Source organism: Lepeophtheirus salmonis, chromosome 4 (assembly GCF_016086655.4).
Source record: "Lepeophtheirus salmonis chromosome 4, UVic_Lsal_1.4, whole genome shotgun sequence".
NCBI lineage: Eukaryota > Metazoa > Arthropoda > Copepoda > Siphonostomatoida > Caligidae > Lepeophtheirus > Lepeophtheirus salmonis.
Genome location: NC_052134.2, coordinates 37238384 through 37299331, shown reverse-complemented (window position 1 = coordinate 37299331; position 60948 = coordinate 37238384). Strand labels below are relative to the sequence as shown.

Genomic DNA, 60948 nt, shown 5'->3' with positions numbered 1-60948 from the left:
TTGCCATTTATTCCTCCCATTGTACTAAGCTTAAAGTTTTGGCCCCATACATAGGTGACCATTTTGTTGTAATTCCCTCTGTTAAAATTAATTTCTTCATACAAGAGTCAGATCCCGTACACAAATGCGGATTTGGCTTTGTTATTGAATCCGATGAGTTGCAAATCCTCTTCATTTCTAGAAACTAATTTTGAAGTCCCTTGTAGATTTGTTTCGGAAAACAGTCTGATGTCCTGGGCTCCAAGGGAAATTCCAACCAGAATAGTTAAGGATAAAAGAACTTTCATGTTGTCAATTGATGGGATCGCTGTGTAACTTATTCTTCTTCATGTTTGAACTTATATACTTACTATTAGATAATAAATAAATAATTTATCCTCGTTTATCAACTTAATATTGATTGAAACTGATTAAAAGAGTTGATAAGCAAACTTTCTATGAAGTAACTAGAAGAACGGTAAAGTTCAAAATAATAAAATAGCTAGAGATGGGATTTCTGTAAGAGTACAAGGAGAAGGCGAAAACGAGACATGTGATCAGGGACGTCGGCTCCTCCCCCCAAATTAAGATATTTTAAAAAAATTACCAGAGAAAGAAAAGCATTTCGTGAAAAAAATGGCATTAATTTTTCCAGAATTTCTTTTCTAAAGAAAAGGTCATTCTATAAAAATATACTTCTTTAAAAAAATTATATTATATATATATATAATATTGATATAATCCTGCAAACGCCCATGATGGTACACTTTAATTAAGTAATTAAGACCATTGTTAATATCAGTTACAGCTGTCTCTTATATGAATTGGGGGGGAAGGAATTTAGTTAAAATAGCATTTGTGCAGGAAAAATATTATAACTATATTTAACTTTATATATCTCTATTTCATTATGCATTTTTAAATCAATTTACAGCAAAGGGTGGCGGAATTTTTCTTTTAGAGAGAGATGTTAACACACCACTACTTATTAAATATTGAACAAGATAAGAAGAAAGAGCACACATTTCAACCGTTTTTCCTTTTCTAATTGATATACTTAGTTTTTACTTTACAAACATTTCCTTTTTAAATATGACATAATCTTCGCAATAAGGTATTTCCTTATAAAAAGCACCTCGAAAATTTGCTAGCTGAAAAAATCACTCCCTAAAAGAAAACATGTTTTAAAAAACCTCATTGAAATGTATGGCAGCCACTGATACATATTATATTTCCTAAAAAACAGGAGCGGCTTTTTGTAATTGGCAATCCATATAATACTAGAAACCAGTCATATAAGCTGTCATCATTATTTTTCATTCTTGAATAAAAACATATTCATAAATGTTTAATTATGATTATATTATTCATATAACACTAATTTATAATCAATTTACTTTATAGTGGGCCCTTCTTTATTAGAAAAACGACATTTAAATTAGCTTTTTGAGCTCTACTTATTCTATAATAGGTTTTAAGTTTTGTAACTAGGTGTACAAGGTTATAATGGGTTTATTGGAGCTATAAGTTGTATTAATTGTATTTTGAGTTTATAATATTATACTCTGGGAATAAAATAACCATTGTTTCATTCAATGTCTATAAGTAAAAACAGTGGCACAAAACTATTGTTGGTTGTAGGGCCAATATGGGAAATAAGACACAGAATCACATTTAAAAAATGGGTGTTATAGACCCAGTGGTATTTAAAATGTTTAAACGGAAACAAAAAATTATATGCAAAAGTATTCTCAAAATATTAACAATTCTATCATTTTTTCTGTATGTTGTCGATTTCTACTTATATTCACGTTGAGCAACCTCGATTGTCTAAAGAGAAAATAAAAATGTGAGAATACATATGGCAGCTAGCCTTTTGTATTTTTCTTATTGCCAACTATTATACAGATATTAGTTATTAATTAGTATATTCATTGAATTGATTAGTTATAATTATACCAATATAAGAATTAATGAATGATTATGAAATGAGACAAATTCTGAAAGAAGGTCCTCGATTTATATAAAGGAATATACAAATCTTATGTAATATCGTTTTAAAGTTCATAATACTTAGAGTCAGCTGTTTTAAATCACACAAGAGTGAACTTATCAAAACAGCAGAAAGAAAAGTACATAGTATATTTGTCTATTTCCAAATTGTATTTGTGAATAAAATATGGTGTTGTCTTGGTTTTTTTTTAAATTACCTATTATGTCTATTTTTTTTTTTTTTTTTTTTTTTTTTGACAAATAATAAATTCAATCATCTACAGGCAAAAATAATAAATGTTTTTTCGTAGCATTGACAGTCTCAAATAGTCTGATATATCTGTAGAACCAACTATTCCAACTTTTTCTTATTATTATTGTAGACACAAATTGCGTTATATCTTCTCATCGCAGTTGACTACATGAAATGATAATTTAAGTGAGCAGTGGGATAAATGGGACCCACAACCCTCAATTTGGAAATCTTTAGTTTAGTTTATTTGGCAGAGGTCACCGTTGTCCTTGGTCAAAATAAACCAATGCAATTCATTCTATGTGTTTGAGGGAAAATGAGTTAATAGACATGATGTATAATTTCAAAGAATATCAATTACATTATGATGCTTCTTAAGATATATTTATAATTTATATAATATTAAAAAAAATTCCTTCCAAAATTGGAAGATCTTATAAGTAATATATAAATATAGAGGAAATGTTTCATGAATGTATCTTTAGGACTCATTTTTGGCATTGCATAATCCACCCTTTGAGTGCTCTTGAATCCAATTCAAATATCCACTAATACGGGTATAAACACCAGCTTGCTCTCGTACCCCACATTTCAATCCATAGCTCACAATCCCAATAATACTGTACCTCATGCCAACTGAAGTTTATTATTTCAAGTTGCAAAAAAGATTATTTCATTTTATTATTTTTATAACTTTACTAAGATGACGTCTTTATTAAATTTTTTTGATTCAATTACGCAAAATAAAGAAGAAACCAGAGGCAGTTGCAGCAAAAAAATTAAGAGAACTAAGCTTAATTATATTTTCTTATAAATATACCTTTTAAGGAGTTTATGTATTTACTTTCAGTTTAATATTGAAGATTAAGATGTAATATTACTTAGAATTTTTATGTTTTTTGGTGTTTTAGATAAAGGGTATGTTACAACTGCTCCCGGTTTTCTCTACATTGTGCATAAGTACATATTTACTAGCAATTCCAGGCCCATTTGAATTCAATTTTTAACGGTTCAAAAATATTTCTCGAGAATTATGTTATGTACTATTTTTTAAATACACATGTGTTAATCAAGTAACATAATGGCATTCACACCCTCATCAAACAAGGTAACAACCAAGGTTAATAGAAATACAAGGTTATTCCATAACACCTTTCCGACTTATGTTTGACTTCCACAACGCTTATTAATAGTGACGTCAAAGAGTATACCCCTTTACTATTAATCATATAACTTGCAGTATTATATCCTGTTAATATTCCATCGGTATACTCTATGACGTCAGCCCCTGTCTGTCTTACCCAGCAGTCGTTACGGTACATCAAATTGAAAATTCTAGCAAGTCTGATTACATGGTGGTCTAACCTTGTATTTCTATTAACTTTGGTAACAACAATCATTTTTAAAGATGAGCGTGTGAGGCTATAGTCTTCTTGATGGGGAAAAATACCGTTGAAGCTAAACAATGGCTTAAAAAGTGTTATGGGGACTCCGCTTCATAATTGAATAAAAAAATAATGATTTAAATAGCAATAATTAATTACTAATTGTTCATTTTTATCGCATTCTGAATCATCATCAGAGGTGCCAGAATAAATTTCAAAGTGTGGGGAAGGGAGGCATTTTCATAAAAATGACATCATATATTGATGAAAAACTGATCACACAACTTTTCCTTGTTATTTCCTTTCAAGAGTGGAGGAGAACAATGACAGTTCTACATAAGCTGTAAGTTAAATTGCTCGTGTCTAGTCAGTTCGACAAAAAAAAATAGGGAACAATTTTCTAACATTGACGAATCATATCTTTTAAATCAAAAATATAAATGTGAACGATGTCAGTTATTTGATACTGATTGTTTTACCTTTTACAAATGAATGTATGTATTTTATATGTATATTGGTTATTTAATAAAAGTTTTACCATGAGGAAAACGAGTTTTCAACATAAGTGGTCCACCACTGAAATTAGAGGACAGTGTTTCGATTATTATTAATTGAGGAAGAATAAAAGTATGTAAGCCTACCTATCTCCTTCACAAGCATCATAATTTTCTCTATAAGCACACAAAATTTTGGACGGATCTGTAATATAGGTACATAAGTAGACAGGCAAGCAAAATTAGTTTATGAGGCTTATATAAATATTTAATGTTTCAATATCTTAATTGCAAGATGGTACCACTACCAGGGGTGCTTTCAATGAGTTATTGGCTTCAACTTCTCGCTTGGTTATCAATAGAGGCCTCTCAAAAAAAAAAATCTAAAAAAGGTATTTTGAACAATATAAGAAATGTCTTTTCTAAAAAAAAAGTCATTAAAATATTTTGTGATTGAAAATTGGTCTGAAATAAATTATTTCATAAAAAATAACGAGAATAAAAAAAAACGCTGCAATTATTATACAATAAATTACACATCTACTTATGTTAAATAAACTGATTTAATCCGGTACTTATTATGGGTATTTTAACTTTAACTTGAATTAATTGAGATAAAAATAACTATAAGTGATGAAATGAGTTAATTCTTGGAACAAGACTTACCCGAATTCGAGAATACAATTTTTTTGCATCGTTTATCCTGATTGCTTAGAATATTGACTTTAGCTTCTTTTAAGCCATCAAATGCAATAGATGACTTGTTTTTAAAGTCTAAGAGACCCCAACCAATTATTGATGCCTCTCGATTCACATATCCATAATGTTATAATCAGGTTATTAAGAAACATTATTGTTAATGTCTTACTTACTTGGACTGGTTCATGGGTAAACATATTGGCATAAATTTCCGGGGTTTATTTTGCTGTTCTAAAATTTTTCTGATCATGTATAAGTATAATCGAAATATTTACATTTATAAAAATATCTCTAGGATACACTTACGAAAAGTCCTTTTTGAACTTGACAAGTGCAATATCATTTACTATTGCTCCACTTTTTTCTATGCTAAACTTTTCATGAATAATGATTTTATTAATTTCGTTGTTTTTCAATTCGATCTTCCCACTACGAATATCCGATAGACTCCATTTATCTTTTGCGTTCAAAATTGACACTTTTATGTTGGATTTTGGTATTTTTGTAGCTAGGAGTACCTATGATTGGTCCAAGTACATGAATTTTATAACATATAGATACATACATTTGCCATTTTCATCATGGACGAAACAATGACCCGCGGTTAATACGTATTTATTACTAATGATTGTCCCGCTACATAGATTTGTATCTGTAGTTTCTGGTACTTCTACGAATATTTGAATTATCCATGGATAGTTTTGGCTTGCTTTCGTCCCTGTTGAAATAAAGCTGTAAATTCAATCAATTTGATAAAAAAAGATATTTAAAAATGCATCCATCATGAAATTAAAATTATAATATGCTTGAGCATACTTGTATATTGTATATCCATTTAATACAACTTGAGTGTTCAGGGGCGTCCGCAGGATTATATTTTGAGGGGAGGGCTTGGTTTTTGGATATATTTTTGAAAAAAAAAAATAACTATTCACAAAAAAAATTTCATATAAATATTAAATTTTTGGAAAAAAAATTTAAAAATTTAATTTTTTGAAACAAAGTTCAAAAATCCAGCTCTATTCACAAAAGATTTAATATATTGGAAAAAAAATGGAATATTAATTTTTTTGCCGAATGAGGAAAAAAATTCTGGTAAAAACCAAAAAGTCCTTCTGGGGGAGAGCCCTTCAGCTTTCTGCCTTTGGACGCCCCTAGTGTGGTATACTTATATTAGTTTGTGAATTTGGTGACAGAGAGTGGCAGCACCAGTTTGCAACAAAATAGTACAGCTCCTTAGTGATACTCATCCTTATCACATAGAAGAGTCGCCAGTGCTTTCAAGCAATCTACACAAGCTACAGAAAGTCACACCAGCTTGAGGATAATATTTACTTTTTAGTTTGCTCATACCTTATTAACTTATTCAGTAGAAGAAGAGCGGAGCTAGTTGATGTACTTTTAACTTTTTGACATATTACTCAGCTTGTAGAAGTGATATTGACATTTAATTTTTTTTATTGGTTTTTTTACATCCATTTTTAATAGATTTCAGCTCTAATATCAACTTTAATGATGGTAAAATAAAATTCCCAACTTATCCCACCTATTTATTAGTTCAAACACTAGTATTTTATTAAATACTTCAATAATTCACTTTATATAACCCTTAAATTAACCACATTTTATTAAATTTCATAAAATAAAGAGGATTTAAGAATTCAATATAATATTTGAGCTTTTATAAAAAAATTAATGAGCATAAAAAAGATTACTCTGAGGTTTGTAGGTTCAAAAAAGGAGTATAAGTTCCGGATTTGTTGTCCTCACCAACCTATTAGTGTTGAAACACTATTAGATTGCTAATCCACTAAACTACCGTACCACAATTTCTAGACACTGACTAGTAATTGGTATCTTACTCAGTACACCAACTAGCTCCGTTCTCCCTTTTGCAAATAAATAATTTTTAGATTTAAATTAAATTTTATTTCCGTTCCTCCTATAATTCGTGATGAAACATCCTCCTTTCCACATTTACAGTCCCTTTCCCTAGGATAGGGTTTTTCACAAGAAGTTTCTAAAACTGACAAACAAAATACTAAAATCAAACTCTTCAAAAACTGTGACATATTTTGCCCTTTTTCTTCTTATACTAGATTTGAATTCTTTCACATTCTGATCATCAAAGATTTCGATGCAAATAAATCATTATTTAGTATTTTATTTTTTCTCTCAAACATAAACAAACAATATTCTAAAAGATTTATTATTCAAATTTTATTTAAACATTCATCATATCTTACTACAGCAACTCATGATTTCAATATTTGATTGCTAAGATTACATTTGTAAAAGTTATTGTATTTTTATGTGTATTGTGATGTCAATCATAGTGACTTGTAGAATTTCATATCCCCGATACTTTTTACAATATACAAGATTACAACAAGTGAACAGATCATTAAATTATCTCACATTTCCACTCAGGGCCGACCTTAGGGCACTGCAGACACAGCGACTCCCAAACTTTCATTAGGGCTTGCGCATGATAGAAAATATGAAATTTGTTTTCTTAAGAAAATGAGGATTTTGTTATCTTAAAATAAAAACTAGGGATTGTACCAGTATTGCCCGGTGTAATTAGTGGTCAATGAATATACGACATTTGCTTTAATAATATAGAAGCTAACTCCCTAACAAATCATCCGTGTTACTCTCCGCTTTTGATGAACACACACACGTAGCTACTCGCTCAATACTTGGACGTTCTCTCCTTAATAATAATAAAAAATAACAACGACAGTATTAAAAGGTACTATTAAGGCTTGAGTCGATATATTTGTTACATATCGTCAGGGAAAAGTATCAAACTTATACCAAAAAAAGTTATGTTTTTGTTGGACCGATTTCAATCTAGACCAAACTTTACAAGGAGACGATTAAAAATTTAATGTTTAGTTCAATAATGTAGATATGACTTGGATTAGACATATCAAATATTTTTGACAAAGTTTTTCCAATCACTGGCACCGATATTTTTATCGTCTGTAGGCTTTTTTGTAATATCATTAAGTCTTAAAAGATGGGATTTTGAATGTTTTACTTATTAACCTTAAATAGAGTTTACTCTGTATTGGAAACCATTTTTCTAATTTAATTTATATTTTCTTAACAGTATAAAGGAGTCCAAGTCCAAGGTGAAGGATGATATTACAATATGCTAAAAATGATCAAAAATCTCTTACATTATTAACTATGGACTTTTCTGAAGCTAAATCAATTCCTTGCTCATCAATTCAAATAGGAAAGACACATTTCATTTCTCTATATACAGTTAACCTTTTTGCTATAGAGAATAAGGAAAAGGAACATTCAATATTTTTTTTTTTTTGATGAGGCTGAGCAGGTACCTTTTTATCTAATGTTTTAAGTCTTGGTAAGCTTATTCTATAATAATTCTAGGAAATTATTAAGAAAGGCTCAAATTGTGTGACATCTCTCTTTTATATCATGAGTTACAGCGTATAAGTGGTCTTCTGCGTCTTGAGATTCAATGTGATAACTTTGGGTAAGAATGTTAGAATAAAATGGAAAGTCCTTCTACTTTTAACAATTAATTTCCTTTATAGAGGCCAGAATAAAAATTATATCATTATGGCTTTTGTAACATACATGGTTATTTGTACTGCATTTGATGAAGTTTCTTTACATTTTCTCGTTGAAAATCATTCAAAGTTTTCGTCAGACCGCAGCATTGGTGTAATCTCATAATCAACAAAAAATTGAATCTGTGGAAGATTTAGTAGAAGTTGTCGTCAAAGCATCTACTAAATTCGATGTTATATCTTCTAAGAAGAGTGGATTCCCACAAATATAGTGGTATTATTTGAGGAAATTTTTAGACAAGTATTTCTGTCATTTAAAAGGAATAAAGAACTATCACATATTCACTTTCAAATCTAGTTTTCTTGGAGTTGTACACGTAAAAGAATGGTCTGATAGTTATTAAAACTTAGAATTTTGTCCAGTGTCTCTCTTGATTCCTGATTATTATAAAGAGAAAAAAAAATATCGTAGGAATGAATTGAATATCTTATGAAGAATGTCGTTCCTTTGATATCCTATAATGAAAAAAACTCCACTTTTTTTTTATCTATAAAAAATGAAAGGAACTTCCCTAACAAACAATTAATAAATATACCTTTTCCTCAATATAACGATTTCTTGCCTACGTTGACTTCTTCTCCTTCGTCACTTTATCCAAAGAATCTTCACCATCTAATTATTTAGGAGAAGATATTCCATCAACATTATCGGCTCATTTATTACCAGGTATCACTCAACATTAAGTTAGTTAATTTTCTAAATTTTTAATCCATCCCTTTTCTATTATCGGACTCAGCATGCTATTTTGATTGTACAAGTAACTTATAAACCTATTTTGACCTCTCATGAATGTGCAACTCATGTGTTTAAACAATGTTACTTGAACATGTGTATAAATGACATGTAAAAAGAAAGAAAATGTGTTCTTCATGCGAAGGGCGTGATTTTACTCAGTAAATATTTGAAGAAGGAGATGGAGTTAAACAATGTGGAAATTGTAAATATTGCAAGAAAAAATATCTTAAAAAATCCTTAAAAATTTATATTTACGAAATACAACTGATAACCTTTGGATGTAATTAATGTACATTAGTGGATATCACGGGAGCCCAAAATTGAGCTATCACACATTCTGACCCCTTAAAAGTTGCTAATGGTAAATAGAAATCCGTTTTACTACAAAAAAAATCCCGGAAAACCCGCCCCCCTTTGTCCGGAAAGGTTCCTGTATGAAGTAAAAAAATTTATAAAATAAACTTTATTTTTCTTATTTATAGAAAAGCTTATGAGCTTTAAAAAATGATTTTGTACGATAAGTAATTTTTTGCTAAAGTTAAATCCCTAACTTCTGCTGCAAGACAAACGTCGCATGCCCCGGGTTTAGTGCGACAATAGACGAAAAAGATCAAAATTACTTATGAAAAGGAGAAAATTCTGCCAATATCTTATTTTTTTATTCTATATAAGTTAGTAAATAATAATGTGGATAGCATAAATACTAAATGTTTAGAAAGTAAAATTACTTTGTACATTTGGAACAAAGAAATCAAAATTTTACATTCTTTATTATTATCTATTTGTATTTTGAAAAATAGACTTATTAACATGTTTCTTTAATATAACAACTTCAAATCGAACCATCGTTCAAGTACTTAATTATAAATGCGATCCAAGTGATTTTTCACAAAGTAGTATTCAACCAGAAACAACAATGGCCACAATAACTTTAACTCTGCATTTCCTTTTTGGTCAGCCCAGTGATCTAAATCCAGAAATTCTCCCATCTATAAAGGATGTCTATAAATCCATTTTAATTGTAAAGCAGTACTTAAATCAAACTCGTCCTGGTAAATGGTTTAAAAGGAAGGCTTATTTAACAACTGCTGATTTGACCATTTTTAATGTGATTTCCCTCTCCCTCCTTAGGCCGAGCAACGCCGGGTAACCCATAGGCCATACCTAATATATGATAAAAGGTAACCTAACAATATTTTTTTTAAACAAATAAACGTCATCAAAAAAAATTATCTAACTAAAATTGATTTTGCTCCTCCGAAAGATCGTATCCTACAAGATGTTTTATTTTATGTTATGATTTGATAAGGTATCTTCAGTACAGGTTATTTTTATTTCTGAAAATTTGTTGAGTAAAAAAAACCTGTAGGCTGTAGATATGTTTTGTTGCCATTGTATTTTATTAGGTTTATTCAAGCATTGGAAAAGAAATCTTTACAAATAAGTTTTTCATATTATACATTTAGTTTTGATGTAGTTGGTAATGGTAATAGCTTGAAAGTGTCATCGTTCATTGACTTTGACGTCAATCAAATACTACTTCGGCGGATAAGTTCACAATCAAGAACATATGGAATAATGGAATAGTTAAAAAATCCCATAGCTGCTCGAATAAGAGGTCATCCAGGTATACATACGAGTTAAAATTCCATAAAGGGTTAGTATAAATTTTGTTTAATAATTACCATTTTGTACAATTAACAATTGGCACATTTTATAACGTCTTATTTAATCAAAAACATCAATTATTTTAATTTTTTTTTAAACATTAATTGATGATATATTTAACTTATTTGGTTGTTTATAATGTATTTAACTGTGTTCATTTGAACTTTATAATATGCCACATAATACTAGTGAATGGAAATAAAACTTGGGTGTATTTTTTAGCTCACCTGTTTATGTAGTTGGCAAACTGATGAGTTAATTCAATTATCCTGTAACTATTATTTAATTCCTGAGGAATTAACTTCCTTTTCTACTATATTCAATTATATTCAAAACCTGACAGAACATATGTGTGTGCTCATAAAAGATCGAGATTAACTTTGAAGATTTGTTGCAGAGTTATAATTGTAAGTCCTTGTTGGACTCAAAGTAGAATTGAGATCGACATCCGAGTAATTCTGCCCAATATTCTTGTTTATTTCCTCCTCCCTTTCCCGCTCGTCGTAGTGGCTTGTAGTTGATCTAATGAAATATGGTGACAGTTAAGCAGCTCTCTTCCGAAATGTTTTTCAAAACCTCAGGGTTACCATCTTCATTCTCAGTTTCTTTTTTAAAAAAGCCCAAAATACTCACTATTTTCATCACTATATACCAAAAAGCAAAATGTTAGTTTTGCTCAAGAAATGATGAGATCGCTCCCACTTAATATCCCATTTTGTAAACGCACTCTCACTTTTTTAGAATAAAACATGGGACAGTATTAGTGATGTAAATCGTGTGATTATTTTACCTGGGCCGTTTTTTTTTTGTTTTTTTTTGGAATTTGTAATCTGAAGAATAAATTTTCTTTTCTTTAACAGTTGTCATTATTATTAAATTTCTGAGCTGTGAACTTCCTTTAAAATAATTATAATTTTTAAATAAAATGTTTAAATATAAACTACAGGGTACGTGCACAAAATAGGCCGCATTTTAAAGACGACATTACTCCATCAGCTGATGTCTGATCCATCTATTTTTTATTCTAAAATTTTTCCCGGGTCATAGGCTTCAGTTATGTTTACCACTTGTAGCGATAGCATCATTTTAAGTGCCCAAGAAAAGTCATTATGTTCAAGGAGAGAGATCGTAGGTGCGCTGCTATTCAGATTATGCTTAGTAATCACATGAAATTAAGCAATGCTGACATCTCTGGCCTTCTTTCAATGTCAGTTAGAACGGTCAGAAATCTCAGGAAGCAGCTGGAGGAGTCATAGGACTCGATGGACGTTGTTGACAGGAAGAAGAAGGAGGAGAAGAGCAGCAGGATTGTCCAGGACGTCACCTTCATCAACATGATCAGGGATATCATCGACGAGGACCCCCAGCGTTCCATGAGAGCCATGACGAGGAACCTGGGCGTGGCCGAGTGGATCGTGAGGGTTTGTGTGAAGGAGGACTTAAGGTGCAAGTCCTACAGGCGTCAGACATCCCAACTTCTGACTGAAAAGACTCAAGGATTGCGGCTTCTCAGAAGCTTCAGGCCGAATATGCTCTGGTTCTTCTCTGATGAGAAGAATTTTGTTCAGGATCAAATCCACTACCCCCAGAACCATCGCTGGATTGCCGTGAACAACAGAGACGTCCCCAGGCTCATGGAAACCAAGTTTTCGGCCACTGTCATGGGCTTTGGGGTCGTGTCAAGTGAGGGTCATGTCATGCCGCCCCGCATCTTCGAGACAGACCTCAGAGTGAACACAGATATCACGGCAGTGGATGTGGTAACAGGACTCGGCTCCGGCCCACAAAGCTAAGGGGACGCAAGAATGGCTGAAAAGCAATGCTTTTGCGTTCGTACCCTTCTCCTCTTGACCTCCCTCATCACCGGATTTGAACCCGTCGGACTACTTTGTCTGGTCGTACGTGGAGAACATGACCAACCGCTCCTTCCATAACACCAAACTGTTTCTCATCACCAGCATCAAGGAGAAATTCAGTGAGATAGAAGCAGCACAGATCCAAAATACCTGTTCTCAGTTTTGTAGCCGCATTGAGCGGAGTTTGGCCGCAGACGCTGGCTACATTGAATAGATATCTGCTCTATATCCTAATAAAGATATTCGTTTTTATTTTATCAATAGATGTTATAAAATAAGCTTGTATTTGTCGTCTTTAAAATGCGGCAGATTTTGTCCACCCACCCTGTATATATAATATAGTGATTTTTTTGAAATTTACTATACAATGAATGTGGCTCACAAAGGCGTTTAACAAATATTAATAAATCCGAACAATGCCGGGTCCCACTAGTATTTAATAAAAACAAATATTTTGTGAAAAAAATTTATTAAAGTTTAATTTAAATTCATTTTGTAAATACAAAATTATTCAGGAGTTAAGTAGTAATTAAAAATCATAAACTACGCAACATTTATCCAAGTTCACAATAAGCGTATTGATATTTTTTTTTTTTTGATAATGATGGAGGAGTTATATATTCAAACATTTGTATTGTATAAAAATATTCATGTTCTTAGAAATTTTGCAATTAATAAACCAATATAGTTTATATCTTGATACTTCTAAGCAAATATATTGTTAAAAATATTCTAAAATGAAATTATCAATATTAACTTATTGTTTCAAAAAAAGTTAGAAGACATTAATAATTTAATTACTAAATGAAACATTATTACAAACCCTGTATTGGGATACTTAGTTTCAATCTTTTAACATTAGAATATTAATATATTAACTTAAGTATAAGAACTCCAGATTCCAGCAAATTTAAACAGTTTTATATACTTTGATTGCAAATGTTAAAACTTAACTTATTCTTTTGTACGAAAAAGTAGATAGTGGAAAAAGGTTACAAACAAAAATTAAGCCTTCTAGTACATATTTGTAAAACGTCTTTAATGTATTCTACACATATCCATCTATCCTATGACTGATGAATTTTTATTTTCATTATTTTAAAAGTCATTGTGTCTTTCTTACAGTTTGAAATCAATTTTACATATTAATACATAAAAGTTCCACTATATATTTAACTTTTATATTTTTAATCGGATTTCCAAATCATTGGGAAATATTATATTATATCGCTCTCAGTCAAAATAAACTTATTAAAAATAAATTCATACGACAATATATTTTGTTTTTAGACTCGATATGTTTGTATATAATTTCCATCCGACTAAATATAGTTAGAGTACATTGCTGAACTATATTAATCATCATCATACATTAATTTACACTTTCTTTTTATATCCATTAAATATGATCAATGATCATTGAATGTACTAGCATCCCACACTCTGTTTTATAGAAACGAACGCTCCTGTTAAGAAACACGGGGTATTACATATGGTCGGACATAGACTTAGTCGCCTTTCAAAACACTGGGAAAAATTCTGAGGCAGATTTCCAAAAAAAGCAAGACAAAAATGCATCAATCAAAAACCCCTCCCTCCACAGTAATTATAGTTCATAATCTGATGTATTAGGTGTTTCAAACAGATTTCGAATGACATCATTTATTGTAATGTAGATGTTGGATGAAAATAGTAATTCAGTAGGGAATACTATGAAATGAATTATTTCTCTCAGTGTTCAGTTCATGACTCATGACTCATGAGTTACCTCCCCTTGATATAAATATTGAAGAGGTTTTGTAAACATAGTCAATGAGTCCTTATACTATCTCGAGGAGTACAAGCTCCAATCACCCAGCCTGTTGCGGGATGGACATAATTTCTATTACAAATTCCTGTTGGTAAACTTATATGATATTTCTATCAATTATAAAAGAGTAATACTAATAGTTTGTCATTGTAGTTTTTGAACAACAGCACGTGGTGTTTTATTTCTTCCATTTTGGATCAGCATTTTAAATCCCCAAAAATTGTTTTTGAGGCGAAAATAATGGACTCACTTCACGTTCACAGCTCAAAATGAAAGTAGATATTTTTTAAAAGGTTTTCTAAAGTAAATCGTCGAAAAATAATAGAACTAATTATTTAAACAGATAAATTTGCCCTTCAAAAATAAAGTATCGGCTCCAGTTCGACATCCAAGATAAACACATTTGTTTACCATAATGAATGAATTATTTTATTATCACAAGATTAATATCTATCAAATGAAAATAATATCATTTGAATGAAACTGATGCTACATAATCTTGTACAAACACGAACTGAAGTTGATACTTTATTTTTGAAGGGCAAATTTATCTGTTTAAATAATTAGTTCACTTATTTTTTGACAATTTACTTTAGAAAATCTTTTAAAAAATATCTACTTTGATTTTTAGCTGTGAACGTGAAGTGAGCCCATCATTTTCCCCTCAAAAACAATTTTTGGGAATTTAAAATGCCAACCCAAAATGGAAGAGTTATATAAAATACCACGTGATGTTGTTTAAAAACTACAACAACGCAAACTATTACTCTTTTATAATTAGACAAAGGTCATATAAGTTTACCAACAAGGAATTTATCATAAAAATGATGTTCATCACCACAACAGGTTGCGTGATTGGAGCTTGTCCCCCTCCAGATAGTATAAGAACTAATTGCCATAGTCTATTGATGACGTCATCATTTATTTCTAAACAATAACAAAGAAAGAGTCTCACTCACATCTTAGCAGCTCCTTCCCTGTGGATTTACTTATTTTAATATTTCTAGGGGAGGGATTGGGGAGAAAAAAAAAGTGAAGGAGTTGGGTGTTTGTTAATAAATCAATGTTTATTGTAGTTCTGAAATCATCTGAATCCAAAATGAGGATATTAGAGAACTTTTTACTATGAAACCCCTGTAAGAATATTTGATTCATTACTACTTTGAAGGAAATATTTGAAATTCTATATGTCATTGTTTTATATTATTTGTTTTTCTTAAATTTTTTACCCCAATTTTCAAGTGGGATTTTTCTAAATTATTATTATGTCAGGAATTTGTTTGATTTTTTTCATCTTTCTAGTTCTTCAATTGACATATTGTCGATGAAATACCTCAAGAACCATGATCCTGGTATATTTTATCGTCTTGACCGTCTTCCAAAGCGGAATGTCTTCCAAACCATGGGATATATCTAATCAGTGTCATATTGATTCCAAGTCTGCAACTCTTAAAAAAACTGCCTTTAACTGTCCTTGTGAGCCCATAGAGTCGCTATTAAATCATAGTAATAAAAAAAGTGTTATGATGATGCCTATTCAGGGTAGATTAGGAAATAGAATGTTGGCTTTTTCCTTGATGCTTGCTTTTAAAAGAGTTTATGGGGTAAGAACCTTTTTGGAAAGTCATGTCTTAGAGGATGTGAATCATTACTTTCCTCGAGCCACACAAATCCCTTCCATTGAACATAATTTTTGCATGCCATTTAATGGATGGGAAAATTTTTATGGGGATTATCAAGAATTAAACACATCTTTATACTTGCATGGAAAAGCCCTCTCATTTTGGCCTAAAGTAAGTTACTTATTTATGCACAGATTTATGAAATTCATTTCCTTTTTACAGCTTCGATTAATGGACTCCATCGTCAATAATAAATTGAAATTGATGGATTTATTAGAAAAAGTGGAGCCGGAGCTTCGACGTACCTTTGTTTTCCGAAAGGATCTACAGTATTATGTCAGAAAAGTCATTCGTAATGCAATTGACACTTATAAAGAAATTTATCTCCAAACAAGAAAGAAAAAGTTAAAAAATATTAATAAATTAAACATTACTTTAGTTGGTATTCACGTGAGAAAACGAGACGCGGATCGTGACATTGTAGAAAGATATAATTTACCCAAATTAAGTCCGAGTTATTATCTCGAAGCTATTCACATGTGTCGTAAAAAGTTCAAACATGTTATTTTTATCATTGTGAGTGACGAAATGAATTGGGTCTATGATAATTTAATGCCTCGAAAGGGCTCTGCATTTTTATATCCTGCGGGACATGGGCATGTAAACTGTAGAACTGCCATATCTATTGATCTAGCACTCATGGCGGCCTGTGATCATTCGATCCTATCTTACGGAACGTTTTCCTTTTGGAGTGGATGGCTTGCAGGAGGTCATAGAATACTTCCGAACAGTGTCTTTCGAGTTTCTCCCATTGAAGAACCCTTCGAAGATATGATAAATTCATTCAGATTACCAGACTATGGAACCATTGGCCTTTCTAAAAAAGAGAAACAATTTATGGGGCAAGGATCCTTTGATAATATATCTTAGTAATGGCAAAGATGTATATATTTATGTAATTTAATTATGACTGACCGTAACTTTCTGCGACCTATCTGTTTATGTTTAATCTCATTTTTGACAATTTATTTTTAGTTATTTTATATTTTATTTCCCAGAAGCTATTTTTGATAATGTAAATAATATATACCTAAGGTTAATTACAATTAAGAAATGTGTGATACTTTAGTGTTGTGTTCCTGTAACAATAAGTATAATTTTCTACTACTAATCCTCATTTACCATAGTCTATTATATACAAGCAAACTCTAATCCCTAGAAATTATTTTTATTTACCTTGCAACTTTTAAACTTTATTGGTAGATTATTTATTAATGTCATTACATGTGTATTTAAATTACTGTGAAGTCAATTTGTACTTCACTCTTAATAATTATATGTTATTATGAATAATAAGTTAATCTTAGTTGAAGTGACCGTATGGGATCAAATACATTATTATAACTATTTAGTGTTCTCACTGATTTTTTTTAATATCAATAATAATTAGACAATTTATGCCGATCCAGTACACAAATTCATTCATCTTTGGAAGCTTACCCTTATTGTTATAATACGATAGGCATACTTACGTCTTATCTATTGTATAGATAGGGACTAATAAGAATTTCATAGCCGTAACATAATGTTAACTTTTTTATTACTGATAAAATTTGTAAATACTGAATACAATATTTTTATATGAAGAAATGATAGTTTTTGACATATTTTTTGTAATTTTCACAATTTAAAATGGTTGAGTATAAAATTTCACTGGTTTATTTTTAAAGGTTTTGAAATTGCAGAGAAAAAATGTCGAATACATTTAGACCTGAACGACTAGTATTTACTCCCTAAAAATTGACTCTTTTTTAATTATATAATATATAAATGTAAAAAATTATACAAGCTAGACACATGTATTAATTTCCAATTTTACAAGTGATGTTGATTATAATATTCCTGCCCGAGCCATTGTTCTATAAAGCAGGGCTAATAACAAACCTGAAAACATAAGACCCTCAAAAAGTTATCAATTTCTTTGGTGATTGATATGGTCTAATTAAATAAATCCAGGATTTTAGCTAATGAGGATTACTAAGTATTCAAAGTGTATTTATCTGATATTATATAACTTGAAAAATCATAGTTTTAATCCCGCTTTGAAATAAATATTATAATGTAGATATTTTCTAGTAATAATGTCCATATGGTCTAGTCTTTTCTTCCTGAATTGCAGTTCTGAGAAGATGTTTTGCCAGTAGCTGAGCCTTGCGAAGTTGATTTTCTTTAAGATAATTTATTGGATCAAAACTTGGACGAAATGAATTTGTGTCGTGTTTTGACAATGACCAGGTAGGAACATGATTTTTCCTTATGAAATTGAGTGGAGCTCTTGGTAAGTACGAAAAACTCTCATAAGTGTTTGTCGGATGCCTATGTCTAGGAGTTTGCATTGAAAATTTGGATATTTCATTCAATATATAGTAATCTGATTCTGAAGAGGGGATTTTGTTCGTGTCTCGCTTCACAATTTGATCGTTTGGCTCTTGAATTTGAAATTTGATTTCAAGTGGGGAAAAGTTGGAACAATCTACTCCGTCTAAAGAAATTTTTGCTTTTGTATTTCGTCTCCTAGAATTTTGTAGGAAAATGTCATCCCATGGACAACATAAACACACCTTTCTTTCATCACTATTATCCAAAGAATTGAATGTGAGGTCCTGATTATAAAACAGTGGATCATCGACTTCCTGAATTGCACTATCATTTTCTTTATTAACTAAGTCTGGTGTTAAAACTGGACGTTCTTCCATATCCAAGACTGGAGCATTTGTAAATCTATACCCAACAGCCAAAACATTTTTATTTGATGGAAGAGGAATAGATGAAGCCTTGACAAAAGGATAAGGAGTTACGGGAGCACGAGTAAAGCTTTGAAAGGGATATCTTTTTCGTTTCTTTCGATTTCGTCTTTTTTTGAAAAGGGCTGAATTGTGCCATGGTTTTCCTAACTTAGAGAAAAGCTTGAATGACCGACGATTTGAGAAAGGCGCATTCTTAAGACCTAAAAAAACCAGAAACTACTACTCTTAATAGTTAACTAATTAGCATAAAGGAACATATCTACTTTTGATATTTGACTCCATGGATATATCATTTACGATTGGAATGATATGAGGAGGCAGTTTTACTGCTGCCTTCATTATTATATTAGCTGCTCCAAAAAGACGTGCATCGCCAGTGGATCTCTCTGCTTCGGATGCCACTTTTACTAATATAATCATAAGCGTAGTAACAAGTCCAACAGTTATCTATTCAAAAAAAAAAATATTTTAACTTTTGGAAGTGAAATTTTTACATATAATAAGAAAAAGAAATAAATTTTGAATAATTTTCAAACCCAAAAGGGTAAGAGTAAATTTTCGGGGATCCGGGGTAAATTTAAGGGATTTGTTATTAATAAAAAAATTATATGATTTATATTCTAAAAAAAAAGATTATTAGGTAAAAATATATACAATCATGCGGACGCCCCTGATTACCCATTCAGATCTTATAAATACAGTTTTTCTTTATTGTTATGAAGCTTTTGGACCTCAACATACCAACACTCAACTATGTCCAAGCCTTTATTTTAGTATTTTTTGAGGTAGTGGTTTTAAAGACAAAAAATGCATCTGTATAAAAAATGATAAAATCTAAAACTCTAATGAGGTATAATAGATTTAATCACTCTTTTGTGTATAATAACTCAATCATTTTTAAACTTTTGTGAAAAATAAAAAATATTCTCTTGAGGATTCATGATTACATACCAGGGTTACTCAAATATTTGAGAAAAGATTCCAATGTTTGCACAGGGCCGGAAATATGCCACAAGAAACTTTATGTTATTTATTTACATTTTCTCCTTCTGGGGCCAAAGTACAACACTCAAAAGGTCAGTATTTGAACCGTGAGCTGCCAGTTGAATGGTCTTGCTGTAAACCATAGATCCTCTAGTTAAAACCCTCCTTGTCTCATTCTATCTACACCCAGGGCGGTTTTTACTGTAAGTAGGGCATAAGGCACAGTTAAATGTGTAGGCCCTTTTCTTAATTTAAAAAGAGTTGAATTTACTTTATTTTAGAAAATAAAATTCGAAGATTTTTTTTTGGAGAAAATGATATCGAATCTTCGCTTTGTTTAATTTTTAGCAAAAAATGTGGGCCCTTTTTTTTAGATATTTTTTTTTATTTGAAAAGACTTTTTTTTAAAGAAAAATATACAGTTTACAAGGGCCCTATTTTTATAATCAAGCGCAGGGCCTGGTCAAGTGATCCTAACGCCCCCTTAAACCGGCTCTGTCTACAGCCCTACATTAATATTAATATCTTTCATAATTTTTTTAAGATTAGATATAGGAAATTCTGTATATTTTGATAATTTCTACTTATCTGATACATCTATTCGTAATTGAATTATTTATTATAGAAATTTTTTAATCGGCTTGAGTATCATTATAACGGATAAGAATTGGAGACGCCGCATGTTTCAGTGTCAAAAGTATAACTGTAATATATATCTAACAAATGGAACGAAGAGAAAAAATATACGTGAGGTTATAATCCTTTCTCTTCTAAGTATCAAAACCGTTAGGAAAACACAATGTGTTAACTAGCTTGATTACATATTTATTTTTACAAAATAATAAAATACGTTAAACCTTGGTCTTTTGGCCATACTCCTAAATTAAATAAGTAATTTTCATTATGAAACAGTGATGAATGATACGAAGTAGACCGTAAAATTCGAATAATAGTCTTTCAGTATTTATTGAGTCTACAAGTATACTTATTTACAAATAGCAAAAAGGCCACTATTTTGTTAATTGTTCAAATATATAAAATGTTCCGATCATAGTAAAGAATTTTGTACAAATGAAGCTATGATAAATAATACAACAAATAGAAAATGCACACCGATTACCCTCCAATCTATTTTTTAGTCAAAATAATTTATAATATTTAACATAGGCGTCTGCCGAGGGTTGGAGGGGCTCTAGTCTCAAAATAATGTGAACCTATGTATATGTTGTGTTGAATTTTAACCTTAATAATTCGATTTTAAAGGGTTTTAATCAGGTTTTCTCTTTATTCACTCTCTTTTACCATTTGTATCCCTTAGTTATCCAAAAAATACTCAATTAATTACATTATCTCACATCAGACTCAATTTATCATTAACCATAATGGATAACGAATGTGAATTGAGTGTTTGGACAATATAGTAATCTATCTTTGACCAAAATACAGGTACAGAAAAGGCGTTAAATTATTCAAGAGTGACCAACTGTCTGTTTTTTTACATAGTGTTCCCCTCCAGATACTTTGCTAGAGGCTCATGAAATATCCAGTTTTACGGGAGAAACAGTCGAAAATTGACTTAAAAATATAAATAAATTTCAATAAAGAAGAAGAAAAATAAAAAATAAACAGAATCAATAAAATAAATTTTTTTTAAATTATCCCCACCCCACCCAAAAAAAAAAAAAAAAAAAAAAAAAAAGACTTTGATCAGACCACGTCCACTCTTTTTTTTTTTTTTTTTTTTTTTTTTTTTGTAATGAACAAGCTTGGAGATTGAACGGAAAAATGAACGGCATTCACTTTTTGCTTTCATTTTTGAACGAATAAACGATGAAAGGAAAAAAAAAATGAACGGTGTTCATTTTGTCGTTCATTTTTCATTCCTTCTAATGACCATTTTTTGCAATGATTACTACAATTTTTTCCCTCCATTATGGGTATAATTATTATGATCTTTTAGTTTGTTTAACATAAAGTATATATTGAAAAGTTATTAATCTAATTTTTTGTGTACAATTAATTATCAATAACTGTGTAAATTTATTACTTTCTATGAAATGTCTCACAGCATAGCATTTGCAAATCACTGAACTATGGAATGGTCGTGTATGAAATAGGTATTCTGGGTCATGTTAGAGTGCAATTTTATATATACCCATTCCTTTCTTATTTTATTGTTAAATATTTTATTAAAATTTGAGCTTTATTTAAGCCAAGATGATGAACGTATTGTAAAATCAAACACATTCATGGAAATGTTTGTAAATATGTAAGGTAGCAAGTTTGGGGTTCCCCAAAGTCAGATGAAGTATCACCAGGACAGTGATGTGAGGACCAAGGTGCCGTAATAAATAAGATAAAATAATAAATAAATTTTTACATAATGAAATAGATTATTTTTTATTCCTTTTACTTCTTAAGTCAGTTACTGTTATAAGGACTTTAACTGTGGGCATAATCAACCGGTTGACAAAAAAATTAATAATAATAACTATTTGCTACAGTTTCCTATTTATATCACTAATGATATGAAAAATTATACTGAAGGGGTTCTTAAGAATATTGGGAGAATAAGACAAATCAACAAAGAACCCTACTTCCGAAAAAAATCTTAGTCTTAAGAGACCCTTTATACTTGGGTTGGCTGATTTAATTCAAGTTTTCCTAATAGTAAAAATAGTTAAAAGAAAAGAAAATTAAAAAATGAGTCTATGAACTTTTTTTAATTGAGATTGGTTTGGCATCAGGGATAGCTTATATTGGCTGATTAAAAAAAAAAAAAGATCAAATCAGTTAAAAAGTTTTGTATAATGCAAAGTTTCCTCTTTAGTAATTATATTCATTGTTATTTCCTGAAGTAATTATTACATCTTAATATAATACCATTTCATAAATCATACTATATTAAGTTAAACTACCAAGTCTTACTCATTATGAACAGGACCCTCACCTTCAGAGGCCCAGACTGCAAATAAATATTTGTTGATGGAAAACCTATATCAAGGGTTCTATCTTTAATTTTAATTATCTCTCTGAAAATTAAGCAGAGTTTGTTTGTCTCTGACTTTACTGGATTTGTTGCCATGTTGTGGGAACATTAGTTTTTATCGTTCACTCAAAACTTTAGTCTTTTATGTTCTTTTGTATTTTACAAAAATAGAAAATAGTGAAAGAATGAACGGAAACTTTTCAGAAAATATATGAAAGAACAGAAAAAGGGTGAACGGGTCCAAGTCTGCAAATTAAATATGTTCACCCTAAATTATACCCTTTTTTTATAGACAGAGTTTGAAATTTGTACCAGGAGGGGTCTATTTTTTGTTTCTAGGATGTATCATGGCAAAAATTTATCCTCTCACAAATAATTTTAAGGTTTAAAATAGGTCCTCCTCCACTTAAAGTCATTTGTAATGTTTTTTGGATTCGTTGTCGAATATACCTCGCTAGCCAATGGAGATAACTTCTTGCTATTCGACAGTTTGCAATTCGATGAGGAGGGTATATTAATTTTTGGAGCAGAAACTGGTATTCTCGTCCTAGCTTGTCACAAGAAATTGGGATTGCGACAGAACACTCAAATGCTACCCTAGCAAATATTATCAGCATTTTTACAATAGGTGCCGTTATTGGACAAACATGTTTACCTCGTATTTTTGCTTTACTTCCATCTAAATCGCAGGAGACATACCTCCGCCTTTCCTAGCATTGAATGGAGTAAATGAAGCTCTGGAACGGGAATACTCAATGATTAATTTTGAGCAGGCCTTTTTAAATTCATTTGGCAAAGTTGAACATGTAAAAAATGAATTATAAAGGACTTCATATGAAGGAAGACTCATTTTAAGATTGAAAAAATAAGTGCAAAAATACATTTATGGTATAATATAAATATGAAGGCGAAACTTCCCAGGCGTAAATTCTTGGGGCGAATCTTCCAGTCATCTAATTTTAAAAAAAAATACTAATATAGGTATTTACTAGTGTTTTGGTAGGCCTATAAATCATAAATTAATCTAAGGCCATTATGCCTTTTGTAAGGTCGAACTACAAAATTCGTTCAAAGTTTACCCAGGACCGGTTTAGAAGTAAAACTCGTCTAAAAATTAGTCTTGATTACTCTGACACAAATGACAATTTTTTAGTAACTTATATAAAATTCTTAATATAAGTTTGTGAAAGAAAAGAAATTTCATGACTTTTTCCTCAGTCCACAATTTAAATTTTGGTATAAAGTCTAAATTTTGGACCCACAGGCTACATTTTCAGTCTATCCAGAGCAAATTTAAAAATAATCGTTCTCGGACCCATTCTCAAAACAAGTATTTTAATTTACATATTTAGTATATTTCACATTGTTACACTTTATTGTACCTTTTCTCCTTTGGAAAAAGAGACAGAGGAAAAGGCCCAAAATTAGTCGGTAGTTAGCTCATCCTTTCCAACTATCGAGCAAAATGTGTCTGTTTGTCGATGCCTAAAAACAACGGCAATGCCGGGAGTTTCTATTAAAGGAAAAAATAGAAAAACATGACTAACTTTTTTTATATAATTTTAAGTTATGTTGAAATGAGAAAAAATGAACTTAAAAATACACCAAGTACTATCAATCAGATAATTTTCTAAAATACAAATATCCTTCAAAAGAATGACTTGCTTATTTTGAAGATATTATACATGTGTATTTGTTTGTTTATCTACAATTTTGCATACATAATATGTATATAACATCAAGTTTAGGATCTAAATTTAAGATGTATTATTATATATTAACGCTGTATTGATAATAATAAGTAAAACATTGAACGGGGCAAACGACATGAAGGCTTTACAAAGTACCTGCATTAAAATAATTATAATGAAAGTTAAAAGCTTTTTAGGAGGAGGGCCGTATTAAGTTATGATAAGTTTCTTTAGCAAACCTGATAAAATTGAAGACTAGTGGGAATCAAGTACTAATTTATAAAAAGTGAAAATATTGACGATGGAGGAAAATCCTCAAGTCATGGGATGGATGGTTTTTATTACACGCCTTTTCAAAGTAATTTCCTCATCATGAAATGCAAGCCTCGAAATATATAAATATAATCTTTTATTCAAGATTTTATCCAAGTTAGTTTCCGATTAACAGTTTCAGGATTCGGAGTGCATATAATGATAGCTAAACGTTTACTATTCTTGGGCTTAGTGATTATTTTGATAGATTCTGGGAAGACTGAAGAGCCAAGTACTACACTCTTCAATTGGATAAACTATATCCAGTCTTTACCAACGCCTATTTATTCTCCAGATCCCTTGTGAGTTATGAAATGCAAACAATATTTATCAAAATAGAAAAATTATTATCTTTACTTTGTGGTAGTGATCGATAAAATATATGAATTGATCTTAAAAATAGTTAAATATATACTTTTACATTTTGACAAAGGACTTCTTTGTTATTCAATGACTGTGTGTGTTTCACAATCAAAAGACTTCCTCGTGATAGAGACATAAAATTTGACTGTTGACAACACATTATCTGATAAATTCACTGATGTCATCTATTTTTGTTACTTTCTAGTGATAGCAAACCATGTTTTGATGACGTTGATGAAATTCAGCATTGGAATGAAGACGGTATTCTCTCAGGAGTACTGTCAAATGGAAGTGTACTTCAAGTAAGTTTTGAAAATGATAATAATTCAAATTTATGACTACAACTATATCAATCACATTTCTTCATTAGATTTCTACAAATGATATTGATATCAAAAAGGCTTCGGGGAACGCTACACTCACAAATGGAGATTTTGAAATTGATGGATACTTTACAAATGGTTGTTTCAAGGGACTAGTTCGCTACTACCGAATCTATGATACAGATTATATTGGTGAAGGAAGAAAAATTGTGAAAGCTTTGATAGGTATAACCTATATGAAGGAAAGAGGTATACCTTATTCTGGATCAACATGGCGTTTTTTGAGAGGAACTTTGGAGCCTGATTTATTTGCTTATATGATAATGAGTGGTGAAAATATAGATGGAGCAAGAACACCCATATCATCAGAGGATTATAAAAATATGTTTAGTGGGGGAAATGTGATAATGCTGTATCCAGACTTCCAAACAGCTATGCAAGGAAAGTTTTATCAAGGAGATTTGGTGGAAGGAAAATTGGTATGAGTTGAATTAAAGTATTACTTTTACATGATAAATTTACAAATACATGTCTTCATTTCTAGGTCACTATACCTGAAGTCATACAAAATTATGAGGGATTGATGGAAATAGTTACATCAAAGCCATTTGGGGAGTTGTATAAAAGGGATGTTGCCTCACATAAAAAGTTTTCAATTCAACCCTTCCTAAAAGGTACGCCATATTCTGACAGTCTCCCAAATATTGTATTTCAGGAATCAATTTGAACCATTCCAGGATCTATTTTTACGTTAATACACTTATCGTGTCCATAGTAGTACATAACGTTACCCTACTTATGTATATATAAATCAGCTGTTGATTGTTCTACATTATCTACCCTAATCAATATTCAGAACGTTGACTGCTTAAAATAGAAATTAACTCTAATCAAGCTGTTATATAAGAATAGCTTCTAAATTTTTGAATAGAAAAATGCCAAAAATTGGTTGGTGGCAAAGCAATCCTTCCCAACTACACCACCTAATTTTTGCCCATTTTTCTATTTCTCTTTGGATACAAGGCTGCAAGATATAATAAAGATAACACAGTAGACACGAACCGTGAGGGGTGTATAGGACAAGCGACAATCTAAATTTTTGAAATTTCTACTAATAAAGTTTACGCTATCCATCCACCCCCAACTACCCCTCACTTGCTTCCAACATAGTTACATATCGAGTCATTTGTTTATAGATCCATATGAGGCAAAGAATTGTGAAATTCGCCGCTCAATTATTGAAAATGCAGGGGATGGTGTCTTTTCCAAGAGGTTTCTGAAGAACGGTACTGCTATTGGATATTTCAAGGGAGTAAAATTAAGAGAAAAAGATATAGAGCCCATTACTATTTGGAATGTCTTTACTGGTTCACTAGATAGATCCAAATACTTAATTCAATATGGAGAGAATGATGAATATTTGGATGTTCCTGAAGAATATGGAAAAGTTAGTCAGTATAACGTAAGTTAACTAGACGATTACAAAATAAATATAACATGTATTTAGTTAAATTCTTACCCAGGCAACGACTGCACATAAAGTGAATCATTCCCGAAAACCAAACGCCGGATATTTTGATTGTAATCATCCTCGTTTCGGTGAAGTTTTATGTCTTTATACACAGAAGGTATGTAAAAAACTCTTAAAATAAAAAATATTAATTTTCATCCGTTAATTTGTAGGACCTTGTGGAAGGAGATGAGTTATTTGTAAAATATGCAATAACAATAAGTCGAGACACAGTTGATAGAATGCTTAAGGCTGGATTTCTTGCCAGCCGAATGTATACAGGAAAGTCAAAAGATGAAATGCAAAAATCTTTTAAACCATATGTAAAAATGCTTACAAATTTCAATAATGAGCATCCAATCCAGGAAATAATTGAGGATATGCTCGGATTTCATTGAGTTTTATAATTGTAAATATATTTATAACCAAGATAATCTAAATTTTCTTCAATGAATTAAGCTAAACAAAATATAGGCAATAAAAATTTAGTTTGAAAAAATATTTCATGTAATTCTTATATTTTTAAATCAAGGGGCTGTTCTACAACCGGGGGTTCTTTCCCATATAGAAATATTCCGCATTCCCGTGGATCATCCTCCAATATTTAAATATTTATATCTATAATTTCGTAATTAGCGTGTACAAGTTAGATCCTAAAATTAGATAAATCATTTAAATTACACAAGGCGACAAAAAGAAATCATATTAATCCTATATTCAAATTTTTTGGGTACTATTTCCAAGTTTAAACCAAATTTCGAGTAAGAAAAAAGTTAGTAATTTACATTAAAATTAATTAATTCATTGCAAAATTTTATGTCAATTTTAATATATGCGTATATTTTATGCACATTATAGAATCTTAAAAAAATTCAATTTAAAGGTAATTATTTAAAAAATATATTCTATATTTATAAAACAAATATATATTATTAAAACAACGTTTGTTTATTGGGTCGACGCCAAATAAGTTTCTGAATAAAAGCTTATAAATTAAATATTTTTTCGGAAATTTTTCCAAAAATCAACATTTATTCTCAAGAAATTTGAAAAAATAAATTTCAAATATTAAATTTTTGGAGGAAAATTTAAATGTAAATAGCTGTTCACAAAAGAAAACTGAAAAAGTAAATATTTAGGTAACAAAATTGTGAAATTAAATTAAATTTCAAATATTAAATTAAAAAATATATATATTATATATTAAATTTTCTAGTAAAAACAGAAATTCCTTTTTTTTTTTTGGGGGGTATGAGCGGGGGTAAAGGGTTCCTGCCCCTCTAGTCCATTACTTTGATAACATTGTAAACCAAACATGCCGATACAGTCGTTACACCGATAAAAAAATAACCTTCAGTGATTATTGTAATGGATCAAGTATTCATTTAGTGTTAGTTCTACCGTTTTTCTTTTATAGACTGTGATTTTTATTTTTGGTTCATTTTTGTAACACAAATTCAAATAGAAATTCCTTCGCAACGCAAGCTGGCTTTGCCGATTTCTAGTATAGTAATATCCAATAGTGATGGGACGATTAATCGGAATCGATATAGGGAAAATAGTTTTTAATTTGCGATTCCGATTCTTATTCATTACTGGTATTTGACAATTGATTACTTTTATAAGTAGATGAAAAAAAAAAATAGCCTTCCCCTCCCAATTAAGGAATATTTACTTTTTACTAGAAAATTAAATGATGTAATATTTTTTTCAAAAAATGTAATATTTGAAATTAAATTAATTTTTTAATTTTTTTCCAAAAAATGTAATTTTTTCAATTTTTTCCGAAAAAATTTAATTTCCTGTGAATTACTATGTACTTAGAATTTTTTTTCCAAAAAATTTAATATTTGATTTTTTTTTTTTAAATTTACATTAGAAATTTAATTTTTTCAATTTTTTTTCAAAAATTTTATTTTTTCAATTTTTTTTCAAAAATTAAATATTTCAATTTTTTTGTTAAAAAACTTAATTTTTCAAATTTTTTTAATACTAAATGTAATATTTCAATTTTTTTACTAGAAAATTTAATTTTTCAATTTTTTTTTTCTACAAAATGTAATTTTTCAAATTTCTTTCAAAAAATTTCCAAGACCCAAGCCTCCCTAAAATATAATCCTGTGGACACATCCCTGATAGTAAAATGGTATTTTTAATTATTATTTAAAATATTAGAGAATCGAAATCGGCATCTGGATTTTTTGGAATCGTCCTTTCACTTTATGGATGTTTTATTTCTCCTACAAATCTACACTAACAGATTGTTCAAGAGCATTGCCGTAGTAAAAAGTTTTAGTGGGTGAAGTCTTCTGGCTCCAATCAAGCTAGTTTTTATTATATATCAAGTATTCTGATTTAAATTGTTTGCAAAGATGGAGCTTTTATCTAAAGCTCTACAGCCATTGACTGTGTATGAAAGTTGTACTGATATAACTTTAGTAGTAAAACGCCAAATAACACTGAGCTTTATATAGACACAATATCAGAGCTAAATAGACCATAACAAGAATTTGTTTTTCTCATCATCTTTTTATCTTGGGATAGACAGATGTTTTGTTATACCTATTTCTTGCTGTATCATACAGATTGCAGACATTAAAGCAATAGGGCTGCAATAAATCTAGGGAGTTAAAAACAAAATAGAAAGTGTAGATATCAAACATACATTGAATATTTATGACACTTTCTGTCCTCTTGCTAAACATACACGGATTTAAACCTTCCTAGTACGATTGATGAAATATTCAGTGATTTTTGCGCCCTCTGTCTAGAAGGTCCAAAGTTTTTGACTCTGATGTTTTTGTCAACTTTGTATTTTGCTAGACAATACAACGGACGTATGCTGTAGTCATTAAGAATTGTAATTATATTTCATTTCTATATGTATTTGCAAAGTATACAAATACTGTGGGTTGGTACAGCCACAGTGGGGCCTTATAAATGATCGAAATATCAGGTCCTTGGGGTCTCAAAGTGTTTATTTTAGTCTATTAATATCTTTAGCATTTTTTAAACTATTTGAAAAATAATTAGAGGTCGCTCAACGGCTATAAAGCTCAACCAAATTTGCACTTTCTTGTTTATCTAACAAAAAAGTATGCGTACTAACAAATTTTGGTATGTATATTTTCAATTGTTTGGCTGTAATATACTAACAAACAGACCAATAGGCGGAAAGCTATAATTCATGTAACTACATTTATTGTTCTTTTGGAAACATAGATACAGAATTATAATAAAAACTTATAAAATATCATCGATAGAAATTTTGTTTAATTAAATTTATTATTTTTAACAAAAAGCTGTTATTTGTTTGATATAGAGGATATCAAAACAGAGAAAAATGCATAATTTCAAAACTTTAGGGCAACCTATATATTTTTTCTAAATAATGAAGGATATTTACTGAAAGGAAAAGTCAGGCCACTCCAAAAGAATCAGAATTAGAAAATTGCCAGTTTCCTTTAATTTTAATATATATTTTTTTGGTCATTCTTTTAACTTTGTCTTGTAAATTCCTTTTTTCTTCTTGTGAGCTATATAATTTTTAGTTCTCTAAAATTTGACACACTTTTAATTGAGACAAAGTTGAATTAAAGTGATATTTCTAGAGTATATTAAATGTCAAAAGAATTGAAGTTACTGAATAGTTAGGTGACCATATTTTGATTATCAAAAAAGGAAGTTACGGTTTAACTTGTTGGGGGCATTTATTGCAAAGTAAGTTAGGGGAAGAAGGTTGAAATTGTGAACAAAAGTTATAATGTAAGTACTTTATTCGGAGAGGGGTTAAAAAAAATGACTACAAAATGCCAACTAAATAACTAAAGACTTGCGTACATACTTTGTACATGCCCCCTTCATTAAATTTTAGAATATCTAAATATGCATAAATTTGTATTTTTCTTTCTTTTGAATCTTTAATTTTACATAAAAAAATTGATTTTTGTCAGTCCACATTTTTAATTGGGCTTTAATTTTAAATCGAATGAAAAAAATCCCGGACGCTTCGGACAGGATATAAACAGAGAACAGTAAATGATTGTGAAAACTATTTGAATTTAAAACTTGGACTTACCCTCATTTTATTCCAATTGAATTAATGGTTAATTAAGGTGTTGAACGCATGTAGACGAACATATTCAGAATGACTAAAAAAATTAACAAAAAATAATATCTTTAAATGGATTAAATTTTTTTGATTAGTGACCGTGAATATGATTTCCTGAAACAATGAATTGTGTAATAGAGACTCTTGACATAATATCAAGGATTAATTATGTTTAAATGCATATATATTATACATATGTAAGTTCGGGTAAACAAATTTCATGCTTAAAAAGCATGAATAATAAAAAATCATTTTTGATTTGATAGGTAAAAATACATAAAACTTGCATGTATCCACATTATTTAATTACTATCACCATACATAAATATAAAAAGTAGAATATCCGGATGACCCATAAGTCTTAGGACAACTTCAGCAGCCAAGAAAGTACACAAATATTTATTTCTCGAAACATCCTCTTACACCATTGCAATTACCGTCAAAATTCCTACAAAATGAGTCCTAGTTCATTCCATATGACTACCATTTACGGCAACAACGGTTCCCAGACGCTTCGGAACTGCTTTACACGCTGTAGGGATGGTCTCCTCCGACAAGTTGTCCCATGTGGACACTATGGTGGCCTTCAAGTCGTCGACGCTGGCGTAGTAAGTCAAATTTATCTCTTTCTCCAGAATGGACTATATGGAGAAGTCCATTTCGTTGAGATCTCGGGAAGAAGGTGGCCACATGTCCTTGCTCCAAAAGTGCTCTAAGCAGGTTTGGAACTACTCATGCGCATACTTTGCAGTATCCTGCTCGAAGAAGTAAGACCCTTCACAGTGCTTAAAAAATTAAATGAATTCTAAGTAATTTCACATGAAATACATGTTTAAACAGCTGCTAATCTAATTAAACATCACGAAAGCTAAGCTGCTCTTCACCTAAAGATTATTCAAATTGTCAAGTTTACCACACTCATTTTCGTTTTATTTTATTTTTACGTACCGGTAGGACATATTTTACGCATAAGTGTAAATATACCCAATAGACCAGTTTCATTTTCAACTTTTTTCGAATTTCGATTACAGATAGGGTGGAAAAGTTGCCTTGGGGTATAGAAATAAGGTGTACAAAGTTTGATCGCTCTGCGATTTAATCTTCAGGTGGCACATTTTGTTCAAAGTTCTTGAAAAAATTATAATTTTCCATTATTTTGGCTATATTTTTTGATAAACGCATCTATAAGTTTTTTTTTTAATATACAGTTGTTGGATGTTAGTAAAGTCTACATATAGTATTTACTCAACTTTTTTCATAAAATTTTAGTTTATCCTGCAAAAAGGGAGAATATTCATACCAATTCTCTGATTACTCGCGTAAAACGCGCACCTGCTTTAATGCATTTCAATAAATAATTTAAATAGGAATTCATTTAAAAGTTTATTTCCTTACATTCACTCCTGAAATTAGAATAGAAATATAGCAAAATAAAATAGCCTTAAAATGTTATTAGCAGTAGTAATCCATCTAGAATGTGCCATTTTCCCGGATTTCTATTGTATAGTGAGTTACTACAAGTGCCTATAGATACTGCATTGCAAATATCTAATAGATATTGCCGGTCATTACTTAAGTCATTAATGTTAGGGAAGTTATGAAAAAAAGTTAAAATTGATGGGTTTGTATTGTACAATTTTGAACTTTCCTAAAAAAGGGAGTCATATAGCATTTTATGAATTAAAGGGGTTTTATTATAACAAAAAAAATATATGGGATTATTTCTTTAATTTTCTACAAATTTCATTATTTTTTCGATAATTTATAATTATATATACTCGACCTTAATTCTTATAAATCTACGAGAGTACTTTCTAATAATATCTTGGTGGACATCTGGAGCTGCACTTAGAATAATTCATAAAGCCTCAATGCATTAAATGGAATCGCCATAGCTCATGGACAGCAAGCTAGGAAGTTATTTTCTTTAATTTGATGTGTGTACATTCGCGCCCCAGTGATTCCTAGAGAATGAAAAATACTCTATGTAAATGGATTTCATCAAAAAATTCCTAGATTAAATGGAGTAATTGTAATACTATAGTGTATACTTTTACTTAATCAGTTCAACTCCATCTAACCAATTAAAGGAACAATAAAAAAAAAAATAATATCATTAGGTTGGTTCGATATTTCCTGTCCACGATATGCTTCAAATTTACCATTAAATTTTTTTATCTGAGTAAGGAAGGAATTTGAAAGTTTTGTCAGTCCTCCTTTGGATAATGCTAATATCCCCATATTCATATCTGAATCACAAAAAGGATCATCTCTAGTCTTGAAACCAATTTCATGATATTTCGAAGAAAACTTTTTGGCCAAGTATCCAGTGATATAACCCAATCCTTGAAGTCAACAGTCATAGGCTGAGAAAAATTTGACTACGCTTCGAATTCCATATCCAGATTTATAGCCAACGCGGCAGCTAAAAATGAAGTATCTTCATATATTTATTTTCCGGTTCGATTTCCTTAATTAAACAACCAAGAAAGTTATCCATTGATAAGGTTTCTACCTCTTCTATTCGAACTGATGTTCACCTAATATGAAGTCGGTTGGCTTTGATAAGAACAGCTAGTCTTAGTCTATTGATGCAATCAACACTAGTTGGGTAGTCTTTGGATACTCCCAAGGCCCTCAAGCTCGAAAAAGAATTTTCTAGACAATCTTGATTTAACCTAGAAGTAAGTATGTACTTGATTTTAGATACTTTCTTCAGGTCATTGAACAAGTTTTCCGAAGAGGCAATGGAAATCAAAGTTACCTACTGGATAGGAATAACCTCTTCCTGTTCATTCATGTAATTACCAAATCCACACAAGTTTATTTTTGAATCAAAAGGCTTCCTACTATTGAAGACGTCGAACCATGAATCTACTGTTTTGATAAAATCCGCTTGAGACTTCTTTTCAGGAAATAGATATTGTAGCGCAGAGGCAGTTATAAGGCTGAGTAGTTGTGTTGCTAGATAAAAACGTTGTCTTTTACTATTCTAGCATGCTAAATGAATATATTTCATCTTATTAGTTCGTTACAATCTTTTGCCATCAATACTAGAAAAATCATTTTTTGTGATTGTAGATCCGTCTCGCAAGATAAATCCTTTGTCCAAGAGATGGTTCCTCAATAGTTTGATGAGGTGATGTGTATCATACAAGCCGTAAATCTTTTTGGATGTATTGAATGGAATCCAAATATAAGGAGATTCTTCAGATATTTCCCATGTCTTATCTAATCAAACATTTGAGGGGCCCATATGAGATACCATGGCCACTACAGATATTCCATTTTCTTCTATTTTTTTAATAATAATTTTATTTTCAATAGGCATTGGTTTTTCAAAATCAAAATAAATAGGTATCTTCCAAGAATCACAAATCATTGCCCCCTGAATCTTTTTGTTTGGGCCGAACACTTGATCAAAAGATCGAAAATAGTCATAACTTCGTTTCAATTCCATTTCTTCGAAAGACAACACTCCAAAACAGCTTAAATGGACATCCATTTGAGAGAGCTCTAAAAAGGAAAATAATCCAAAATTATTCATTATAATTAACCATAACAATTATGTATTCCTAAATTTACCATCCACTTTCTTTATTTAAAATTTCCAAAAGTTTATATTGAATTTCAGAACCACATTATATTTAACTTTTTTAAATTAAATATAAATTAATTCTATATGAAAAATTACAATATCAAAATCAGATATAATTCCAAGTTGCATAAAAAATTTCCTATATTTCTTTAATTTATTAATAAAAAATATGAAAAGACCAATTGAAAACTAAATACAACTAAGCTATAAAGAGCTTGAACATGTTGGACAATATGTATCAATCTTATTTTTTGCTTTACAGATGTATTTTTCCATGAAAAACTTGTTTTACAGTCTTTTTTAAAGGTGCAAAATTGGTATAATTAGGTATGTCTGGAAGTCTTTCAGTGGCATTGTGGCCTTACTATTCTCCTGGTTCCGAAGACTTGGAGTAGGCTCACCACAAGATCGATAGACACCTGTTAATAGCAATAACCTAATGTATACTTGAAGTTGTTGTCCAATAGTCACCCTATCTTCTAAAACATTCCAAATTACTCATTATAGTATGATTCCTTCAATATTTTGATTGAGGAATATAGAAAATGTTGAAAAGATGTACTTCGGGCTATAACTCATCTTGTGGGCACAGAATCCATTGTTATGTAATTCCTACTCTCGTTTATATTTTTTGCTAATGAGAACCATTCATTCTTACCATTTTTTGACGAAAGACTATCACATTAAAAAAAAAAATGTCTTCTTCACATGAGGATGAAACAAAGATTAAATGTTATATTGAGAAATTGAAGAAAAATCAAATGGTTTGATTATTTTATCTCAATGATAATTATGTTTTGTGAAATTTGAAGTACAAAAATTACATACTTTTCGATTTTACTTTCGAAATTTTCTATCAAAGATTGTTAAAAAAATATTGCGTAAAACTTTCCTACTCTTCAATAATTTTACCTGTAATTTGATTTATTGAAATTATGATATATGATGAACATTATCTTTGTCTTCAATTGTATCATACAATTATATAAGCATATTTTTTATTTTACCTTTGTATGGAATATATTGATTACATTGGAGCAGTGTCAATTTGATCAAAATTGAAGTGTTTATCCTACATATTAAATTTATAAAAATAAAAATAATATTCGATGAAGTAATAAAGTATCTAGACGTTACTTAGCTCCATGGCAATCTTACAAAAGCCATTATTTCGCTAAAAAAATATACTAAATATATTTTATAATGGTTCATGGAGCATTACTAAGCATTTATGATACTTATTCGTCTTGCTTCGATTTTGAAATATCAACTTTTTAGTTATTTGCTATTAATTGAATTATTATTGGGTGCTTTAAATTTTTCATAATTAAACATATTTTTATTCTTTAAAGTTTTCATAAAAAATATTATATCATGTCTAGCGGTAAAATTGAACAAAATTAGGCAAAGAATTAAAGTATTTATAACAAACTATCTGAATACGGCGGGTTCGTTTATAAAAGCATACATACAATATGCCTCATATACAGGATAGATTACTTTTTTTCTAACGCAAGTGCCACCCTTTTGGGCTTTTGTAAATTCATTTTTTATAATACCCTATGGTATACTCTTGACATTTGTGGTGAATAAAAGTTTTAGCCATACCGGCATTTAGAGTAGAAAAATTAGTAGAGATTGTTATAGGCTGAAAACGCTCATTTAATGATGGAACACTCTACATATATTATATTGAATATATTGACTCAAAAGAGTTACATTTATGATTTTAAATAAATTACTTATTTAGAACAAGATCAATAGTGATGTGTCACGAGTAAAGCTCGTAAATTAGTAATCGAGTTTTATGAAAAAAAAAAAAAAAAAATTTACTCGTTCCTCGTCAGAACCTGGGATTCCCCCTTTTTCTTTTTCGAGCTCTTCCTAGATTTATTTCCTTTCTCTGTGAAATTTAGAATTTATGTTTTCCCACGGGCAACCCCATCTATGTTCAAGTAGATTATTGTCCAATGTGTACACTTACATGGCAACGTTTTTAAAACACTTCTGTATATCTTGATTTTAGAAAAAAATTTCAAGGAAAAAATGGCAGGAGAAAAAAAAGGAAAAGTGTCTAAATGAAAAAAATGGCGAGATTCTTTTAAACTGATATAATACCTATCACAAATAAAATAAATATTTAGATAAAAGAAAAATAAACAATTACGACAGTACTTCTAATAGAAGAAGTGCTAATCACTTTTCTCCGTTATTAATTATAATATCATTAAATATGATGGATTATTCATATTGGACACAACTCTTGGTTTTACAGACAAACATTTGCATAATAGTCGGCAAGAGCAGCAATTTCCACTTCGTTATGATCCAGGATGTGTCAGAAGAAGAACTGGTTTCCTGCGGCGCGACAAACTACTGACAGGATTCGGGCAGGTAATCAAAGGTCGAGTCGTTGGAGAGTGTGAGGCAAACTAAAGCTGAGTACAGTTGGAGCAATCTGAAATCACAATAGAACTATGGTCTTCGTCTCTTCATAAACCTTCTTTCTTGTCCAAAGAGAATGAAACAGGCTGCATTACGTAGTTACCTAAAGGACTCGAATTCTTGAAGTTGTTCATCTAAGACCGTTTATTCATACTTCCAATGTATCAAGCCAAGTTATAAGAACCATAACAAGGGACTTGTAGGATCTTTCAATGAATTTTATGTGTATTTTTGTAGTATGATACAATGACATTTGAATATGTAACTACGTTTGTAAAAAATAATTATGGTCTTTAGTGATATTTATCAAAGAATATATATTCATTCATTTTAATTTAGAATGAGGACCTGGCTCCAACTTCATTAACATGTAAAACAAATATTAATGTAAATTCCTTGTAAATGTTTAATTCCATCAATTAATTTATTATTTGAATAAATGTGAATACATATTTAATGACGACAGAAACACTTCTAATTTTTTTTTTCGACACTCGCGTAAGTATCTAATTTGGTTTATTTCGTTACGTATGTTTGGGGACAACTCTATGGGAAAGTTTCATGCCCTCAAAAAGGTCAGATATCTTATATTTCTTTTAACTGTATTGTATTTTAAAAGTAGTTTGTCATTTGTGAAACCTTTTTTGTCTATTTTCAAGTCTAGGTTTACATTTTGATTATAGAGAAATACAATCTTTTTTATGTCTTTTGATCATGGTGGGTATTAGTGCATTTATGTTGACCTTAATTACACTAATAATTTTTCAAAGGCCCTTAGAAGGTTAGTTTTATGAATGAAATATATATAATCAAATTAGTGATTTCGATCGTTATTTTCGGCTTATGGATGTTTTTAAAAACCCGTAATTTTTAACTAATTTAGATCAAATATATATCGATGGGAAAAAATCAAAAAAGTCACTCAAGAGGATTCAGATAATCATAAAAGTTATATTTATCAATTTGTGATAAAATAGATGTTGACTTAGAATTGTTACAGCATGAATATGATACATTAGTTTTATTTAATGTTGAAACATAATACACACAAACAATTGGATAAATGGAGGGACACATTTTTCATTTAGATGTGCTTTTCATATGCACGATCGATCTTCATTCATTAAAGACATAAATACTTCCATGTTCCCTAAAAATTAGGACAAAAGAAGGGATCCGAGATACTTTATCTTCAACAAGAGATTCTCGAATTCCATTATCTACGGGAATGATGGCAGATTGAAACTTTATTCGAAGAAAAAAACCAAAACAATGTGACTTCATCAACTGTAAAAATGGTGACGATTTATATTTATATGACATATGTCCTAATTATAATAAATAATGTGTAAAAGGGTATTGTTCAATCAATACTTGGATTAAAAGTCATTCATACTGCTCTGAATGAACTATTAAATTTTTTCAGATATTATTTTATATATTCCAGAATTAAAGATATATTTTTGCTAGTAAATATATTTATTATTCAAATTAATATTAAAAACACTTATTTAATATTGCAACAGTTTACCTTATGTAGAATAGAGATTGTGAAACTCATTTAATTTTTAGTCTCAAATCAAATTAAATAATCAATATTAATACAGTTTATAAATTGCATGTCAAGACTAGGTATTTGATATTTAAGTACTTATTTTAAATTATTTATGTATTATGTAGTGTATAGTATAGTTGATAATTTTTTTTCTCGAGGCTGCACGTTTCATACATTGTTTCTAATACATACATATGCATCCATGCCAAATTTCAGGGTGATAGTTTGCAGCATTTTCATTTGAAATTCAAGCAGTTATACGTGTATACAAACACAAGGTCCAAAATATATTTGTCTTTTCAAAATTACTACGCAGTTAATTAGTCTCTTTCATTTGCATGTTGGACATTACTTTGTTTGTTATTTTTGTGATCTTTTTTTCGTTTTTCTCAGGGAAAATATACTTATTAAAAGTGATTTATCCAACAAAATGGCAAAATCTGTACCAACAAGGTCATCCACACACTGACGTTTGGTTTTGCACAAGCTTCCTTCAAAAGGTAACATGCTATAAAGCTGCTGTTAATATATGTAAATCTGATTATGGTAAGTTCGCCGATCTGACATTGATTATTAAATTGGTTGCAAAATACTCCTCAGAGATATGGGACAAAGCAATTGAAAATTTTAGAAGACATAACGTCTCTTTATTTTGATGGTAAAATGACAGCAACTAAAGTAATAACAAAAAATGAAAAAACAAATAAATGGAGTTCAAAAATATTGCAAAAAGATGTTATCTTGGTGAACCCAGACAATGTGTATGTATATTACCCATGTGACACCTAAGTCTGGACTGTTGTGTCTTGTCGAGGTTGAAAGACACAAACTATTCAATACCGAGAATCCAGGACGACCGAGAGAAACAAGAAGAATGCGTAGAGGAATGAGACTAAAAGGAATTATATATAAACAAGTATATTATAGACATTATTGTTACACGACACTACTCTGATAAATAGATGGGAGTTACAGCTATTTATATGTACTATTAAGATAGAAACTAAAACAGTACTTTACATTTACACATGTACATTTTTTTTTAATGTCTCAATACACTACATGGACATGGAAAGGAGATTTAAAAAACAGTTCAAGAGTTTTAAGTTGAGAAAACTCCGATCCACGAATCCATTCTATGTGTTGGGTGCGATGGAACTAACACAAACATAGGTTCCGTAGAGGGGCCATTCATCATCTTACTTTGTCATCTACTTATTAATTTGTTTATTTATGCTTGTATTAGCAAGTATGTATTATTTTATTTAAGGCTATACTATGATATGTGTAATTAATATGCAATATTAATAGTGATGTTGCAGAATAGAACAGCATAATCAAAACAGAACGACCACAAAATACCTTATTCTAATTATATTTACATCATTCATAAAAACAATCAATATTTTATAAACATTCATCTAATTATACAAGCACTCTTAAAAATAGTAATCAAAATGTTGAAGAGTAAATGAACTCCATATTCCTTGAAATTTTACTCAAATCTTCTTTATTCCCTTCTTAACAATCCCTGAAGAGTGGGGATTGCAGCTTTAAAAAATATGCTGCTTTGCTGCACCCTTGTGTATACACTATAAATTATTGTTCAAATTGAAAAACAAATATGTTATAAGTAATAACTATGCTTAAGATGATTGAATCATCGATCAATCACTCAAAAATTGTTCACAAAAAAAACCCGCTCATTTTGCTCTTTTTTTGTGTGAAAATTCTAATTTTTCTAAGCTGGTATGAAATGCATATAGAAAATTTGGGTTCTAGTTAGATTACAGAACAGCTTTCTATCATTATTTGATAATATTTTTCGAGGAAAAATATATCTGACAAAAATTTCCTTTATTGGGCTCTCTTTTTATAGGTAAAATAGACTGTTGAATTATCCCCATTGAATTTTGCAATAAATGAGAAATACATTTTCACCAAATTGATCATCCATTTATGCGAAAGGTTGGACTTAATATCAGTGGGGCTGATTGCGAGATGCCTCCATCTTACAAGATTCTTGAAGATTTTGCCAATTTCAAATTTCCTTCAACTATTCGTGTGGATGACTTCTAGTATGTTTAAAACGATCAATAATAATCGAAAGCAAACATTAAAGGAAGAAAATCTTTCTAAAATATTGATTCAGTGATATAATATAGCAAAATTTACGAATGAATTATGATAAAAATAAAACAAAACTAATTACTTTAAATTATTCTTATAAAACTGTTTTTTTCTTCAAATACAAATCGTTTGATTTGGGTGCTCATTTTTAAAAATTTTAGAGCTATTTTATGCTCAATTTGGTTAAAAAAATTGCTCAAAAACTCTAAGTCTAGTAATAACTAACAAAGTTTACTTTGTTTCTCCCAATTTCAAAAATACATTTCAAAGAGAGGTTGTGTGTATGGTATAAAACTTCCGTTTTCATGATTAAAAACCAAGTTGATTTTAATTTACTTGATTTTTCTTTTTGATAAAAAAACTAGTAAAAACTTTTTAAAAAAAAGAAGAATTTTACGAACAAGTTTTATCGTTGAATTACATATTCATACGTATATTCTAACTTCTAACACACAACCAGAATACTCTTTAGAAATTTATCTAAAAAATCAAGTATTGAAATGTATAATTGCAGAGTTGCCAAGATCTACTGTTCAAGAACTACAAAAATATTTGCGTAAACTAAAATATTTGCCAATGAACCATAATTATTGTCTTTGTCTCTGAAACAAGAGGAAAGAAGTTCTAAATTTTCTAAATCCTATTTGTATTAGGGTATCAACCAGGTTATATTTCCCCCGGAATTGTCCTCTTTTTACATCTTGTCAAGAGTTTCCATGGAAATTCAAGAATTTTTCGGTTTTTAATGGATAAATCGATTTACAAATGGACTTAAAATATAAGTTAATTACAAATAAAAACTCTAAAATAAAAGATATTAAATAAAAAATGAACATGAATCAAAATTTATTGATATTTTAATATTAAATTTTACTAATAACTAAATATAAGGCCCTCTCCTTTAAAACCGACATTGAAATAATGATAATTAATCTACCAAATGACATATATAGCATACGAAAATTACACAATTATCATATAATCATTTTAAATTGAATTAAAATATACAATCGGATATATCAATTTTTTTTATGTTCCTTTATGTGGCTATATGGAGTTGCACAATTATTCAATATCCTTTTTCGGCAAATGTCCCAAATGGTCGCGCGGCGGATTTTTTTCCCCAATTGTCCACTCACGTTATAGGGCATAGGTAGAGTTGAATATTAAAGGTCCAAGTGTTATTCGTACGTAATACATGTAGGCCTACTTATATAAAAATAAGGATCACCCCCCACCCTATGGTCTGCCGTAAACTATATATCTATGGCATAGGCCAGGAATTATTTACTTCCTGAAATTATGTAAATAAAAAACAAATTTGAGAACAATTTGTAAACCATATGAGTCTCATTAATTTCATATCCACCATTCGTTTGTTTTATACATATTAAGATAATCTGGAAATAAAAAATATAAATATTTTTTAGGTAAAATATAACAAGATTTGGCACGGCGTTACCTCACTAATACAAAAATGTGCACCGTATTTCATTGTCTGCAATCGAAGTTTAAGCTTTTTCTCTCCTAATGTGTTCTGACTGTTGATTGGCTGAATTATAATTAGCTATTGTTAAGTTGTGAACAATTCTCAACAGTGATTGGATAATAATTCCATAGTTGGGAAGAATGGTCAAACTACTAGTTGATATTGACCCTTTTTCGGTTTCTTACGTATACAGGGTTGCATGTTTTTTTTTTTATTTGGAAAAATGTTCCTTGTTATGGTACCATAGTAATAAAAGTATATAATTTAAAACACAACGTGACGTCAACACTCTCTTTCTAATGAAAAAAATCAATATAAAAGCAAGAATTTAGTCAGGTAAATTGCACTTTTTGTTTCGTCCAAGTATCCAAATGTTGATATTAATAGATTAATAGCGACAGGTATACAGTGTTGGAGATGTTAATTGGTCATACAAGAGTGAAACTTGCTTATTAGTAAGCTCACGGTAAGAAAACAGATAAATAATAATAAGTGGAGTCAAACATTGTGCCATTTTTTCTCCTCCTGTTGCCTTGGGTCCAACTACACCAGTCACATCACCAAATTGCCTTTGAAAAATGTACATATATTCCTATATATTTCTTTACCTTTTCCCAGATTGAAATGTATTTTATATACATTCGGTTGAAGAATCAACAGTTCAGGCTTTGTAGCCCTATCTCATTGGGGGTTTCAAGGATGAGTGTTTAGTTAATTATCGACCATATTAAAGGATCCTTGATTCACAAATTAATTGAGGAGAAAATAGCTATAAGATTTAAATTTGATAAATGTATCAAAAATCGTATTTAAGACAATTTTCATCCGATTTATGATCGTCTATAGTAGGGGCATTACTCTGGAAATGGTTTGGAAATCTATAAATAGGAACTGAATGATATATAATTATATTTGCTTCACTTAGGGCCTTGGATTCAATCACAACATTTATAAGGTACGAATTCGGGAAGCAGGCCGCAAGTTGATGGGATTGGCTAAACATTTCATCAAATGTGCTTCTTGTATTTGAATTTTTTGAGTAAATTAGAACAAAGATGTTCATTTTCAAGGGCGTCAACAAGATTATATATATATATTTAGGGACAGGGGTGGGGGAGGTTAAAAAAAAAAAAAAATTAGAAAAAAATCTTGAAAATTTTTACCGCCGTTTTCTCATTAATTTATTTTCTTTCAGAGTTTTCCTAGTCCAAGACAAAAATATTTTTTTTTTTTTGGATGGGGGGGTAGTATAAAACCTTCCACTTCCTTCGGACGCCCCTGATTTTCCGAATAAGTACTTCATCTTACAACACAGTTGTAAATACTATGTACATATGTATACCGATGACTGAGAAAAACTGGGGAAACAACATCAATAGATAATTATAAAATATCATTAGACTTATCTTTAATATACTAAAAATACTTATAATGCACCATTCAATTTTGATATGCTTCTTAGATGAGTAATACAGTCTTCCTTATATAAGCTTTTCCGCTTATCACTTTGTCAAACCTGATCCTACTTTTCTGTTACAAAATTTATTATGAATACAGAGAGCATTTTGACTGCATTATTCTTGATACTATATTTATCAAGTCTTACACCTCCATTTGCTGAGTAGTGATAGAAGCAAAGAAATATTTGTTCCTTTCCATATTGATTATTAAATCTAGAAGGATATGGATTTTCCAAATGAACATTCCGGGCCACGGGTTGTTTTATCAACCGTATCTATAGTGGATGCGGTCTCTAGTGGTATTATATGAATTGGCGGTATGTTCCAATCCGTCTGTTAGTTGTGCTAGCAAGCAAAAAGACCTGTGGGTTGGGATATCAACAGTGGATGGTGTCCCTGATTCTAATAGATGAATTGACGAAGGTACTGAATCTAAATCAAGCCCTGTGGAAATGATGCATATCTCATGGGCCGAGCATCAATTTGTGTCTCTGGAAAGGATCTTGTGAAATTTATGATTTCAATCATTTTGCACTTTAACGATCTTTTTCAACTATTATGCACATTAACAGTTTTGTTCAGTTATTATGCACATTATCTAGTTATTATGCATATTAACAGATTTCTTACTTTAACTGCAACATATATAGTTTGCTCATTCCCTATCAACATGAGCGTAAAGTGGGGTTTGTATGATATTTGGTTGGAGGGAAAGGCTATATCTGAAATTTAAGGATTTTATTTATAAAAGAAAATTTTAATCCTTGCTCTTTTTATAAAGAACAAATTTAAGGAGTAGGGCCAATTTTTTTATATGACGAAGTGGAATGGCAAGTACTCGTTCAAGTATTTCTAAATAAAGTACCATTTTTAATACTTCAGCGCCCAAGTATTTCATCTCTATAGTACTGGTATACCAATCAACACTATTGCTGAAAAACAAAGAGTTATATCGTTTATTTATGAAAATTTGTCGTAAAATGCATTTTTCATATTATTAAAAATTTGTGATGGGATATTATGGTTACATGTACGAAGCATTGACCATAAATGAGTTTAAGATTAGTCCCCGAGACTTTTTCTTTTATGATTATACATTTTTATTCATTTATCTTCTTTGGAAATAAATTTGATCATATTTTAGATTTCATGTGATTTTTAGTAATAAAAAAAAAAAAAGATTACACGGAGGGCAGTAGCCAGAGATTTGAAATAGGCGAGGTCTTTGATGTACCGATTTCCCCTCAATTTGGGATAGAATTTGATTCTTACTTGGTGAGAGTGAAGGGGAGGACAAATACTTATCCTTAATAACAAAGAAAGTTTTATTTAATTTTTTTATGATGTAAATAACAATAGCCATATTATCAAAGGGTCAAGTAACTCAGGGACCCCTGCTACAGCTTAGATTGCCATATAAGTTTGATACGTTTCTGTTGATGTTTATAACAATTTATTAAAAATAAATGCGTTTTATAAAGATGTTCTAAGTTTTTTTGTTTTACTCAGTCTGACATATTATGCGTTTAAAATATCTGGATGAAAAAATGAGGTCCAAAATATGTTATTTTCTTTCTTGATTATGACACTGATTGCAAGTTTGTAAATAATATGTGTCGAGCTTTAGAATTTCAGGAAATCCATAAATCCTATGAATAATTTATTTAATATTTATCTATCTAAACAACAACTTTATTATCATGAAGAAGATTCTTACTTCGATCCCATCATTTAAGAGTGTGTGTGTGTGGGGGGAGTTTAATTAATCTTGTTTGAAGGATAGTATCAATAAACTCTCGTTTGATCTTTTTAAAGTTGGCTAATTAATCTTCATATATGTACATTGTACATACATATTAACACATAAGTATTTTTCTAGCTTTTTTCGAAGATATGAAAAATAATATACGACATTTGGCGTGTACAAACTATAGTCCCACGAAAGAACTTTGATATAATTACAACAAATAATTGGACATGAGGGTTTATCAAAAATGCATTTTTGATAAAAGAAAAAGAGACCCTAAAAGATTGGTATCACCCTCTTAGGAGCAAAGAATAAAGGCTCATGCTCAGATCTATATTCCAGGAGTAGAACTCTTAATTTTCGGAGGAGTAAGGGTCGTGACTAGAATTTTCTTCGGGAGTTGACAAGCTTGAGAACCAACTAATCGTAAGAGTATGATTATCATTATTTAAGAATTATTCCCTAAATTTACAAAGACCATTTTATAAATACAAACTGATTAGGGAAAGGATGAAGGCTCAATTCACAGAAGTGAAAATAGACCAAATAATCTATATACATACAATTATATTTAAATTTAGTATACAGGGTCGTTCAGCTAAATCTGGAACACCTTTAACTGCATCCTGATCAATTAGGAAAGTAAGTAGAGGTTTGAAATTTTGTTTACAAGTTCTTATGATACAAAATAAAAAAAATCATTTAATATGTCCGCCATCTTCGCCATTCATGCACTCGATACGAGGCCGAAATGATTTGCAGGCCTTAAGTATAAAAAAACGATAATTATTTAGTACTTAATAATATTTTAGGACTAAAATAAAAAACACACATTAAGTGATCCAGGACATTTGCTATATGCTCAGACTCAAATAAGAAATGCCTATCTGTTTCCCTTCAAAATTATAAATGATCCAACAAGGGGTTCTCTATGCCTTCCGTCGCTAGCTTTTCATCATTAGGGGGCATGAAATGGTTAACACTATAAACATGAATGTTTATTTTATTTATATAACTCTCCCTCCAGAAAAAAAGGTGCTTGCTAGCGACGCCATTATCTAAGACAATATCAAAAATTGTTAAATAAATAAAAAAATATATCCAATTGAGCAAGGTTAATAGAAATACAAGGTTTGGACCATCATATAATCGGCTTCCTAGAATTTTTAATCTGATGTATTGTGCCGACTGTTATGCAAGACAAGAAGATTGTAACAAAACACTCAACCAATCATAGTCAATGACCTCACTATTGCTAGAATTTTCAATTTAATGTATCGTACCCCCTTCTGGGCAGGAAAAACCTATTTTGACAAAACACGCAACCACTCATCTAATATGACGTCAATATTAAAAGTGTGGTGGAAGTCAAACATCAGTCGTACACACGTTAGTGTATAACCGTGTATTTCTATTAACATTGCAATTGACAACAACACTCTCTCCTCCTCTTTTTTGGAAATCAAAATATGATTACTCTAATATTTATATGATCGGCGATATTCCAATTATGAGTAATAAACAATTTTATGTGTAGAATATGAAATTTGATAAAATCAGAATCAACAACTTCTATTTATTGTTTTTTTGTCAGTTGTTGATTTATATCCCAACTCTTCCTCCTAATTCATTATTGCATATTAGTGTTCTAAAGGAATAATATATATTGAGCTTAAATTATTTCATGTTACGCTGTGAATATTTTAACTATTAAATATAGTATTTGTAATATAAAAGTAAGAAAATATGACGTAATAAGGAAGCTGCTATATCACTTAAGGCTTTTTTCTTGAAAATATTTATATAAATCTGAGCATGCAGTTTACGATGGATAAATATTAGTCCTGAATTTGAGTGAAAAATGAGGCGTTCATTTTTGAACGCCTGAGCGTTCAAAAATTAAACAACCAAAAAAAAAAAAAAAATCTTTGAACAGTGTTCATTTCTTCCCTCATTTTTCTCCAAAGAATACGGTCCAAAGCTAAAACCAAGTGGTGGAACAAGTATCACATGATAAATTTTTGTCAAAATTTAATTAACTAAAATAATCCATTTTGTCGCCTATGGTGCCCTAAGGGTTTCATGAATTACTCTATAACTACGTAATAATTTAGTGGCTTCATCTGTCGTATCTCAAAATTGAGGTCCCGGGAAGAAAAAACTTTTCCGTAGCTAACTAAATTTGTGCAAAAAATGATTAGGGTGTCTTCGTCACGTTTAAAAAATATGAACAGGAAGAATGCAAAATTTGATCAAAGTTTTTTCAAAAATGAACGGAAAAAGTGTGAACGGTTCCATACTTGATAAATATATAAGGCTGTAATTAGTTGGATACGAATCTGGAAATTTGATGAAGTACAAACTATATATAGGGTGGACAAGGTAAATCCGAATAACTTTAACTGCTAATTATGAGAATAGTTTATTTGATAAAAAATTTAATTCTTGTTATTCATGTGTTGACTGTCGAATTTAATAACATATTTTTGAGTATCTCGTCGTTTAAGCATGGAAATAGTCAGGAGAATTTCCATTATCGAAGATCGCCACGCGGGACACTCTGCACAAGAGATAATTTCCTTCTTCAAATATCCAAAATCAACAGTTTATGACGTGATTAAGGCCTTGGATGATGAGGAAAAGCATCTGCTAACAGAACAGAATAAGCCAGATAGAATGAGCAAAGGCAAGTTTCTTATTAACCAAATGAAGACCAAAGGTGTTTACGTGAGCTTTTTTTGGACGAGAAAATCTTCACCATTGACGCCAAGCATAAGCGTAGAAACGATAGATGGATCTCTCCGAACCCTGATGAGATCCAACCAGTCATGAAAACAAAGAATCTGGCTTCGGTTATGGTCCTGGCGGTCATCAGCACGGAGGTACAAGTTATGCCCCCAATTCTTCCAAAAGGACCTGAAGGTGACCAAGGAGGTATAAAAAGACATGGTCAAATCATGTATGAACGAAGTCACTGATGGGAAGCCATATACATTCTAGCAAGACTCAGCTCCTCCTCATTCGGCCGAGATTGTCCAAGAGCTCTTAGTGCAAAAATGTGGCTGATTTTGGATCTCCGTTTTATTGGCCAGCCAACAGCCCGGACCTAAATCCCTGCAGTTTTTACTTGTAGAGCAGGGTAGAGAGGATCGCCTGCAAGAATAATTATACCTCAGTTGAGGCTTTGAAGACCTCCATCTTTGCTAAAATGAAGGACATGGATCCGCACGAGGTAGCAAAGGCATGCAAGGTATTCAGGTGCCGTGTACAGATCGTGATCCAGGACAAAGGCTTTCTTTATGAATAATCATTTTAATGTGGCTTTCAAATGTATAAAAAATTATCTTTCTATCTCAAATAACAAGTCTCATAATTAGCCGTTAAAATGATTCCGGATTTACCTTGTCCACCCTGTACATTTTCAACACAGGTCAGGGGTGAGGGGATTGAAACTGTCTTCTCAAATTTATAATATTTTGTGTAACAAGCAGCGGTTCTTGTCAAAAATGTCAATTATGTTGTCAAAATTAAAATTTTTAAATGATGACTTTAATGTTGTCAAAGAAATAATAAACATGTCTTATTTTATTTTTTATAACATAAGTTTTAATAGTTTTGTCCAAAAGTAATCCCATCCCCTTTAAAAAAATCATTAGTCAAATGACAAATTCTACAGATAATTTACATAATTAAAATTACAGACAAAATCGTTGCTCCATTATATGAAAATTGTTGTTTGTTAAAACATAAAAAATCTTAGGCTGTTCAGTTTTTACTATACAAATTGAATCGTTGAGTTATCATAATCACAGAAATTGTAAATCCTTAATTTAAAATGCTTCTTCTAATTCTGTGCTTACAATCTACATGTAAAAGTCGCAACTTAAGCCGGGTTATTACGTTTATTGTGCGTGTAAACGTCTAAGTTTATATACTTGTATATTCATAAATATATATACATATACACTTGTTTTGAAAATTATTCATACACCTCTTAATTTTTGTCAATTTTGTTCATGAATTATATCTACCAACAAGTGAAAGAATGGTATCAATACTCAAGGAACTTTTGATTTCATGTGTATTTTATTGATGGATAACCAAAAAATGCAATGCTCAAAATTATTCATAGCCTTGACAATAATGTAAATGAAAATGTGTCAAACGTATTGATCTTTATCTTAAAGTTATTTCAATATATCTTAACAGAATAAATACCTCTTCTGATCACGAAATGTTAAACAAGATCAGAAATAGCATCTTTCCAGAAGAGTATAAACAATCGTCTCGTCCCACTCAATTTTTGATCATCATTGTCAAGATGAAGAAACTCAGTGAGGACTTGCGTCAGCGTCTTGTGAATGCCTGCAGTGAAGGAAAAGGCTACAAGGCCATTCCAAAGCAGTATAATGTCTCTGTGGCGACCATCCAGAGCATAATTAATAAGCCCACGAGGTTAAAAACTCATATAAACCTCAACAGGCGTGGCAGGAAGCGTAAGGTGTCCCCCAAACTTGCCGAGAGATCAACAAGAACCCCGGACAACAACTAAGACTCGAATGGAAATGCTTGACCTGGCAGGGACGAAGGTGTCACTGTCCACCATTGAGCGAGTCTTGCACATAGGAGATTTCCATGGACGTATGCCATGAAAGACACCACTGCACAGGAAAAAACATGTAGACGATCGCCTGGCCTTTGCTAGGGGTTATTTGAAGCAAGATCCCATATTTTGGTCAACAGCATTAGTTCCATCACAAAAATTAACACAGATATGAATAATTTTGAGGACAAGTGTATATTTATGCCTATATATACACTTACACGTGTATACGCAGTATAGATATGGTAAACCGCCTTTATTTTCTATGTATGTATGTCCATAAAGAATTGATCTATCCTACTTTTGCCACTTCCTAAATGTGGATGACAATTTTGTTGTCGCGAAATTTCGTGAAACGAATAATACATCGATGAATTTATGCAAAATGTTTAACGTTTTGTAATCATCATCCCTCTGGTACGCGTAGGTTTAAGTAGAGAGGGGAGTTATTAAATTTAAAAAAGGTCATTGAGAAAAATAATAGGGCTTTTATAAAAAAGAGAAGTCAACAATTATGTCTGTATAAGAGAAAATCATCAAATATTTTCTTAACATTATGTTAAAAATTGCCAAATTTTAAAAGTTTAAAAAAATGATGGTATTTGGAGATGTTGATATATTCTCTGTAAAAAGTTTTACGAACCACGATTCTAGACCAGGGACTCTCAACCTTTTTTCTGTAATGTACCACTTGTAGAATATTTTTTCACCCAGTTACCCCCAAACCAAAGCAACGCATTTTTAGTTAAATTGATATTCCACTTGTATTTTTCAAAGTCTCAAGTATCTTGTGGAGTGCCTCCACAAACACAAGGGGTACGCATAACCCTATTTGAGTACCAATATTCTACACAAGAGATCGGATAACTTTAAATTAATTTACCCAAAACTAGTGCAAGGACGCCCATAGGATTTTATTTTGAGGGTGGGGGAGGGCCTTGGTTTTGATAATTTTTTTGAGAATAAATCGAAAATAAAACAATTTTGAAATAAATTTGAAAAATTAAATTTCTTGTAAAAAAAATTCAAATATTATATTGTTTGGAAAATAATAAATAATATTATATTGTTTGGAAAATAATAAATAATATTAAATTATTTGGAAAAAAAAATCAAAATCTAGAGCTATTCACAAAAAGTTAATTTTTTGAAAAAAAAAAATCGAAAATTATATTACAAATATTAAATTTCTGTAAAAAAACTTCAAAAATTCATAGCGATTCACAAAAATTAAATTTTTAACCCTAATCTTGAGTAAGAATTTTTCATCATGAAAAAAAAAATCTTTTTCAATAGCAAAAATTCCTTTATTATTTTTTTTTGGAGGAGGGGGTATTTTGTTTTAGAGTACATTAAAGCCCCCCCACTCTCTCAGGTATTCGAAAGAAATCACTCTTATACTATATTATTTAAAATCCAATTTTTAATCACAAGATGGTCTATTAGTATTGCTGTACTTCCCTGTCAGCAATTTTAAAAGTCAACGTCTGCGAAGTTTTTCAATTTATGATTGAAAATGATTTAAAAAATATCTGAATGAATGAGAGGGGGAGGTGACGTACAGCCAGCTAAAATTCCCGGCCCAACCCTTCCCATCACGCAAAAACATACCCATATTTCCCACGCATTCTAAAGACGATTAGAAAAGAAAGAAGAAGGATTTGACCGACACGCGCCTATATCCTTTGACCTATTCATTCAGTATCATTTCCTCAATGAGGAGGGTAGGTGAGTTTTTGTGCATCTTCAAGTTAGATTGATGGAGAAGCTATCATTTCTATATACATACATGACAACCACATTTATATGTTGAGTGTGAAATAGTGGAAAAAGTGAATATCAAATAGTGTTGTTACACATAGAAGCAATATGTCACTAGTTGCCTCTAAGGTAAGTCATTTATATATATAATTAATTTATGATGTTCCAAAACATTTCTACAAATGAAACTGATTTATTAGCTGAGAATCAATGACCATTAATATATGTACAAATTACAATTTGTAAACAGGAATAGAACATGTTATATGTTTATTATCGTAGTTTGTTGGTAGATTAAATTCCAATCCCCTATACATATATGTGCTTAGATTTACTGATGTGTTACATATGATATATGTAACATGATCCATATAACTGACACTACCTCGGGCGGGATAGGGGATTGCTCCGTTACGCCTATACACACATAGAAACTCAAAAAATTTTCTTTTTTAAAAAATTCAGCCATGTTATAATAAAAATACATGGTACATTATAATCCCTTCGTATTAATCCTACATTTTGGAATGTACTATTTATCACTCTTCCTTTTCTCTTATGATCAATGCTCTTGAGATATTAAGGGAAAACATTCACTAAATACCTCCATGTCAAAGGAAGTATTATTACATTTGTTGGTGTAACATTTGTACAGCTGCTGAAGGTAGAGATACATCATAGTTGTAGAGTTAGCATCCTTCAAATTAAAACATCAAAAACTACTCCATTTTTGTTATGTCAAATGTCACATGTCTAGTTTTCTTTTGTAAGAAAAGTGAACTCAATTGACAATTTCTTATACTATATATAATATGTACTTATCTACTATCTATTTTTGAGCTGTTACATACTATGTAGATTATTCCTGAATTAATAATAAAGACAATTTAAAAGCAAAGGCAGTGAATGATGAAAGCAGAACCGTCCAAAGGATTTTTGTTTTTTGGAGGGAGGGGGATGTCTAGCTTGAAATTTCATTGATAGATAAACCCATAGATAGTAGACACCTTCTATTACTTACACTAATTGAGGGCGCTGTTGTCGCATGTATTTTACATATTAAATTAAAAAAGCTACCGAGTGTATGAAAACAGCGGGTTTTATTCAATTTCAATATAAAAATGTATAGAAAAAAGAAAAAAGTAATTCCTAGCCATTTTACTATTGATTGACATCTCTGAGGTAGGAAGTTTAGAATTATGTTGCACATTTTTACTATCATAAGAATAAAAATGGTTTAAATGTATTTATCTCCCAAAAGAATATTTCATTCATAATATATTCTTAACTTCATATCCCATTTACGTCATTTTTTTTACTATTTAAACATAATTATATAAAACTTGGATCTAATCATCTTTAATTTAAAAAAGTTAGGATAGGATTTCTTTTTAATTTGGGAAGTTTAATAATATACTTGTGTTTTGTATAATTTAATATAACATATGTGGAAAAAAGTCCCAGGCTTCACACATAAAAAGCTCAATTTTTTAATTCACCTCATTTTCAGTTCGTTTCAACCTTCAAAAGACAGTTGTTAAAATTTCATGACAGTTTGTTCTTAAGTTTGTGAGTTATTGTGGTAAGTGTGACGCTAATTTTGTTATTTACAAAATAATTGATAAAAAATAATTTAGTTTTTTTAATTTTACACTGTTTCTTGACGGGAGAAAATACTGTTCAAGTTAATAAATGCCTGAAAAAATGGAGTGGTGACTCTGTTAATTATAACGAATATTAAAAAATAGTAATAATTAAAGTAAGTCAATTTTGAACGAAGAAAAAACGTGTTTTCTTTGTTAATCCCGGGACTTTTCAGGCCATGTTTCACTTTTTTGGTTGTTCTGGTATGTAATACACCCTGCGACAGTTAATTTCAGAGTACGTGTTTTACACCTATGTCTGCACAACTGGAGTACTCTAACAGTTTTATATAAATAAACTTAATCAAAAACACAACATCACGTAATATAAATTATTTTTTTTGGGAGTTAAAAGAGGTTACATAAGTTTTGAAAATAATTAAGCTCATCGAATTCAGTATCTATAACTACATACATGCGGATCGTATCATCACCTATGACTAAGTAGATCTAGGATATGTCAAAAAAATGGGGAAATTGATAATTCAATTTTAATTTATATATTAATTCATGGTATATAATGAATGTATTTACGAAGATATTAATTTTGTAAAAAAAAACCTATTAATTAATTAGTCACCAAAGTAAGAATACAATCATTCCAGATCAATAACCGAAGATCAGCACCTACGGATCTAAAAAGAAAAATAGTTCAAGAGTCAAACTTTTTGGGGGAGATCCTGGTAATATTTATTCTTATTATTATTATGGATGTAAGTGTATTTCTTCGTTATTTTTTAATAACTATCATAAATATATAGGATCAATGTACTATCAAGAAGAAACAAAAGACAACAAAAAAACTCTCCTCTTCTCAACCCTCGAACAAAGTATCTCAGGAAGATAAAAAGCTAGAATTGATAAAAAATAACAAAATAGAAGTAGTAGACAAACCACGTGTTTCGTCTTCAAGAATTAAGCCTTCAAGAAGGTCTGAGCCCATTATAAAGCAATCTTTGATTCCTAAAAAGACAGAGCTACCTCGAACGAAAGATGAAGTGAAGAAAGATGACGTCATTTCTCATATTACCCCTGACAAAAAGAAACAATATGAAATTGAGCGTAAATACAAGCGGCTCTCCACGCAGGATGCTCTTGCCTTACTTTACAAGTCAAAGGATAAAAATAAATCCAAAGGTATATTTATATCTTGTTTGTTTATTTCTAATCGAATTGTTTAAAATTATTTATATAGACGAGAAGAAACGCAAAAGTGAGAGTCATATGTTACGTGACATGGATGTTAAGAAAGAGCCAATTAAGTTAAAACTTGTGATCCCTAAAACCTCGTCTCCTACAGATGGAAATGTGGAGCCGGTAAAAAGAAAGGAAGAACCCTTAGTAAAGCCTAAAAATAGTCACATTCCCTCAAAAGAAAAAAAGACATCCCCGTCAGTAGTTGAGACTTGTGGAAGGAGCAGTCCAACAAGGAACAGTATCTCATCCCATAACAGTGATCTAGAATTTTTATTCAACAAAATGAATACGTTCCAAAGTGCTCCTTCTTTTGTTCCTCGTCCAGTGAAGACAGCGGAAAGTCATCGAAACAAAAGTAAAGTTCCGTTGAGGGAGTCTAGAGTGATCAAAGAGACAAATAACCTAATATCCCCAGATTCTACGTCATACAGTAAAAATACTTTAAACATAATTGAAAAACGCAAGGAAACAGAAATTTCCTCTCATAGAGAGTCGATAACTAATCCACCATACCATTCTTCTAAGTCAAATATCCAAGCTTCCACTCAGCCAATTCCACGTAATCAACTCCATACCAAAGAACACACAGCCCCCTCAATATTAATGCCCCCTCCACCTCCTAAGACTACAATTCCGCGGATGAGCCAACACTCAAATTCATTTACAAATAACTCAGTCGCTTTAAGTAAGAGTCAACTTAGAAGGTTGAATCCAAACAGTTTCTTAGCCAACGGTTCCTCGACTAAGCCAACAGTCCATTGTGCAAATATCACTTCAAACCCCAAAGATTTAAGTACTATTTGTCAGAGTGCAGCTGGGAAGGATTCTGGTCGGAAGGATTTTCCTCCACCATCAAATAATCATATTCGCCATCATTCGAAAAAAACTATAAGCAATACTATTTCTGCAAATGCTTCAATTCAGAACACCGGTCATAATAAGCCAATCCCCACGGCAAAGAGCAACATACCTAAAATTGCCTTTGTCAAATCGTCTTCCCAAGTTTCAAGCGAGCCTTCCAAGAATAATAGCATTCTGGCCGAAAAAGAGAAACCACTAAGTATAGAAACCACTTCAATTTCTATCATTCCAAAGTTCGAAACCCTCAGTGGATCAGAAAGTGAGGATGAGGATAGTTTTATCATTCCTAGATTAGAGCCCCTTCCTCAAATTATAACGGAAATGCCTACCACTCCAAAGTACGAACATTTGTCTTCGTCAAGTGATAACGATTCTTCTGATGACAACTCTTCTTCTTCAGGGTCATCGTCAGGTTCATCCTCCTCTTCTGATGATTCCAATTCGTCGTCATCGGATAGCGAATAAAACAATATTACCTCATTATTTCTGGTGCTACATCTCAGGTTCGTCGGAAGGTCATCTTATAAAGCATGGCCGGGCAAGTGGGGAAAATATATGCATCTTTCAATTATTTTGAAGGAAGGTGAAAATGACTGACTCCCCTCTCCCTGTAACCCCGTCTCCAAAGGTGCTATCCTTATCTACATATTATTTATTTATATAACTATTCACTAACTTTTATTAATAACAGAAATATTTTTGGCAAGATTGTTTTTGAATATTTTTTGTCATCAGCCTCCTTAAGTAAATTAATTACTTTTAATTAATAAGTTGAAATATAGACATTTATGAACATTAATGATATAAAACTATCATTAAATTCATTGGAAGAACAATCGAGAGCGTTTGACGGGACATATGTATAACAAAAAAGAGCTTTAAAAATTAAAACAAATACCGAGTGGTTCATTACAATCTGGACACTTTGAATTTTAAACTTCAACAAGATATAATTTATTAATTAACAATAGAATTTCAACGAAATTCTTACTATAAATAGATGTATGTCTGAGCTCTCTTAATCATTAATGTAGCCGCTCTTAGTGGCGGTGGTGGAAGGTTTGGCAACCGCTGAGGATGTAGTCCTCTGGCATGGCGTGCCAGAGCTAGCTGACATTGGCTTTGAGAGCCTCACTGTTTGGATGATGGACACTGCAGGCCTTCTGCTAGACATGTATGTATCAAAAAGGAGTAGTCAAGGAGGTTAGCATCAGGACTTTAGGTGGGCCAAAAGTGTCAAAAAAATAGTTAAAAAGAACTCAAAAGAGTCTTGCAACGGAATAGATGGGTTTCTTTCATTGCTGGTGTCATAAGTGCCTCTCCACCCTCACAAGGCTCTTTCCACCCACTTTGTTTATAGCTCTTTGGAAAGTCCGATGTGAAACCCTGAGATATCTTGTATATACACTTATGGGCTTGAGGGGATTGGCTTTGGCTGCTTTCTTTTACTCCTCCAGGTTCAGTTGGGCTTTTTTGACAAACCCCTTCTTCCCGTTCAACGTTTCAGACTTATTGACGTCGTAGACGGTGATCCTGGAATCGCCCAACTCCTTGGAGTACGTGAATGGAAATTTATCAATCACATTCAATTTTCATTTTCTCAACTTTTACATAAATTGAGAGCTTAGGTTTATTTTGTTTTGTAACTAATTGGTTATGCTTTAATATATTGTAATATGAATTACTTTCTATCATTCAACCTTAATTAATTATTGAATTAGTAAGTGTTCAGATTTCAATGGACCACCCGGTAACACTTGATGAGATTGTGGATATTAAAATAAAAATCATGCTATCAATTTTCGAGACGACTTGTTAGTTAGTCTAATTTATTATTTGAACCTTCTTACTAATAAACAAAGACGTTTCCGATCCAATCTGAATAATTTATTTAAATCAGCATTCAAAATATTTATGAACACAATAAAAATGTCTTATTGGACCCATAAATTAAAAAAAAAAAAAATATGGACTCACTGCCATTTTATGGATTTATATAGGTATATAATTATATGTTAACCATTAGATCAATAAATATAAGAGGAATCAAAAAGTAAACGCATTTTCGAATCGGCGTAATATTTTAGATTTAATATATAATATCTTATTTTTCTTAGTTCATTTCAGTAAGTTAAACTTGTTAAATAACTTCTAGCTAAATATATGACAAGAATTATAATTAGTGGTGTCAGTCATGTCATGCTTTTTTTATGAATGACTGAGTATGAAATGACACCAACTTTGAACGAAGGTTCTTGACTTATATAAGTTAACATATGAATCATATCCAAATACATGAAAATATACCTATTTATATATTCTTTTGTACGCACGTACAACAACATATATTTTACTTAATTCATACTATCTTTACAATCTCACAACATATTTATCATATCCTTAACTGTTAAAATTAATCTATCTGACGAGATGCTTTTGGTACATCTAAATTTATATAAAATACTTTACAATTTAGTAATGATTTAATTAATTATTTCCCTTTCAGAGCTGGTATAAATATATAGAAACTCTACACTCTAAAAAATCTTTTATGTTTCCCATACATCATTCGGGTTAAATGGTCCCACATTTTGCCTATCTCGCTATATTAAAAAAGAAAATGTCTCTTGGTCTCAAGTTCCCTTCCAAAGTAAAAACAGATCCTCTCCTAATGAGTCTTGCCGTAAATACTGCTGACAATTACCCTACACTTTAACCAATATAGAGAAAAATACACCAAACCACACCCAAGACTACTTTATAGCTGTATAGTCGTAATCTTCATGTCCTCTCGTTCAATATTTCTTTTTATTTGGCCAAAAACACTGACTTACTAGATTTTCCCACGAAAACTCGCCTTATGCATTTATTTTCCAATCCTCTAATAAAACGAAAGCACTTGGTTCTAGGGCCATATTCTTTTCTTCTATATATATATATATATATATTCCCCCAATAAAACTCTCTCAATCTCGAGCCTTTCAATGAGATTAAAATTTGATATGTCATTGAAGTCCCCCCCCCAATAATTCACCATTTTCTTTAGTCATACAAAAAAACATAATAAATAAACATGGTATGGCTACAACATTAGGAAGGAAAGGAAAATGTACTCAGACAATTTGTCTGCAAAATTAGGAATATTCGCACCACCCAATTCGTTGCAACAGCACTGCATAGATATCTTTGTTGTGCGAATAAAAACTTTTACCCTTTACTCAGCTGGATCCCTGTATGGTAAAAATAATTATTTTATTTGTGCTTCTTAATGGCCCACTTCCATAATGATGCCACTTTGTGAAAACCATCTATGACCTTATAAATTGCATTATAATTATGGGGTACCCCATAAATGGGAAACTAATAGTTAATATTTATACTACTTAAAATTGATAAATTTCGAACAGTCATGGATAAAAAAATTAATCAAAAGGGTTTAAGAATCAAAAAGACCAAATACATGCAATACATGCAAATACATGAATATTACTTGATGCCAATTAAAAACACTGATATTATTGTGGTTTTTTTTTTTTTTTTTTTTTTAATATATCCATTTAAATCCTAATTTTGCATTTGCATATATGTATAAACCAATAAAAATTAGATAAAAAACACAATAATAAAGCACTTACTTTATTATTATTCAGAGTCAATTTGTAGGGCGTTTGCAAAGGGTGGGCTGGAGCTGGGAAAATGAAAGAATTTTTGATTTTTACCAGATTTTTGTTTGGTTATTAAGAAAAATTTTACGCAAAAATAGGGGTATTTTTTTTTTATTCTAGTAAATTATGCAGGCGAGCAAAAATATAATATTTTAAATTTTTTTCTAACAAATTTATATTTTTGTGAATAGCTGTAGACTTTTGAATTTTTCCCCCAAAAAATTTAATATTTGAATTTTTTTTTCTAAAAAATTTAATTTTCCTATGTCCTAATGATCTTCTGAAATTTCTTTCCAATTCTCAATATGGAGTGTTCTTTAGGGGCGTGCACATAGCTTTATTGTGTCCATATTTTAAACATTTGAAGTACTGGACATGTTTTGCTTTTTGAAAAAATATATTATACTTTCTGATTTTGAATAAATTTAGAAAAAGTAGTTATTCGTATAGTTGTTTTTGAGAAGCAAATCCCTTTTTGATAAATAACTCAAACTCCTAATTTTGTGTGTTGGGTGTAGCATAAACACCCCACCCCTTATATGACCCCCCAAAAAAAAAAAAAAAAAAAAAAAAAAATCAGCACCCCTGTTTTAGCCATATCAGGTTCGAAAAAGGCAATCAAGTAAAACTTCAGCCTCCTAGGTTCAATGGCGTGAGCAAACATAAAGGGCAGATGCACAAACTCCATTTTATATTCATAATGTTTGAAAAAGTCAACACAGGTTGGTCATCTTACTTCAACAAACTTTATTAGAGTTATTCTATGAGACATATTATTGATATAAACACGAAGAGCTCTAAGAGGTCCTTCAATGCTCTCCCTAGATACTACAACAAGCTAAAATCAACCAATCAAGTAAAAAAAAAAAAAAAAAAAAAAAAGATGAGAACATTCAAATAAAAACATAAAATGAGAAAATTGAAATAAAAGCGTAAAATGAATGAGAAAATCCTTGTTGGGGTATATAACATAAGTTTTGAAAAGCAGGGAGAATATCTTGAACACCAAAAGGAGGCTTCAAACGGTCGAACGATACAATGTTGCACGGTGACCCAGGTTTATTTTGAAAGTCCTGTCGGATTTAGACAATACTATGAATGGACCAAGGTACGTAGGAGATAAAGCTGGCTTGATTGCCCTGTTTTTAAGAAACACGTGACTCGCCTTTTTGAGTGCATCTAGAAAAGTCTGAACTCGGCTTGAAGGCTGAGAAATAATTCTCTGCGGAATATGCTTCATATTTCTCACTTTATTGAAAAGGTCCCTGTCCTTAGGAGCATCAGAGGAATCGGCCAACGACATCGGTAAGCGCATTGGCGAAAATGAGGCTCCAGCTGAAGATGGGATGGATGCCCTAATTCCCCTGAATACAAACGGAAGCACCTTAAACCACGACTCGCCCTCCTGGTACATCCTTGGAGACAAGGCTAACATAAGAGTTATATGGAACCTTTCCAGTATTTAACTCGACTATGGATGATAAGCCGTTGTGAAAAATCTATTTGAACCGAGGACTTCTCCAGTCTCTTCCAAAGTCCTCCAGTAAATTGGGCTCATCTGTCGGAGTGAACAGAAACTGGTATGCCGAATCTCGAAATCCA

At 30.7% G+C, this 60948-nt stretch overlaps 5 protein-coding genes and 1 long non-coding RNA gene across 11 annotated transcripts; 4 read left to right on the top strand and 2 right to left on the bottom strand.

The window, feature by feature from the left end:
* Window positions 1-2560: 2560 nt before the first annotated feature.
* Window positions 2561-6908, bottom strand: LOC121115874 (transmembrane protease serine 11A). The gene is made up of 8 exons (XM_071887879.1): window positions 6744-6908; window positions 5368-5522; window positions 5109-5310; window positions 4976-5044; window positions 4770-4921; window positions 4251-4308; window positions 4148-4185; window positions 2561-2860 (listed from the first exon to the last, which is right to left on the bottom strand). The coding sequence occupies exons 1-8, from the start codon at window positions 6872-6874 to the stop codon at window positions 2706-2708; spliced, it is 960 nt and encodes a 319-aa protein (XP_071743980.1). The 5' UTR covers window positions 6875-6908; the 3' UTR covers window positions 2561-2705.
* Window positions 6909-7965: 1057 nt separating this feature from the next.
* Window positions 7966-8691, top strand: LOC139905211 (uncharacterized). Its single transcript, XR_011779808.1, has 3 exons — window positions 7966-8151; window positions 8208-8313; window positions 8375-8691. It is a non-coding gene; the product is annotated as an uncharacterized lncRNA (long non-coding RNA).
* A 1813-nt stretch (window positions 8692-10504) lies between these two features.
* Window positions 10505-17509, top strand: LOC121115871 (uncharacterized). 3 transcript variants are annotated; one of them, XM_040710040.2, is made up of 3 exons: window positions 10505-10773; window positions 15783-16273; window positions 16325-17509. In XM_040710040.2, exons 2-3 carry the CDS (start codon window positions 15824-15826, stop codon window positions 17030-17032), a joined length of 1158 nt encoding a protein of 385 aa, XP_040565974.1. In that variant the 5' UTR covers window positions 10505-10773; window positions 15783-15823; the 3' UTR covers window positions 17033-17509. The 3 variants fall into 3 exon arrangements, with proteins under 3 accessions (XP_040565974.1, XP_040565975.1, XP_040565973.1); XM_040710041.2 differs by having other exon boundaries at window positions 10509-10803; XM_040710039.2 differs by lacking the exon at window positions 10505-10773 and adding an exon at window positions 15143-15616.
* Window positions 17510-18136: 627 nt separating this feature from the next.
* LOC121115873 (uncharacterized) lies at window positions 18137-31218 on the bottom strand. Its single transcript, XM_040710042.2, has 3 exons — window positions 31160-31218; window positions 19173-19356; window positions 18137-19109 (listed from the first exon to the last, which is right to left on the bottom strand). Exons 1-3 carry the CDS (start codon window positions 31163-31165, stop codon window positions 18235-18237), a joined length of 1065 nt encoding a protein of 354 aa, XP_040565976.1. The 5' UTR covers window positions 31166-31218; the 3' UTR covers window positions 18137-18234.
* On the top strand, window positions 24994-27582 carry LOC121115870 (uncharacterized). The gene is made up of 7 exons (XM_040710038.2): window positions 24994-25187; window positions 25454-25550; window positions 25619-26050; window positions 26116-26245; window positions 26768-27033; window positions 27095-27199; window positions 27255-27582. The coding sequence occupies exons 1-7, from the start codon at window positions 25045-25047 to the stop codon at window positions 27477-27479; spliced, it is 1398 nt and encodes a 465-aa protein (XP_040565972.1). The 5' UTR covers window positions 24994-25044; the 3' UTR covers window positions 27480-27582.
* A 7817-nt stretch (window positions 31219-39035) lies between the features above and the next one.
* On the top strand, window positions 39036-56480 carry LOC121115869 (uncharacterized). Of its 4 annotated transcripts, none has more exons than XM_040710036.2 (4): window positions 39036-39290; window positions 54229-54306; window positions 54385-54760; window positions 54819-56480. In XM_040710036.2, the coding sequence occupies exons 1-4, from the start codon at window positions 39129-39131 to the stop codon at window positions 56144-56146; spliced, it is 1944 nt and encodes a 647-aa protein (XP_040565970.1). In that variant the 5' UTR covers window positions 39036-39128; the 3' UTR covers window positions 56147-56480. The 4 variants fall into 4 exon arrangements, 2 of the variants coding, with proteins under 2 accessions (XP_040565970.1, XP_040565971.1); XM_040710037.2 differs by lacking the exon at window positions 39036-39290 and adding an exon at window positions 51836-52109; XR_011779806.1 differs by lacking the exons at window positions 54229-54306; window positions 54385-54760; window positions 54819-56480 and adding an exon at window positions 40670-41039 and having other exon boundaries at window positions 39041-39130; window positions 39184-39290.
* The last annotated feature ends 4468 nt before the right edge of the window (window positions 56481-60948 follow it).

Bases quoted from the DNA above. Each gene is read 5' to 3' on its own strand.
- LOC121115874 (XM_071887879.1), bottom strand. From the start codon at position 6,874: ATGTCACAGTTTTTGAAGAGTTTGATTTTAGTATTTTGTTTGTCAGTT. The intron at 5,311-5,367 runs GTATGTATCTAT...AGGTACTCCTAG, and splicing joins CCATGATGAAAATGGCAAAT to CTACAAAAATACCAAAATCC. The intron at 4,186-4,250 runs GTAGGCTTACAT...CTCTAATTTCAG, and splicing joins GATGCTTGTGAAGGAGATAG to TGGTGGACCACTTATGTTGA.
- LOC121115871 (XM_040710040.2), top strand. From the start codon at position 15,824: ATGATCCTGGTATATTTTATCGTCTTGACCGTCTTCCAAAGCGGAATG. The intron at 16,274-16,324 runs GTAAGTTACTTA...TCCTTTTTACAG, and splicing joins CCCTCTCATTTTGGCCTAAA to CTTCGATTAATGGACTCCAT.
- LOC121115870 (XM_040710038.2), top strand. From the start codon at position 25,045: ATGATAGCTAAACGTTTACTATTCTTGGGCTTAGTGATTATTTTGATA. The intron at 25,551-25,618 runs GTAAGTTTTGAA...TTTCTTCATTAG, and splicing joins CAAATGGAAGTGTACTTCAA to ATTTCTACAAATGATATTGA. The intron at 26,051-26,115 runs GTATGAGTTGAA...CTTCATTTCTAG, and splicing joins ATTTGGTGGAAGGAAAATTG to GTCACTATACCTGAAGTCAT.
- LOC121115873 (XM_040710042.2), bottom strand. The intron at 19,110-19,172 runs GTAGATATGTTC...TGGTTTTTTTAG, and splicing joins CATGGAGTCAAATATCAAAA to GTCTTAAGAATGCGCCTTTC.
- LOC121115869 (XM_040710036.2), top strand. From the start codon at position 39,129: ATGTTGGACATTACTTTGTTTGTTATTTTTGTGATCTTTTTTTCGTTT. The intron at 54,307-54,384 runs GTAATATTTATT...ATAAATATATAG, and splicing joins ACTTTTTGGGGGAGATCCTG to GATCAATGTACTATCAAGAA. The intron at 54,761-54,818 runs GTATATTTATAT...TTATTTATATAG, and splicing joins GGATAAAAATAAATCCAAAG to ACGAGAAGAAACGCAAAAGT.